We start from the raw sequence: 72,089 nt of genomic DNA on the forward strand, positions 1-72,089 counted from the left end.
ATAGTTAAATAAAAGGACCAAAGGTATTTAGAAGAATTCAACTTGCTAAAAGTGACATTTATTTTCTTCTTACTTACTATGGCCCACATGATGTTATTCTAACTGACCTATTTAGAAACATTTAAGAGTAATATAACAAGCAGTTGGTGGAGGATTGGCAATTTTCTTAAGCTGGTTCATGCGTCACTCTGCTTTTGTTTGTCCAGCTGCCAGTATAAATTATGATCTGTTGAAGTGGATCTTGCTTGGCGTTCTCTGAAGTTGGCCCGAGCATTTGGACAATCACATGGACCTCTTTCTGAACAAGTGCATCATTCGATGGACTAATGTAGCTCAGATGATGCACAGATATTCTGTGAGCACAGAGGCAATCACTATTGGTGGGAAAATGAAGCAAGGAGAAAAACCAAAGGACACTTGTGTTGTCCAGTTCTAAATGTTACTCAATGTGCTGGGACAGTGTGACACTGATACCTCACTGAGGTGTCTAGACATCTGGGATTTCACAGATGTTCCCACCGCATCTCTTGACTGCCTATTTATCCTACGCATGCCTTCTTCCCTTCTCCTTATCAGTTTCTTCCTCCACTTTTCCAAGTGTCCACCTTCTTCAGGAATTGGCATAGGCTCCTCTGGCAGCTGGTCTGACCACCTCACACTGAGGCTGACAATGGCATATGAACAGTGTGGGAGACTGTGACCCCTAGGTATAGAGTTGTTTCCTTTCAACCCATTTTTATTCTCTCTTTCACTACACTAAGTTCACTTTTCTCAAAAATGTAATTCTATTACTTCCTTTGTGATGACCTTCCCAACCATGTACAATTTTTAAAGTTAGAAAATTGTCAGAACATGTTTCTTCTCCTCTTCCTTCAAAAATCTGGACATTCTCCTTCCTTTCATCCCTTGCCCTCCCACCTCCTCACTCTCACAATTTCCCCCCTCCCCTCAGGGTTCTTGGACACTAGCAGAAATGCCCTAGATGTGCTATATCATATGTATATGTGTGTATAATTGTGTGCCAAGTGCTTTTTGTAGGTTACTTCTTTTTAATTCTCACAGCAACCCAGGGAGGTAGATTATTGTCCCTTTTTTAAGGAGGAAAAAAAATCAGGTTTAAGAAGGTTAGGTGACTTGCTGACAAGCCTACAGCTGGGAAACAGTGGGGCTGGACATATGCTGGAGGTGGCTGTGTGTTTCCAGAGGATGTGCTCTCAACTGCCCTGCTGGGCTGCCTTTCACTTCCCTCCCCCAATATAGGAAAAGATTGTGGTAAATGTGAGGCTGACACTTGAATAAGCTGGAGATATCCTAGAGCTAGTAAAACAGAAGAAAGAATTCTTATGGCTTAATTGCCACCATCTCCTGGAAAAAAAAAATATTTTTCTATGTTACAGGTTTTTTCAGCTTTTGGGTACCACTTGTTACTTTTCAGATCCTTGAAAAGTTGGCTTGAGGATGTGGTCTTTGGCCAAGTATACAAATTCGGGGGAGTTAAAGGATTACACTGCTGACGTTACATTGTAGTGGGAGTATGTACACTTAAAAAACCCTCTGTTTAATAAATGACTGAAAATTACAAGAAAAGTGGGTAATATGGGATGACTTTTCCACCACAGTGTTGGGAAATTGTACTCTTTGCTTTAGTTACTGTTAATCAGAGATAGATATTGCACATTGTGGTTTGTGAAGGACAATTTGACTTGAGATGTTAAAGGGGCACACACAAAAGGTACCTGTCATTTGAGTTTTTAAGAGTTTAGTTTAATCAGAATGCAAAGATTTTTGTATCATTTTCTTTCACTCATACTAAGGTCATTATTGTCTTTAACTTTTAGATGTGTAAATAACTGAAAAACCAAAAAGTATTTATTGAGTCTATATTATGTACAGATTACTTTTCTAGATACTATGGGGGCAGAGACGATTATAGTCTTTGTCCACTAAGAAAAAAAAAAAAACATTGCGGTTGTGTAGTAGTTAGCAGATTGATCCACATAAAACAGAGAAGGAATAATAAAGTATTTAGTCAAATACAAAATAGAGTGGTGTCATCTATAGGATAATTCAGAGAAGTGAGATAAACATTGGTTTGCACTACTTCATGTTGTCCCCAAAAAGTTTTGAAACAAAAGACGTGAGACAACTTGTGGAAGTGTTTAGATAGCTTGTAGAAAAGATCTGCAGAGGTGAAGAGAGAATGAGTTTACACCACTGGGGAGACATACTGTGAAGGCTGGATGACAGCACATCAGTGTACAACATGGCTGACTGAATATTTTAAGCCCACGATTGGGACCTACTGCTCAGAGAAAAAGATTTACTTCAAAATATTACTGCTTATTGACAATGCACCTAGTTACCCAAGAGCTCTGATGGAGATGCACAAGGGGATTCATGTTGCTTTCATGCCTGCTAACACAACATCCATTCTGCAGCCCATAGGTCAAGAAGTAATTTTTACTTTCACATCTTATTATTCAAGAAATACATTTTGTAAGGCTATAGCTGCTGTAGATAGTGAATCCTCTGATGGATCTGGGCAAAGTAAATTAAAAACCGTCTGGAAAGGATTTATCATTCCAGATGCCATTAAGAACACTTATGATTCATGGGATGAGGTCAAAACAGTCACATTAACAGGAATTGGAATGAGTTGATTCTAACCCTTATGGGTGACTTTGAGGGAATCAAGATTTCAGTAGAGGAAGTAGCTGCAGATGTGGTTAAAAAAAGCAAGAGAACTAGAATTAGGAAGTGAAGCCAGAAGATGTAACTGAATTTCTCCAATCTCATGATCAAATTTGAACAGATGAGTTGCTTCTTATGGATAAGCAAAGAAACTGATTTCTTAAGATGAAATCTACTCATGGTAAAGATGTTGTGAATATTGTTGAAATGAAAACAAATAATTTATAATATTTCATAAACTTAGTTTATAAAGCAGCATCAGGATTTGAGATAGTTGACATCAATTATAAAAGAATTTCTACCATGAGTAAAATGCTATCAAACAGTATTGCACGCTACAGAGAAATCTTTTGTGAAAGGAAGAGTCAACTGAGGGGACAAGCTTTATTGTTGTCTTATTTTAAGGAATTTCCACAGCAACCCCAAACTTCAGCAACCACCACCCTGATCAATCAGCAACTGTCAACATTGAGATAAGACCCTCCATCAGCAAAAAAGATTACCATGTCGCTAAAGGCTCACATGATAGGGAGCATTTTTTAGCAATAAAGTATTTTTAAATTGAGGTATGCACATTTTTAGGCATAATGCTATTGAACATTTAATATAATATAGTATAGTGTAAACATAACTTTTTATATTCACTGGGAAAACAAAAAATTCATGTGACTCATGTGACTGATTGATATCCACTTTATTGTGGTGATCTGAAACCGAATCTACAATATCTCAGAGGTATACTTGTAGTCTATTCTGCTATTATTGAGTTTGAAGTTGTCTCTTAGAAGGCAGTGTGGAGTATGAGGTTGGAATTTGAGTGAAAAGTTTAGTCTGAAGATGAAGACCTTTAGACAACTTTCTTAGAGAAGGACTATTGAGAGATAAGGGACCCAAGGCATGAGATTTAAGTTAGTGGTCCCCAACCTTTTTGGCACCAGAGACTGGTTTCATGGAAGACAATTTTTCCACAGACCAGGGAGGGGGTTGATTCAAGTACATATTGTACACTTTATTTCTATTATTATTGCATTTTAATATATAATGAAATAATTATACAATTTACTGTAATGTAAGATCAGTGGGAGCCCTGAGCTTGTTTTCTTACAGCTAGATGGTCCCATCTGGGGTTGATGGGAAACAGTGACACATCATCAGGCATTGGATTCGCATAAGGAGTGCACAACCTAGATCCCTCGCATGCACAGTTAACAATAGGGTTCACGCTCCTATGAGGATCTAATGCTGCTGTTGATCTGACAGGAGGCAGGGCTCAGGCAGTAATATAAGAGATGGGGAGCCAATGTAAATACACATGAAGCTTTGCCGGCTCGCCTGCCGCTCACCTCCTGCTGTGCCACCCGGTTCCTAATGGGCCATGGACTGGAACCAGTGGGGGAACCCTGATTTAAGGGATACCAAAAGTTACAAGGTAAAAGTGAGGAGGGGCGAATTAAACTTATTCAAAAACTGTCCTGAAATAAGTAGAACTTGTGAAAAATTTGAGTCATGGAAAAGTAAAAATTGTAGAGAAAGTATACCGAAAAGGCTGGAAAGGGAAGGAATACTTGTAGATGTGATATGCTTCATTGTGAGTGAGATGCCTCCCTTCCACATTTATTTCTTTCAGAAATGCAGTTAAACAAGGTTGCAAGTTTGAAGATTTAATTTTAAGAGAAAAAACGATGTATTTCTCTAAGAATGGGGGTGAGGGATACTAAATTAGACATAGGCACACACACACACAAACAGTGTTGTGAGATAGAAATGAGAGTAAATTTATTCGTTTATTCATTAATTCAGCCCATGCTTACTATTGTGCTAGGTATGTGTCAGCCCAGGGGGAGTCCAGGGATAAATGAGACAGTCTTCTCCTTATCATATTACCTGGTGAAGGAGGTAAGTGTGAAATTAACTGGCGACTATAACTGTATATAACAACAATATTCTTCTAAGCCAGTTGTTCTTGTGGTCCCCAGACCAGCAGTGTCACCAACAACTGAGAATAAGTTAGAAGAACAAATTTTTGAGCCCACTCCAGTCCTACTAAATCAGAAACTCTAAACCAGTTAATGGTGTGTTAACAAGCCCTCCAGGTAATGCTGATAAATGCTCAAGTTTGAGAGCCTCTGCTCTAAGAGAATCGAAAAGGTAAGGCCAATTACAAGGTGTGGGTGGAGTGGGGATTGAGAGGTCCTCGGGGGGCAAATCATCTATGACTTTCAAGGTGTATGTTGGAAGAATTAACTTATGGTATCTGTGTATGGATGCGAAAAGAAGGTGGAAAGTATCATAAATGCATTTTAATATTGCCTTTTGTACACATTTGCTTTGCATTTCTTGACTGTGTCATGAGGGACTCTAAATTTGGGCATTTTCATTGGTGAAAGGGCAGGGAGGGAGGGGGTGAATAGTGGGGAGATTAGGTAGTAAGTAGAATCTTGAAATTTCCTCAAAACACATTACAAATAGTCACTATATATCCATGGATCACCAGCCTAACGCAATGACATCTTCACAATATTCAAGGCCATTATTTCTAGGATATTATATTATATAGCTTATTGTACTATATTTATTTATTTTTATATATCTTTAAATGCAGATAAGGTAGAGTGAAAAATAATGAGTATGATCATAGTTACAAAAATGCCAACATAGTTCCTTCTTCTTCCCTGTCATTCTTTCATTTATTTCCCCTGATTTTCTCTTTTACTTCCTAACTCCTTTCATTTTCCAAGGACTGTTCTCTGACCTATACATTTCTCTTTCTACCATCACTTCTTAAATGGCTAGTACCTGTTCAAGAATTTTATGAGCCTTTAAATATTAGCTATTTTTATGTATAGTATTTTAAGAATATTTTTGAGAGTCTAATGCTCTTTATAGTAATCATAGCTTCCAAAATCTCATGGGATGCAGTCTTTGTTTGCTTCCAAATGTACACACTTTTATCTAATGACTCCTCTATAGTTAGCAACATATGACTAGGGCCTCAGAAGAGAGATTGTCTATTCTGATTTTGCTTTTTTTCCCTTAAATTGATTTCCACTTCTTTCTCCCATCCATACAGACTTCTTACATTTTAAATCAGTTTCCTTGCCTGAGCTAAGATGTACTTACTTACTCACATATTCATTAATGCTCTGGTGTTGAGTGGTTTCTGGACAGAACCTGACCTTCAGTGTATTCTATGTGTTGGTCTCTTCTGTCCCAGTGTAATAAATCCTGACCGTTACTCAATTCCCAGTACAATGTCTCCAGCTCTACAATTTGGTATTTCCAACCAGATATCATTTTAAACTGAACACATGCAAATTAAGCTTCTCATTTTATTCTTCAAATTTATTACCCAAATTCTTGGTCAAATTTTGTTTCCAAGCATCTAGGCTTAGAACTTTTGTAGCATTTAAACCTTATTATGAACCTACTTAATATATCCTGTTTCTTGGATATGCCCAATCACTCTGCCCCCACAAAACACTCTTTTATTTTTGTCTCTGTGCTTAATTTCTAACTATTTCCTTTATGTAGAAGTCTCTGTCTTCACCTCCATCAATTTTATTCTTAGCACCCTTCAGATTCAGCTTAATTTTCATTTCCTGAAAAGAAATGCCCAGTTGACTTAATATTTGCAGATTTCCTTTCATTTTAAAATTTCCAGATGACTTTGTTGTACTACTTAATACATGAGCATATTTAGGTATAAATTCTCTTCTATGGTTTTTAACAGTTCATCATATATGTCTTATTTCCACAGCTAATATATAAGACACTTAAGAACACAGGCAGATGGGTTACCATTATTATTATTACTATTATTGTTGTTATATTTAGTGCTAAACAAATGACTGAAAATAATTAAGAATCTAATCATTGTTTAACAATTGATGATTTATTTAATCATCACTTAAAAGGATTTTTAAGTGATTCTGCTTTGCTCCAAATTAATGGTATATATAGCAACGAGGAAATCGGGTTTTTCTCTTAGATAGAGGTTTGCATCCCAGCTGAAGCATTTCCTATCTTTGTGAATTTGAGTAAATTGTATAATCTCACTAAACCACAGTATTTTTAGTAGTAAAATAGAAATCTATAGAAACTTTCTCAAAGGTTATGAGTTGTCATGAGGATGAAATTTTATCTTAGAAGAGTTTCTGTCATAGGAAGCCTCCATAGGCCATGGCAGCTATTATTTTTATCATTATTTGCTGTCATTAAAGAATATTGAGTAACATATAAAAATAAATCAGAACAATATTAAAAGGAAAAGCAATAATTTAAAATCAGGACCAGCAAGAACACAAATAGATCAGGGACATAAAATCTGAAGGATATGTAGATATGCAATCCAAGAGTGGCAGCTAATGGGACTTTCCCACCAAGTTCATCCAGGCCTTCTTCATAGTGAAATGACTGGAGAGAATTGATGATTCTGGCGAGAGCGCGCATGGCTTTTGGACAGCCTGAGTTTATCTTGGCTGTGTGCCCAGGTTTTGGATTAGAAAAAGGCCATGCTGATATAGCTTTTGTTTATTTATAAAATTTAACAAACATCTTTTGAATGCCTACTATAGGCAAAATCTGAAATGATGCCATGAATAAGTGCGTTAACATCTCTCAGTCTACTTGACCACTGAATATACATCCTATTGGGCTTTATTTTGACATATTCTTGGCCTGTGGAAAACAAATAACCAACCCCTGTGTCACTATTGTTTTTCTTTTCTAGCATCAACTTAAAACACTGGCCAGAGTGGAACTTTATGGCTTATCATTTCTGTAGGGCAACCACATAATTTCTGCATGATCCTAACATCCTGGTCTTTTCCCCTCCACCATATGACCAACACTCATACCCCAACTCCAACCATCTGCCCTTAACGTGCCTTTGGTTTATCATGGGTTTCACCAGATATAACCAATATTTCCTATCAGAATTGTCCATGGATACCGTAACTCATCTACTCACTATGAATGTGATTTTGCATATTTTCTAAGCCAGATGATTATAAATTCAATTATACAGTCTTTCAAACCTATTAAAGCCCAATGGTTCTACAATTCTTTTAGTGGAGAACAGCATAGCTCTCCAACTGGCTATTTTGCTGACAGCAACACAAATGCACTAGCTACTTGAAGAGTTCCTCCAAGCTTATTCTTCTTCAGGGCTGGCAAAGTCCAGATTCATCAAATTTAGTTCAGCTTTGAGATTCTACTTGACTCACCAGACACTTTGCTCTTTTTCGGAGCCTTCGGTTTATTGCCCAGGCTTTCTGAAGGATACCTAGCAAACAGAGAGAAAAAGATGTGTGCATTTTAAGTATTGATTAGAAAACTGAAGAGTGAAGGTTACTCCCTCTTTATCTGGGGCCATGCTACTGTACTGAGGAACAGCCATATACATGCTAATTCAGGGCCTCATTTCCTTCATTGAACTGGAAGATAAAAGGATAGTCTCAAACTCAGTAGAACAAGAAAGTTAGACAAGGATCATTTAAAACATTGAAGGGTTATTTTCAGAGTAAGGCAACTGAATTAATATTAAAGCTCCAGCCAGTTAGAAACTTCTGTAACGTAACCAAACCCAATGAGAGAGATACCAGGCAAACTCAAATATGGTTTCAGTTTTATCTACATCTCCAGTTCTGTTATGTGTTTGGTAGTTCATTGAACATACTTTAATCTGCACTGTTTACCAAATTAATTTCTATTAATTAGTAATTACCTTTTATATTAAAGTTGCAAATGCATATAATTTTCAAAGTCAAATCATTCTATAAAGTTAAAATAAAAAATGCAATAATCCCATGTTGCTCACTCCCATCTATATTTCTGCTTTCAGGAAGCAACCACTTCTACCTCTTTAAAAAATTTTTTATTGGTAGTTAACTCCATATTTCCAAGTAATATAGATATTTCTTTATTTTTTTAGATAGCTATTTTCATTAAAAATACTTTCAAATTTTATTTCGATTTGGGGGTACATGTGAGGGTTTTTTACATGGGTCTATTAAGTGATGTTGAGGTTTGGGGTATGGATGATCCCATCACTCAGGTAGTGAGCATGTACCCAATAGGTAATTTTTCAATGCATGGCTCTCTTTCTTCCTCCGTAGACTCCAGTGTCTATTATTCCTGTCTTCATGTTCATGTGAACTCAGTGTTTAGCTCCCACTTATAAGTGAGAACATGTGGTATTTGGTCTTCTGTTCCTGTGTTAATTGGCTTAGGATAATGACCTGCAGCTGCATCCATGTTGCTGTAAAAGACATGATTTCATTCTTCTTATGCCTGGGTAGTATTTCATGGAGTATATGGACTACATTTTCTTTATCCAGTCCACCATTGTTGGGCGTCTAGGTTGATTCCATATCTTTGCTATTGTAATAGTGCTGCAATGAATATATGAGTGCATGTGTCTTTTCTGTAGAATGTTTTTTTTTTCCTTTGGGTATATAGCCAGTAATGGGATTGCTGGGTTTAATTGTAGTTCTGTTTCAGCTATTTTCCAAAATTTCCCTGTTGTAGCCAGCCTTCAAGATGACCCTCAATAATTCTCAATTACTGGTTCATGGCTTTGTGTAGTCCTCTCTCACACTGAATAGGTTTGAGTGACCCATGTTAACAATAAGATGTTGTGAAAATGCTGGTGTGTGACTTCTACAGGTAGGCCATACAACACATTGTATCTTCTATCTTGCTCCCGCTTGGATCATTCACCCTGGAGGAAGCCAGCTTCAATGTGGTGAGGACGATCAGACAGCTCAATGGAGAGGCCTATGTGGTGGGGTCCATGTATGCTGGCCTCCTGCCAGAAGCACTCAGTTGCCAGTCGTGTGGATGAGTCATCCTGGAAGTTAATCCTCCAGCCCCATTTAAGCTGCATGCATAGGAATAGATTGTAATACATACATATTTTATAAAATTTCTCAAATATTTTGGTAATACAGTATTTTGCCATTTTATAATTATTTATTATATAAATGTATAATATATATAAATATGTAATGATATATATTTATATCCTAAAATATATAATGTGAATTACACAGAGCACTCAAATTTAAAAATATGCTTTGTGTGTTAATAGTCAAGGCTCTTGTAAGGCAGGTCAAGGCAGTTGAACTTGGCCCTGTGGACAATGGAGAGCTAATAGAGGGTTATATGTAGATAAGTTAAATGATTCAGTTTCTTTTATAGAAAGGTAGCTGAAAGCAGTGTGAATAATGGATAGGAGGAGAGTCACTGGAGTAAGAAATATCAGCTAGAAGGTGATTATTCTAATTCTAGAAAAAGATAATGGCATTAACTTTAAGCAGTCACAATAATAATGATAATGATAAAAAGGGTAGATTGGCAAAACAGGTCAGAGATAAAAATACACATGTTTTCCAGAGTTATTGATTGTATGAAACAAGGTGAGAGAGTGAGGAACAAAGGATGATTTGGACCTCTGTCTTAGGGAGACAGAATAAAATAATAGCTTTTTATTTATATGCCACATCACAGTTTATGAGCCCTTTCACATATACTGCATTTTGTTGTTTCAGCAATCTTGTGATGAATTAATATGTATTAAATTAAAAATATGCTTTACATAGTAATCTTGCAAAGGTTCTCACCACTGCTAAATAACTTCTTTGTAAGATGCTGTGTGTTCTTTTCCCGGTGTTTTTTTTTTTTTTTTTTTTGAGACTGAGTCTCCGTCTGTCACCCAGGCTGGAGTGCAGTGGTGTGATCTTGGCTTATTGCAACCTCCGCCTTCCAGGTTCCAGCAATTCTCCTTCCTCGGCCTCCTGAGTAGCTGGGACTACAGGCACTGCCACCATACCTGGCAAATTTTTGTATTTTTAGTAGAGACGGGGTTTCACCATGTTGGTCAGGCTGGTCTTGAACTCCTGACCTCAGGTGATCTGCCTGCCTCGGCCTCCCAAAGTATTTGGATTACAGGAGTGAGCCACCGTGCCCAGCCCATTTTTTTTCATATAAAATGGAGGTTGACTTGTGTTCTCCACTTCAAAGACACTTGGGCATACCTCTATTGTCTTTAGTTCTCTCCATGTTATTAGATAGATCGACTTTTCCAATAGCTGATTCAGGCATGTGTGTAGTAGATTGTGTCTCCGTGTCTCTGAAAGCAAAGTGACTTAGATAGTACTTTTCAAACCTTAATGTGCATATGAATCATCTGAGGTTCCTGATAAAATGAAGATTCTGATTTAGTGGGTCTTGGCTGGACCTGAAATTCTGCGTTTCTAGCAAGCTTCTAGGTGATCTCAAGGGTACTAGTCCACAGAATATATTTCAATTAGAAAAGAATTAGACTAAAGTCAAATGCATATATGGCACATACACACATACATACACACACACACACACACACACAAACACACACACACACACATCAAATTAGCTTTGCTTAAGCAGGTGTACCATTCTGGAATGCTTACATCTGATTTCCATTTTAAAATAACAACCATTTTCTCACAGGTTTCAAGATGCTGCCAAATGTATATGCATTTCTTCTCAGTAATATAACTACATTCCATTTCTGTCTCTGTTGGCAAGCAGGACCTGAAGGTTTCAAAACATGTCAATGGTCTTTTTCAAGAAGAGTCCCCATAAAAAAAAACACCTCATTGTTAGTTGTTCATTAGTAGTCCTCTTACTGACAACTTGGATGTATGCCTCTTAATTTTCCAAGTATTTTAAAATTAAAATTACTTCCAAAGCATTTCAAATACTTCTTCTGGCAATAATATCTGCTTGGAAGCAGAATTCTTAACTCTCCTCCCACAGGTCTTTTCTTTTATGATTCCATAGCCTTGTGGGTTTCCTTAATAGTCCGAAATTCCACAATATAATCCATGTGTGCTGAAAGACATCTGAAATCATTGACATGCCTCAGGGTCTCCGGATTAAGCAACTATCAGCTCTGCCCTTACGTAATTGGGCTCAGAGGTGATCTCCTGTTTAGATGCATCTCAGAAATTCCTTCTCCTCCTCCTCCATCCCGCCACTTCCTGCACTTAGAGGAAATCCATTTTTGGTTTAGACAAGTTTCTCAAGCATCACATTTTTATCCTTATGGAAATATTTCAAGTCAAACCCCAAGAGGTGGACAATACCTCTTTGTGTATATGACAAAGGGTGTAGTCTTAAATATAACTTTCGATTCTTATGAGGTTCTAAGCAAGAACTCAGTCACCCTGGAGAATGAAAGGCTCATGACTGCTGTTCAGGTATTAAAAGTCCTTTAGTTCCTCAGATAGCTGGGAAGCTGTATGAGATATGTAGAGAGTAAAGGCTAATGTGTGCTGCCACTAATTTCTCAAAAAGTCCACAGATCTTAGAGCTGGAAGGCCTACAGAGAGTTTCTCATCTAACTTCTGATTTAATTCAGGAATCCTTAATATAGCATATTTGAGATTCATTGAAGGTGCCATGAATACTTTCCAAAGTGGTGCAACCCTAGTTGGACAGCTCCACTTGTTAAGATCTGCAGCTGTGAACAACCATGTGAATTTCCTCTAGTTGTTCCAATGTTTCATAATATCCTTGCTCACCTCCTGAGTTTATATTATCTGTTTATGCCTTTTCAATTTTACTATTAATTCCTTGTTTAAAGCTCTCAATATTTCAGCTATGGCTCTCCTAAAATGATTTCACTTTAGTTAGGAGTTGAATAGTCATCAAAATGTGTCAAAACCTGAACTTTGGTACATATTACTATAAAGTCTGTATCTCATCACTGTAGTCTGAATTTTAGTGACACTTCTGGTACACCTCACTACTCCCTTAAAGAACTTGATGACGTCTGTCTCACCATAGAATATGAATCTTTTCTCTTCCATTTTTAGGTGCACCAATGAAGAGTTAAACAGTATGCATTTGACCACACATACTACTCGTGATCCAACTGGGAATATATCCTAGGAAACTTGGCTCCCTGTCCAGTGTGCCACATGACCATCATTTCTGATGACTGTAAATTCACATAGTATTTCTTCTGCTGAAACATGTGGGAGACAATCACATTAGCAAGCTGGAAAAAAATCAGTGTAAGTTAAGTAAGTTTCTAAACTGAAGAGTGTGTATTTTCCAGGATTCCTATTGCCACTGACTGTAAATGGTCCACATTTTGTTAATGGGATCATGACGCATTTTGAGGAGGGTCCTTTCATTACAGAGCACCAATGTTCACATTCTTCTTCTTGCTTTGCCTGACATAGATTTTGCCCCTATGACATCCTCCTAACAAGGCACTTCTAATTGTTGGCAGCTGCTGCTGCTGTTAAAATTCTTCATGGCCTCTGTGTTGTGCCCTCTAATACATTTCCTGAGAGGCTGAGCTATTCTTTGCTTAAAATTTCAACTATATGCTCTAAACCTGAAACAGATGTTATCTTGGCTGCTGTCATTTGCCATGAGCTTCTCTATTCACATTTTATACAAGGCAGGTAAAAAGCAAGTAATTTCTGACCTCACTCTGTAGAGAAAGAAAAAAGGGAGAGAAGGTAAAATAAGAGAGAGAAGAAGAAATATATAAAGTACAGGAATGCAGCCACATGGAAGCAGAGAACACAGCCACTTGAGCATCTATTATCCTAATATCATATGCTATAGTTTGGTTACTACCGATTTGCCTGGCATCCCTCTCGAATCATATTTGTGGCCACCCAGATTAACTATGTTAGCTGATCTCTTGATTTAATATCAGCTTGTTCTTTTTAGCTCCCATGTCATTTACTGTCTTAAAAAAATGTACTGCTTGTTACTCAACCGTCTGTTTTTTCATGAACCCACAGTCTTTTTTTTTTTTCTTTGTTTCTTCTTTTTTGTATGGGAACCAGGAACTAGAAAGCATAAAATGAGAGAAATTACTCACAGAAAAGGTGGAAGCCCAGAGAAAAAGGGGTTTGTCTTTTATGGCTTGTACTTTGTAAGCTGTGGGTGTGACTCAATTTCCTCACCACCCACATAAAAAGGTTGCCACCCAATCACTGTTTTTTTTCTACCCCAAACCCCTCCCCTTTGATTTTGGCTAAGAGAGACCCTTAGAAAGACTGCCCTTTCTGGACGTTGCAAACAGTGACATATAAAAGCTGTTAGCTGCTCCTGTAGCCAGCAGCCTTCAAACCTTGCAGAGCTTTGCTCTCAGAGAGTTTGTAATAAGACACACTCCTCTTACAAGAGTTCATGCTACCACATAGCAAAGAACCTTAAATTTTTGGAAGAACAATATATTCATTTTGGCATTGTGCAGAGGTAAGCTATTTAGCTCAACAAGTTTATATTGCATGCATTGATTTTAAAGTATCTCACATTTTTTTAAAGAAATGAGATTGGATTACTATGACTTTTTTGTATGTGTTCTATCACTTGGTGTGTCTATATGTCTGGCAGACATTATCAGCACGTTCTCTGTTGTTACCTGTGATTCATTTTTTCTTCACTTTCAAGGTGAATTTCAATTTCTGAAAATTTCCCGCTGAAAATAAATATGCAGTAATGTATTTTGTGGTTCAGACATTTGGGGCAAATGGTTCACATTCATTTTAGGGTTAGTGGTCATGCTGTTTATTTTTCTCTGCTGTACAAAGTTCCTCTTAGGGGTCTGCCTCATGACACTAAAAAAATGAATAGAGATTCTACTGTAGGTTATCTCCTAGGCTTGAGTTCAACATTTGTTTGGATTTTTGGAGAAAGTCAAATCAAGCAATGCTCCCAAATGATGACTTTGTAAATTCATACCCTCTGGACCTATTTTTTTTCATAGACCCTAACTCTACCTTTCTGCTTTAAAGCAAAGTAAACTCGGTGGCCTCTTCTTCTCCACCCCTCAAAATGATAGCAATCTCTGCCGTCAGCAGTGCACTCCTGTTCTCCCTTCTCTGTGAAGCAAGTGCCGTCGTCCTACTCAATTCCACTGACTCACCCCCGCCAACCAATAATTTCACTGATATTGAAGCAGCTCTGAAAGCACAATTAGATTCAGCGGATATCCCCAAAGCCAGGCGGAAGCGCTACATTTCGCAGAATGACATGATCGCCATTCTTGATTATCATAATCAAGTTCGGGGCAAAGTGTTCCCACCGGCAGCAAATATGGAATATATGGTAAGAAGAATTCTTTTTTTTTTTTCTTTTTTTAAGTTCTGAGTGAGAAAGCTTTATATTGTACATTAGCAGAATCTCAAACGATCACGAGTGTTTATATGTCCGGGTATATGGACTTTTTACATATTTTAACCTAAGGTTCTTATGTGCCTAATAATGTTGAGTACTCTTACATCATAGAATCAGAGAGACAGAGAGGTCCAGAGAGACAGAGACAGACAGAGAGAGAGAATCTATGTAGACTTTCTTCTGTGAGTTCCATAGCTACTGGTGAATTGTATCTTATGTAAGAATCATAGATAAAAAGTGGGGTATGTTGACTGATCACATTTGGAAGGTCCACTTAAAAAAAAGTCACATGAACTTTTTCTGTGCTTTCTTTATCTCATAGTCATATTTATCAGCTATAACATTTCTTGAAAATACTTCTTAAAATTATAGGTTTCATATGCATGATTTATTCTCTGGGTAGGTGTCTTTTCCCTTTTTTGGACAAAGTTCTTACTGACGCTAATCTATTTGTATTCTAAGAGAACATGCTGACTTTTTTCTCCTTGTGATTTAATGCTTTGCCGTCCAGATAACAGTGAAGCCAGTGCATTTGCACACTGTTCCAACTTAACGTGAACACATTTTTTGCTCTTTCTTAAAAATAGACAATGTTTAAATCATTTTACTTCGAAAGTAAAAAAAAAAAAAAGTTAGTATTGAAAGGAAAAAGTCTTGTTAAAATTGTTATTTGGTTTTGAATTTATGTAAGGTTATGATTTAAAGTCCAGCGTCTTACAAGAGCACAGCTTGGAGCCTGTTTAAGGCAATGAAGACCATCAATATGGTATTTCCAAATTGGGGTGAGGGGAGGGGGTACCACTAACAGTTTTATATGTGCTGAATTAAAATTTGGGATTTTTATCATATTCTAGATTCACTTGTTTTATATAAATAAGTTTTATATTAAAAAGTTTGGCTAGTTGCAGATGCCAATGTCACAGGAAAACTAAAGACTTGTTAAACGATGTAACAGAGTCACAGTTCATAGAAGTACAATTTAGACTCTATGAAAATGCATTTTCCTAGAATTTATAAAGAAAGAGAAGATGTAATCAGTCCTGGTGTGTGAGGAGCAGTATAGTCTCATGATTAAGAATATGGGCAATGTAATCTAAATGCTTGGGTTTGAATCCTAGTCCTGAAGTATATGCTGAATGAACTCATTACCACACTGTTTCATTTTCATCATCTCTAATATGAAGATAAAGGTGGTATCTGCCACATAGCTTTGTTGTGAGAAATGTATGAGTTGAGGAGTAATCAGACCAGAGCCCGTCGCTAACTAGATGTTCAACAAACATTAGTTTTGATGGGTTTCTTTGAACTTCTTGTGAAAGGTGCCCAGTGAAAACTCATTCAAGATCTAAGGACAAAAAGTTACCCATACAGAGAAGATGTTTTTAGAAGGCGATGTAAATATATAAAAATTAGATGAACAAATATGTTTTTAAAATTACTAAAATGATGAAATAAATATGCCTAAGATACCATGCAAGCTCAGAAAGGCATAATGTCCCAACTATGAGTTTAGAGAATTTGTAGCAATCACATGACTCTAAAGTGAGAACCAAGACTGCCCAGCCAGCTTTGAAGGTGAGCTCATCTGGGTTCAAATCCTAACTCTGCTGCTTACTTTGTGGCCTTGCACAAGTTATTTAATGTGTCTAAGACCCAATTTATTTATCTGTAAAATGAGAATAACAATACATATAATAACCTATCAAAGAATGCAATTCACTATTTTTATCCTATTGAGGTCAGAGCGTTCACCACGAGGAAAGGCATAGTTAGGTAAACACAGTATAAGTAGGTTGAAAAAAGTCACATTTTTTCTAGCTCTATTTTCCCTTACTTATCAAAAATTAATTCATTCCACATGCATTTATTTAATTGCTTCTGTATGCCAAGGACTTGACTAATTGTTTCCATAGATGATCTCATTTGATAGCTCACATTCTCCGTGTGAGGTTAACATTGTGGTCTTCATTTTACAAATGAAATCACTGAGACCCAGAGATGTTAACGACTAGGCCAAAGTGGTAAGGATAATGAATGGCACTGCTGGAATTAGAATTTAGGTCTGTGTAATTTCAAAGCCCATGCTTCTATTGGGGAGCATCTTCTCATTTGCTGCATTGAGGAAATGCCCCAGGCAGGACCCCTGAAGATGTCAAGGTATCTTTCTTTCCTTCTTTAAAATGCCAGCTGAAGTCCTATAATATTCATGCTCTATGTATTATTCCATTCTTATTTTTTTTAATATCAGAACCACTATATATGATTTACTTTGTAAGAACTAGCTCCAATGCTGATTACATAGTAGATGCTTTGTAAATGCTCCTTAATTCAGTAAAAGTAATGAGAACAGTAAGTGCTAGCAAGCAAAATAGGGCTTCTTTCAAATACTCATGTAAATACTGTGCATACACTTCATTCACACCTGTATTTGCTAATTTAATATTTATTAAATATTTAATATTTGTTGAGCATTGACTATATGTTAGGCTACATAATTGGGGATACATTCATGAGTAAAATAGACATCTTTGGCTCCCTGGGTGGGGAATCAGACAATAAGCCAGGTAAATAAATAAGTTACATAGGATGTAAGATGATAAGGTTATGGAGAAAAATAAAGTGGCTTGTGGTGAGGGTTTGATTTTTAATAAGTGGTCAAGGACGAGTCACTGAAGGAGCCTGGAGGCAGGCGAGGGAGTGAGCCACTCTCAAAGATGAAGGAAGAGTGAGGAGTCTAGACAAAGGCCTGGAGGTGGGAGAACATCCATCAGTTAAGTCAGAAAAATGTGCTCACTTGAGTGAAATCATAAGTTAGAAGGACTCTTTGAGTAAACTGGCCACTGGAAAGAGTTCATCTAAATCCCTCATGAAGACCCAGAGGAACTTGGAGAGAAGTACAGCATAGTAGGTGACTTGGAGATTGAAGCAGGGACTGTAAGTGACTTGAATTCTCTAGGCTAGATGGAAAATGCAGATCTTAGTTTGATACTATTATCTTTAGTTAAACTTGTTCAACATTGATTTGGATTGTGAGCATGTGAAAGACAGTAGAATTCCTAACCTGTTCTATGTACCTCAGAAACTTAGGACACCCCTCACTTGATACCTCACAAATATATGTGCTCTGATCACCAGCTGTGTGTTCAACTTCTCCTCAGTGAGTGATATCACCCAAGGGAACTTAACAGAAGATGGTCTTTGGCTCAGGGCTTCTAATTGCATCAATCTGGTTTGTAATTCCTTTCACCTACAACTCTCTGAGCCTTTTACCACTCCATTTTCTCTCCCTCTAAAGTCTCTTCCTTAGTTTATTCATTTATTTATAATACTATCCTTCAAGCTTTTGATGCCAGAATGCTTCTAATATCCATGACCACAGATTATTTATCCCACTTTTGAGCTGGGGTAGCCCTTCTTGTCTACTCTCATCATATCTTGCTCTCATGAAGTGATTTACAGTTACTTTGTGCATTTCTTGAAAACTTTTTAATTTTGAGCTTTCTGGGTGCTGTGTCTATATTTATTCATTTTTGTATCTCTGTTTTCTTGGGCAATTTCTTGTGTATAGAAAGTGATCACAATCATTTGTTGAATTTAGATGAAATCCTTGTAAATTGTTATGTGTTTATAATTAGCATTAATTTTGATAATATAAATGCCTTAATAGAGTTTTTCTCATCATTTATAATAATATTTGATTCCACACCTGAATTAAAGAATTTTTCTTAAATTCTAAAAAAAAACCATATAGATAGAACTTAAAATTTGCAAGTAAAACTTTTTTACTCTTGGCTTCTGTTCTACAATTAGTTTATTGACTAATTTCCAGAGCTGCTTGGACACCAGCTGTTTTTTATTCTTCCTGAGGGTAGCATAAACCACGACTCTAAACCACAAACCACACTAGTTTCTTAGAATAAGAATTATCTCCAAAAGAATAAAATTGCAAGACCCACACATAGAGTAAAATTTGTAGGGTGTTCTCTGAATTTAAGTCAATTGAATAAATTAATTTGAAAAACTTTGAGGTCCCTCCATGAGAGAAAGAGATCCAAAGAAAACAAACATTTTTGTCTTTAAAGTCTAAACAATGCAGTAAAAACAAAACAAATGGAAAAAAACTCCACTAAGGATATAATTCAGTACAATATACTGCTGTATAAGATTGATGTAATAAAAGAGGTACAGACAAATACCATGGAGGAGTTGAAGAAGGGAGTGATAATCTCTAGTTGGCAGATCATGAAAGGCTCCTTGGAGGAGGAGCATGTGAAATAGATGCTCAGGAAGGGTCAAGGTTGGCTGTTACAGCAGGCAAAGCAATGCATGAACAAAATCTCCAGCAGAGAAAAACCATGACACTTGAGCTGTATTTTTGAAGAGTTTGAGAAAAGGTTGAGGATTCCTTACTCCAAAGGCAATTAGGAAGACTGTGAAAATTTTAGAGAAGGATTAGGGATGCATTTTAGAAAGATGATCCTGGCAGTTGATGGAGCTGATATTGGCAGTGAAAGTGACCAGACAGGTGGTGACTCCCGAGTAAGCAATGCCAATCCTTCAGCCAAAGATAAGGAAGAACCGCACAGCTGCTCCAACATAAAGTGGCAGGCAGGACAACTCCCTGAAGTGTCATGGGTGAGATGGCAGCCTTCACAGATGGTATGGAGTGGTGGAAAGGCAGATGAGGGACAATGTGAATATAATGAAGGAAATGAACTGATCACCTTAAAACTGAAAAAAAAAATGTGTAATGTAATTTTAAGAAGCCAAAATAACTATATTGATAATACAGTATCTATTTTATTTGTTTGATGCCTGCAAATATTATTTGCAGAGCTACAGATATAAGGTTTCCTATAGTTTTTTGGAAAAAATAAAAATACTGGATACCAAATCACAGAAGGTAGTAAAGTTACAGAAAGCATGACTTAAATGAATGAATGGAGAACAGATTAATCCATGCTTGAAAAGAGCCCATGAACTAGTTGCCTAGGATGATAATTTATGACTTGGGAATAAATAAAAATGCTGATTTTGTTTATTTGGGCTTCATGTGGAAGAGAATGTGGAAAAGGTAAACTACTTTTTGTTTTTCTTTCTTCAGTAGTTGATTAAACACTTGTAGTGTCTATCTTTATATATACATGTATATATCTTTTTTTTTAACAAAGCCATCTACCGTCCCACATGGCGCATTTCCTCTCATTTGGGAAGGATAACTCAATATTTTTGCTATAAACATGAGAATTTTAATGTGTATAATGTAAACCTCTCCAATGCATGCTTTCGTGACCACTAGAAGGCCTCCTGAGGGCCTCTGCCAGAAGGCAGTGTACTGAGAACAATTGCTGGCAGGAGGCGTTTTCTCCAGCACATTCAGAACTCTGCATTCCTGCTCTACTGGATGTAAAATCTTTTCAATGTCTTGGCTTCAGAAAGAAACTGGGCACATTTTGTAGGAATTTTCTTCCAAGGTGCACGTTGCTTGGTATCACTTTGATACGCCTGAAGAAGGTAGTAACCTTAAAGGTTCTTGCCTTTTGTTCTGCTCTCCCCATAGGGAGCCAGCCAAAGGTAAGAACATTTTGTTTGTCACCATTTTCAATATAGGCTCTTAAAAATGCAAATGTAAAAGCAGTAACAGGATGTGATTTGAAACCTCAGCATCAGGTGGCAGGCAGAAAAGCTGTGAATCACAGGTAGGCCACACAGGTGGTGACTGTATTTCCGAGTATTGGACACAGTTTTTTTGGTGGAAAATGATATTTGACCAAATGCAACATTGTAGAAAAGTAATTTTATTGTGTTTCTGTTGAATATTTATAGAGCCTAGCATCATGTCTGCTCCACAGAGAATATGCAGTAACTACTCAGTAACTATTTGTGGAATAATTAAATGAGGTCCTTTAATTTTTTCTGGTTAGTGTGTGACTGTGGTGCTCTGGGGGGCAAGAGTTGTACAATGTTCAAGCACTCACTCCATAATTTTTACTCATGTGCCTGGCACTGTGTGCTGAGGGAGTCAGTGGGGAGCAAAGGGACTCTCTTTGGTAGGAAGTACTGTGAACAGACAAGTCAGGTGCAAGGCAGTGTGCTAAATGCTGAACTAGGATAGATACAGGGTTCTTTGGAATCCCGTGGGAAGACCTAGCTCAGATGTGGAGTGGGGGTAAGAAGGTAGGGAAGGCTTCCAGAAGGAATGATTTTAAATAGAAAATATACAAAATAAATAAAGTTATACAGGTGTGAGTTAAGGAAAGAGGGATCTGTAGTGGGTATAGGAGGATGTTCTAAGAGGGTATGTAGTACACTCGAGACATGGATAAAAATTCATTGAGGCTTGGATTAGTGTAGAGAAGAAAGAGTGATGTTTGATGAAGTTGAGGAAGGCACCCAGAAATTTGTTCGAATTTCATTTTAAGATCCAGGGTAATCATTGAAGGTTTTAAGCAGGGAAGTTATATAATCAAAGAAGTGAATAAAAGATGCAGTCAAGAGGCTATTAGGATAGTCTAGGTATCCTCAGCTATGTTTAAGGCAATAAGGATATAAAAAAAGCATAAATTAGAGCCGTGAAATATGTAAGGTACAAATCCATAGGAGTAAGTGGTTTACATGATGAAGTAGAATGAGGATTTATATGATGAGGCAGCCAAGGAGGATGCCTCCGTTTTTGACAAGGACAATTAACTTTCTCTGAGTTAGAGAACACAAAATAAAGAGCAGAATTCTGGAAGCCATTAGTGGCTGCAGGTTTATCACCCAGGACACACAACTCTGGAGGTTGAAAAAAGTAGCTAGTATGGGGGAAGGAACATTCTTCTACTACAAAGAATTTTGGATGGGTATATCCTTCGGTAGTCAAAATGAAGCACTTTGCATCATAGAGGTTGGGTAGTGTCATGGAGACAGCATAGATGCATTATTTTATACCTGGGAATCTACTCAACAAATATGCAAGAAAATACTCCCCTCTGTTTTTTTAATGGTGTCAAGAATTTAGTATTTATGAAAACCATTTACCATTAAATAGCTGTGAACTTGAGGTATTTGCTTGTCTGTAAGAATTTCTGAAGAATAGCATGAAGTGGGCACAGAAGATATAAACTAACAGTTTAAAATGGTCAAGAAAGATGTTTGGCATGAAATGCAACCTAGACTGAGGCTTGGAGGGATGGGATTTGAATTCTTCCAGTCTATGTTATCCATAGCATCTAAAATCAGGTACCAAGCATTTTTCTTAACACAAATGTGGAAGAATGCCCAACACATTACCCAACAAGACTAAACTTTTCATAAAATCTCTTAAAATTTCACACCACGTACTCCAAACTGAAGCAGTCCAAAAATGTTACTCAAGGACACAATAATGTTTTCTAGTAAAAAGTGCATCAAATTCACTTTTCATAATTTAGTTAAATATGAACATTCTACCAAATCTATCTCTCTGCATTCCAGAGAGATCATGTTTTCAGCAGGCCGTAGGTAGGCAGGAAGGCGTTTGAATCCTTCTGACCAAGTAGGCATTAGCAAGATATGAGGTTTGCAGGAGTATCACAGGAGAGTTCAACAATCTAAAAATTAGTTATTAAAATATACCATTGAGTTGGTGAAAACAATTAAACACATGTAGAAATCTCTTCCTGGCTTATAATTTTAATATTAAATGATAGCTGGTGGGTACTATAGTTCCCTAGAAAGTGGGATGATTGTTAGACTCTATCAACAAGTGGTCTTAAAATTTAAAGATAAAACACGTATTAAAGAGGGATCTACAGAGATGAATTAATATGTTTTAAAACGTCTAAAATGTTCTCTAATTTTCAGCTTCTTTTGCCTGTAAGCAAGCTCCTTAGAATCTCCTTATAATTCTGTTTCTGATTATCTAGTTGCTTCAGGGTTTGTCCATTTTCACTTTACCTGATTGCCTGGTTAGTTGAGATTAATTCTTGATGTCTCTTAAACTTCAGACTGCCAGATAATGTGATCAAAAGTGCACCTCACTGCTTTTCATTTTAGGTGACTGACTCTACCACCATTCCCAAATCTCCAACAATAATAATAGCCACCATTAAATACACCTTTGCCCTGCTGGAGCTGTGCTAAATACACTTCAGTCACTATCTCATCTAACCCTCTCAAGTCTTGAGAGACGAGATAATTTTCCTCATTTGGAGATAGAGAATCTTAAGTTTGGAGAGCGTAAGTAACTTCCCCAAGGTCATAGAGCAAGTAAGTAAAAATGTTAAGAACACAATTCTATCTGACAACAAGCCCATGCTTTAAATCAGGGGTCTCCCCAATTCACAGGCTGCAGACCAGTGCCCATCTGTGGCCTGTTAGGAACTGGGCTGTGCAGCAGGTGAGCGAGCATTACTGCCTGAGCTCCACCTCCTGTCAGATCAGTAGCAGGATTAGATTTTCACAGGAGTGTGAACCCTACTGTGAACTGTGCATGAGAAGGATCTAGGTTGTGCACTCCTTATGAGAATCTAATACTCTAAAGCCTGATGATCTGAGATGGAACAGTTTCCTCTCAAAATCATCCCTCCCCACATTCCTCCCTGGAAGAATTTTCTTCCACAAAATATTCCTGGTGCCAAAAACACTGGGGAGCACTGCTTTAAGTGGCAATGTAAAGTACCTGTTCCTCTTTCTGTGTTCATCTCTCCTGTTTCTGAGCCCTTTGGATAGAGAATTTCCCTACATGCATTTCATCTGAGGATATTGCTGAATGTTAGAAAGAATTTCTTCATGTGGAATCAAATCTTTCTCTTTGTATTATTTATACCCTTGGAAATCATACAGAAAAACTCACAGGCTAGAGCATCCAGTCTCAGAATGGATATAAAGAGGGAAGAAAACCTCTATGTCATAGATCCTCGACTCAGTGGATCCAGTCACCAAACCCCTTCTTAGCCTCAAGACCCTTTGTGTTAAACATCTACACACACAATCCGTCCCATCCAGAAGATGCCAACATAAGCTGTCAGGGGAGGCTACACAAATACATTTGATTTCTGAAGATCCTGGAAAAGGTAAGAAGTTTATCATTAAGGAAATGGAAAGTCAAGGCACTCCCCACCTGCCTTTTACTCCACATATGCACGCATGAACAGTGACAGTGAGATCATCTTGGGACCTGGAAGCTGTGCGGCCCTGAGCAAGGAATTCCCATCACTGGTTGCACTTTCTGGTTGGGTTACAACATGTATGTGTTCTTCTGACCATGAGATGCCTAGAATTTATGTGACAAATTACTCTCCAATTGCTCTACTTCTGTGGAGTTAACTTGGCAGAGTCAGTGGGCACATTCTCCTGATGATTCACATTCTCATGAACTAAGCTGCTTGTAGGTCACATAAATGTGTGTTGTAAATGCAGACGATGTTGTTATAATGGAAAGGGATTCATTTTTTTCATCTTTGTTTCATTTATATTCACTGCTGCAGTAAAATCATGCAGTCTTATGGATTGAAATACCACTTATATGCTGATGAGATTTCAAATTATATTTATAGGCCTCTCAGTTGAATTTTAGACTAATTTATTCTCCTACCTACTTTTCCAAAATCGAGCTCCAGATATTCACAACCTTACCCCCATCCCTTCAAATCTTACTTTAGAATTTTTTTATCTTTTTAAAAATTTTGGATTTTCAGAAAGTTTCATACAATTTTCACGTGTTACATTAGGTATTTCAACCAATAAAGCCATTTAGAGTTTCCATGAACATAGAACCACTTTGCAAGTACACATTCAAGGTCTCCAACCTTGAATTTTTGATTTGATAGATTCAGGATTGAGCTAGACATCTGCCTTCTCAAAAGTTCCCTGGGAGATTCTAGTGTTATTTCCCTAGTGAGAACTCTAAAATGTGCTTTAAGATCATGGTTCAGGATTCCAAACCAAGTTGAGAAAAATATTATATGGTTGAAATATCTACTTATCTATCTATATACTGAAAGAATTAACAGGTTAAAGCAAAAATTATTCTGGGGATAATTTCCGTATTATCACATAATTTCACTTGACTATTCATTCAGCACCTACTTCTAGAAAACATGTGAGCACTATGGGTGAGCCATAGATATCTACAACAGGGAATGAACCTTACTTGGGAATGTGCTTTATTGACTAAGAAAACTTCAAAAGAAGCAAATTTGTTGTTTTCAAAGCACCTAACCAAAATATGGTTTCACAGTGCACATTTAATGATGCATAGACTTAGAGCACTGGAAATTTTATTCCTTGACTTTTTTAATCAACAAGCTATTTAAATACTCTTTCTCAAAATTCTATTTTTCTTTCATCTATTCCTTCATTAATTTATCTACTAAGGCTGTATTGAGCACACTCTTAGAGTTTCTTTCAATAATCCAGATAACAAATGATGATGGCTTTGACCAAGGTGGTAACTGTGGTGGTGGTGATCAGTGGTTATAGTCTAGATATATAGTATTTTGAAGGTAGGGTCAATGAAATTTGCTCACTGAGCAGATATAGACTATAAAAAATAGAGTAGATGACTAGATTTTTGGCCTGAGCAATAAAGAACAGCAACCAGTAAACTTTTTCTGTAAAGGGCCTGATAGTAAATATGTTCAGCTTTGCAGGTCTTATGGTTTATGTTGCAACTACTCAACTCTGCCTCTGTAGCAGGAAAACACCATAGACAACATGTCACAGGCAGTGGAGGTGACGTGACCTGTCCACCATAGTTAGCTGATTCCTGGACTAGAGAAAGGGCATTGTCATTCACGGATACCAGGAAGACTGCAGGACTAGTTGATTTGGAGGAATGGGGGTAAGGTTGTGAATATTTGGAGCTCAATTTTGGAAAAGTAGGTAGTTGAATAAATTAGTCTGATTTTCAACTGAGAGGTCTAGAAATACAATTTGGAATAATACCAACAGCATATAATTGGTGCTTCGATCCGTGAGACTGGATGAATTTACCTGGGCAGTGAATATAAATGAAACAAGGATGGAAAAAAAAAGAGAAGGGACTTGGGCTGAGCCCTGGGAACTTTCCAGCACACAGAAGTTGTGGAGATAAGGAGGAATCAGCAAAGGGATAGAGAAGAAGCAGTCAGAGAAAAACAGGCAAGTGCAGGGTCATGAAACCGAGGGATGAAAGTGTACTCAGAAAGAGTAAGTTGTCAGGCATGCCAAAAGCTGCTGATAGACCAAGGAAGGTGATGACCAGGAGATGACCTTTGATGACCTTGAAGACAGCTGCTTGGGTGGAGTGGGGATGGGGTGGAAAATCTGCCTGGGGTGGGCTCAAGAGAGAATGGGGAAAGCAAAACTGGAAATTCCCAGTGAAGACAACTCTCTCAAGGAATTTTGTTGTAAAAGAAAGGAGAAGAATGGCATAGCAGTTGGAATAGGAAAAGGGTTCAAGAGAGGATTTTTATGAATATCTGTGTGCTTTTAAGATATTTATGTTGCTGGCAATGATTCAGTTCAGAGCCCCTAAAAATAGTGCACCTTACACCATCTCTTTATAGATAAATAAATTTACATGAAAGAATACTCATCTTATTTAAGGAAAGCATTATCTTTTTTCAAACATTACAAAAATCCTTTGGATCTCACCTTTATATTTTTTGGTATACATAATATAGTGTCATATTTTGTAGTTATTTTTGAGGTTGAAGGGAATGCTTTTTAAATCAAGTTTCTTTAATCCTCTCCTTCTACTCTTACAGAGAACTATTTTAATATCATCTAATTAATCTAATCACCACTCTCAAATTCTCCTATGAAAGCCCTTTCTCTTCCTCTGTCCCACCCTCCCCTTCCCTGTCCTAACAAGGCTCAGTGCTGCCCTCCTGTCTGGTTTAACACAAGTTCTTGTATATTCAGCTGTCAGTTTCCCTTATTGGCCATTTCACAAGCATTTCTATCTAATAAGGATAAATCCACTAATTTTAAAACAGAACCACAATCATGCCTATGAAGTGTTTTTAAGCCTTTGACTGCCCTAAAGGAAAATAATTTTGGCATCACTTAATTTTTTAATGGCTTTTTTTTCACTTCTATATGTTAGCACTTTTTTCCCAATCTAAGAAAAAGATCAAATAGCCCTAGCTAAATTATTTTAAAAATAAAAACTTGTCTATGTAAGATGCTTTTGTTTTTTATATTATGTATGTGAAATGACACATAAACGTCCAAGAAAAAATAATTGTCCTAAAGGACATGCCGTACAGTCTCCAATGCCATTGATACGGCATCTATGAAAATAACTTTATATCTGTCCCCCAAAATTCAAAGTCTGATATTATTATTTTTAGCATTTTGTGTGTTTGAAAATGGTTTCCATGTGTAGAATAGACTTCTCAAAGTTCACTTTAATTTTCATAATTAATATTCTTTTTTCCTTAAAATTTTAACTATATAAATTTTTGTTCTTTTCATAAGTATAGCAAGTTTTGACAGTCACATTTATTTAATGTTTGTTACCACTTGCAAATTAAATTTCTTAAACTGCATGTATAGGTTTAATAGATTTGATTTTCTCGTTTAGTATTTCAATTGATTTATTGATAATAATACTTTCCATATAGTTAAATAAGTTATATAATTCTAAGAAATGTAGCGATTCATTTCACCTAAATTTTTCAAAACTATTTGAAAAAAATTAACAGATTTTCTTATCATTTTCAATGATAAGAAATCATAAATTCAAGTATTTATATGCATATATATTTTAAATTGAAAATGTAAGACTAACATGTTACTGTAATAGGGCATTTTTGTAACCATTACATATATTAGTAGTATCAAATAAGATCAGATTCCTTACCCTAAAAGCCCATTCTTTTTAACCTTTTTAAAAAGTAATGTCAACTTTCATATTTTATGGGGTGTATGTGCAGGTTTGTTACCTGGGTATATTTCATGATGCTGAGGTTTGGGGTACAATTGATCCCATCACCCAGGTAGTGAGCATAATGCCCAATAGTTTTCTACTCTTCCTACCTCCCTCCCATCCCTCTCAAGTAGTCCCCAGTGTCTATTTTTTTGCATCTTTGTGTCTGTGTGTACACTCAATGTTTAGCTTCCACTTATAAGTGAGAACGGGCACTACTTGGATTTTTACCTTAAATTTTATCTTTTTAAACATTTCTACATTTAATTTTTATATTTGGAGTTAAAGGATCTTACCCAATTAAAGAGGAAAAAAGTCATCTCAATCAAGTTTAGGAGTAGAGTCCCAGGTAATTTTGGGGGTTGCCTTCCATTTCTTATGGCATTTCTTATTAGCCAGAGATAGTGGCTGGGATTTAAGACAACATCTTCAGATGTCAGTGTGCTTTATGGTGCTGGCTGCCACTATGTTGAGGATCCCAAAACTTAGAAAAACAGTTGATAAGACAGCCTCATATCTGGTTTGGATCAGTATCATCAAATTTTTTCTGTCTACTTATGAAAGTCAGCAACCTTTGCCCATGCAGCAACATTTTTTACTCAATTTTGTATTCAGCTCAAGTTCTGAAGATCTCTGAACTTGATGAGAATCCTGCATTCTTTTCATATTCCTTCTATTTCTTGGCATCACTACTCTTTTAGATATTTAAATGACTTCAGTGTGAATTCTGGATATGTGTCACGTCTTAGTTTGGTGGTTTCAACTTCTTGTGCTTCGCAGACAAGGTACTGTGTCTATCTCAAACTCTCTGATTTTATTTATAAGCACAATAGCTCATGGTGAATATTTTAGTCCAAAGCTAAATCAACCAATTTATGAGCTGACCAATTGAATGGCTCTTAATAAAAAAGAATGGAAGAAAACTGCTTGGAAGCAATAAGGCATTCTACAAGCATATGCATATTCTGACACCATTATGAACCATTTTAATTTTATGAATTAAAATGTATCTGATTTATCTAATTTAATCATAATGTATAACTTCTAGTGGGTCCTGTAAATATTTGTGCATATTTACGCGTAATATTCTTAATTTTTCCTCATTTTTAAGTTGAAATATTTTAAGTGTTTACAAGCAAATTATCTGTGAAAATACCTTACAAGCAAATTATCTGTGAAAATACTTATCTATTTAGAGAGAGAAGAACTAGGAAGTCAGAATGTTGAATATAGTTTAATAAGAGCTCCATATATATTGGGTGTTTAGTTTTTCCGAATAGATAACAATTTGTTGCATATTTACTAGGCATTTCATAGAAATAAGTACACACCTGTGCCCTTCTTTCTTCCACTGATACATCTGTAGAGTATATTAAAGTCATTTTAAATAAATGCTACAGACACTCATAGAAATTTATCAGATAGATTGCCTATTAAGCATCTGGAAATTAATAAATTAAGTCAAATGTTTAGACAATTTACATCCTCATTTTCTGAACTTTCGTAAGTTGTTAAATGTTTCCCAAAATTACAATGACAACATTCATTACAACTTAGAGCTTCCAGATAGGAAAGAATTAATCATAAGTACTTACAGACCCCACTTTTTTTGTTGAAAATTTCTATATTTTTTGTTTTTTAATTTTTTAAATTTTTCATTGATACATAACAGAAATGTTTTAGGATACATGTGATAATTTAATACATTCATATAATTTGTAAAGATCAAATCAGTGTAATTGGGATAGCCATCATTTTAAATTTGTTCTTTTCTTTATGCTAGAAACATTTGAATAACTCTCTTCTAGTTACTTTGAAATATACATTAGATTATCGTAAACTGTAGTCTACTTGTCTATCAAGCACTGGGTCTTATTTTTTCTATCAAACTCTATATTTGTATCCATTAATCAACTTCTCTTCATATAGTTCTGATAGTTATTAAATAAAGTCATCATTGCTTGTCAGTTTCAAACTTAAAAGACCTCACCATAGTAATAAATTTAAATAACTGGAGACTAAGGGGATAAATAACTTAACCATCTTTCTCTGGGAATTGTAACCAATGAGGAAAGACAGAGAAAGTAAATGTAGGTCTCAGCTTTACCAGAGGATATGATGTAATTCCCAAATTTCAGAGCTCACTACTCAAGCCAGACTTTCCCCCTCTTGAGTAGATGAAAGTTCTGCCTGGAGACAGAGAGGCAAGAAAGAGCATGGGGCCCTCTGACTTCCACTGCTGTGGGCATCAGAGGGTAGGTCAGTCCTGTTTCCATGTGGGAGTCTGACAGTACCTGTCAGACTTTCCAGAACCTTCCTTTAGGTACATGGAGACAGGTGGAAACCCTCCTAGTTTCCTAAAAGCAAACACAGTGAGAGAAAGCAATTATCCCTCTTTTCCTGTAACTACTTCTCCAATATATAATATTTGTGCATAGAAATACCAAAAAGCATGGACATTGGTGAACACATTTTCTTCATATCTAAATTCCTTATAATAGTTAACAAAGGATGGTCTTGTGAGATATTTTTCAGGCATGAGCTTTTTAGTTTATCTTTTTGACATACCCAATATCTAGCTTTTAAATATATGAATGAGTATAAAGATAGGATTACATATGGTAAATTACTTTTAAAATTGTTAAATGCCTTAGTTTTTATTACTTATTTTTTATTGTACATATTTAACATACACAATGTGATGTTTCGGTATACATACAGAGAGTGAGATAAGGAAAAAGAAATGTCTTGAATATTTTTAATTATTTCGAAAGTAATCTAGATTTGCTTTCTCCATGATATGGAAAATGCCAGAACTAAGGAAGTCCCAGGCCAATAGAACACAGATCTTTCTTGCTCTGATGCTAGGGCTACTCAAGTGTACCTAAATCACAAGAAGTTAAAGGTGAAAGGGACCATGGAGATGACCACATTCAATCTCATTTTACAGATGAGTTAACTGGGAGATCATAATTGACATGGCCTCAGTCGCAGATGACCTTAGCAGTGGAATTAGGGTTAGATTAGTCACTGATCCAGGTCAGCGCTATGTGTGCATGTTGTGCTAATATTTTAGCATAAGATTATAAGAAAGTGTTTTAGCAGTTACAGATCTGAGTGCACACTCTAGTCCAATATGTACAGAATGCATACATGTACTTTTCCAAAGTAACTATAATTTGTTAATAACCTTTTAGGGGACATAATTTGTTGAAGCTACTCCATCTGAAATTCCTGTATAAATTAATTGTAATGTTTTGTATTGTGGTGAACTGCAATCAATATTTTATGAATCCATATTCTGTCAATATTTGGTCAGAAGAAAAAATATTTGATAAATCAATTTTCAACCAAACGAAATGTTTTTTAAAGTTCATTTCAGCCCCAGAATACTATGATTTTTGTATGAACTCTGTGAGTGAGTTTATTTTATGCAGTCCTAGGTCAATTTATGTAAGATGACTTTGTTTTTCCTAATTTAAAACTATTTCTGAGTAACTAACAAATGTCTTTTGAAAGTAGGCCTCCTGAGGTAAGAGGGTCTCTTGAAGAGTTTATCTTTTTTTTTCTGATTTTATTTTAAAGTCACTAAATTAGTTTCTTTCAATGAAATATGTTGTTACGTTAAATAAATCTATGCCATCCATTATCCTTGAGGGAAATGAAGCCTTTTCAGTGATATGGTCAAGCATTCCCATGAGTTTGCTTGAAAGCTTGTAACTTGCCTATGCATAGCTACTAATCCTTACTTAGCTGAACACAATCTGATGGAGGAAAAGTAGGACAAAAAAGATCAATAGGACATTTACATACCTCCTCATATAAGCTCCATGTAAGTATAAGTGATTATAAAACTGTTGCTTCCTTCTTCATACAAGGTCTCAATTTCTAAAATATGCTGCTAACCACTCTCTAGTCACAATGTGAACGCTATTTTTCCAGGTAGAATAATATATAAATATTATAAATAGTTTAGGAAATAATGCCATGACATTGAACTATGAAACCAATTTTAAAATAATTATTTTCAACAGGTAAATACTTCACTAAATTATATTACCACTAGAGAAATTTTTTTAAACTTCTTTTTCTGTAATGTGTATAAGAATTATAAATATTCTCTATTGTGTATCTTTGTACCTTATGACTTGCTAGAAAATAGATTACCATTTCAGAACTGATTTATTACTGGCAGGTCTGCAAATGCTAGACTTGATTTCCTCTTGCAGCTATGGAAATGAGCATGTCAATCCATATGGTAACTAATAAGAATGTATATGAAATCCACAGCTCATTCAAATTTTGTCCTACGATATTTTTCAGTGAAAGAAAATTTACCATACATCACTAACATCCTTATTAACTTATCTTCCTCTATAAAGGAAAGCAACAGTTGCTATTTTTCTTAATTCATTTAATTGAACCATGAAGTACTATGTTTTTATAACACTATGTAGCAGTTACTTTTATTAGTTTGTTTCTAGTTTATACCAACAAGAATGTAAATTCTCATAGTATTATTGTTATTACCACTAATGATTCAAATTATATTATATATGTAGACTCTGTGGGTTTTATTATACCATAATAGAGTATGACCTTATACGTTGCAATATAAAATTAGACATTATTAATTTTGGTAAAATCAGTTTGAATAAATTAGATAATCTTTGTTTCTTAAAATATATTAATATCATGGCTTCTGATGGCTGTGAAAATTATCTCTAGGAAAACCAATGCACTTTGTTGGATTCAAATTTCAGTAGTCAGGATGAGCTGTCCCCAAGTTACAACTAGTTATGGTATTTTGTTAACCTTTTCTTTACTGAAACTGATGTATGAATGTTGGATCTCGATGACACTGAAAAGGCAGTAATTTTTTGTAGTATAACCATATTGCATTACAGAACTTTGAATAACAGTGGCCTGAATTTGCTTTGTTTTAGTTATAGCAGTCTCAGGAACCAGAATTAAAAGAACTCTAGGAGGCCTGAAGTGGTGGCTCATGCCTGTAATCCCCACGCTTTGGGAGGCCGAGGTGGGCGGATCACTTGAGGTCAGGAGTTCCAGACCAGCCTGACCAATTTGGTGAAACCGCGTCTCTACTAAAAATCACAAATTTAGCCGGGTGTGGTAGTGCGCACCTGTAATCCTAGCAATTTGGGAGGCGGAGGCGGGCGAATTGCTTGAGGCTAGGAGTTCGATACCGGCCTGGCCAACATAGTGAAACCCCATCACTATGAAAAATACAAAAATTAGCTGGGCGTGGTGGTGTGCACCTGTAATCCTAGCTATTCAGGAGGCTGAGACAGGAGAATTGCTTGAGCCCAGGAGGCGGAGATTTCAGTGAGCCATGATTGCACCATTGCACTCCACTCCAGCCCTGGGCAGAAAAAACAAAAACAAAAACAAACAGACAAACAAAAACTCTAGGAAATAGTAGCACCATTTATTTTGTCTTACTTTTTGTTTGTTATTAGCAGATTCCGTAATGCTGAAGATTTTTTGCCCCTACAGGTTTGGGATGAAAATCTTGCAAAATCGGCAGAGGCTTGGGCGGCTACTTGCATTTGGGACCATGGACCTTCTTACTTACTGAGATTTTTGGGCCAAAATCTATCTGTACGCACTGGAAGGTAGGAAGTAGTTTCACTGATGCAGTTCATCCATATGGCTTTATTAATTATGGACTCTAGGAGGGAATTACATCAATTTCAAGTAATATCAACAAATTCTTATTGAATGCTCACTATGTGTCAGGTACTAACGCTTGGCCTATGAATATTTTAGATGTCTTCCAGAATTATTACTTAATTAGGCTAAACGGCCAGTTCCCCTTTTCACCCTTGGAACACCTTCCCTTAGCCTGGATTTTTCTTTGAGCTTGCAGAATCTTAGAAAGGGTCAAACCTGTGCTATATCTTGCCCCCTCCATCTCAGGAAAAAGCCCCATGACTGTGCAGAGGCTGTGTGTGCGTGTGTGTGTGTGTGTGTGTGTGTGTGTGTATGCATATGCATGCAACTTTCCCATAGTTGCATATACCCTCATTTACATAAATATATACAATAAAAATGTAGGCATTTACATATGTTTATACACACACATATACATGCAGGTATATGCAGCTATGGGAAAAGCTATTCCCATTTGCTAGGATAATTTTTCTGCCACTGTGCAATGTCGTTATCCAACACTCCAAATACCCATCTCCCCCAAATAGGGAAGGAAAATCAACTGTGCTATTATTAAAACTAAGGGAGTTCAGACTGAAGTGAAAAAAATGCTCTGGGTTCTAATATTGTGACTACTTTTATACATCTAATTCTGGATCGTTTATAAAATTTTGATGGAGGAAGTTTTTGACATGGATTAAATAAGACATTGATGATTCCTGAAATTATTTGCATTTTCTTCCTGGAATGACCAAACACATGTTTAGACAAATACAGAATCACTTACTCCAGCCCTGGCCATTTCCATGCTTGGCCCTACTTGGAGGAATAGAGGACCCGACTAGGTGGTGATGGTGATTGTGAGGGGTGGACGTGCTCTTGGATCATCACGAATAATCTGCTAAAAGAACAATCAATTTACAGTGTAACATGAGTCCCTTATATATTACCACTGCTGCACTCTGATTTCTTTCTTTTCTTTATATGCAGATATCGCTCTATTCTCCAGTTGGTCAAGCCATGGTATGATGAAGTGAAAGATTATGCTTTTCCATATCCCCAGGATTGCAACCCCAGATGTCCTATGAGATGCTTTGGTCCCATGTGCACACATTATACGCAGGTTATTTCAATCACCTTGTTAATTTTTGATTCATACTTTTAAAATATGCTAATACTATTTTGGTGGACATGCATTGTCTTAGCTTTGTCTTCTGTAATAGTGTATTGGTTTATTTTCACAGATGGTTTGGGCCACTTCCAATCGGATAGGATGCGCCATTCATACTTGCCAAAACATGAATGTTTGGGGATCTGTCTGGCGACGTGCAGTTTACTTGGTATGCAACTATGCCCCAAAGTAAGTACCAGGTTGGATTCTATTTCCTAGATCCTTTAAAGACGTTAAATATCCATAGGCTGATAGTTATCTGTGACAGGTAAGTGAGTAAGGCTTAGCTATAATGGCCTCTAATCCTCAAATCCACCATCCTTCCAATATTTCTGAAAAAGGATTAGCTGAAAGGTTGCTTTTCACAAAGACAGGGATTCTAGTCCAAAATTGTAGGCAAAACAATTTGAAATGGTAGGGCTCACTAAATTCTCCTTACCATATGTTTTAATTATGGTAATTGTAAAATAAACACTGTACCACACAAGCTTTCAATAGCTATATAAAATAAATCAAGAAAGAATCTTACATGATATTCTCATCTATCAGTACAAAAATGTTGGCTTACCTTTTTAGCAAAGCATTGGAAGTCAATTCCTTCTTCCTTCTCCTATTTTTTAGATTTTAAAAATTCATAATTTCATCCTAGGGCATACATAAAATGGATTATGGAAATTTATCAAACATTATAAGATATAGCCATATTTGTGAACATTATTTATGAGGATAAACATTTATCAGCATTTGGTAAAATGCCTCTTGATTACAATAACTCCTTGGATGATAAAATGTTCCAATATTTATACACAATTCTGTTCCCATTTGGAATAAATACCAAAATGTGCAAAGGATTTATGACACTCTTGGTGTCTTCCAAAGTAAGTCTCAAACAAGATTTTCTCCAGCTATTCCAGCATGCGGAGGGAATGAGAAAATGTTTCACAAATAACTGCATTACTCATTTATGTGGTAGTATGCCAGTGGCAGTGTTTTTACAAAGTCAGAAAAATAGTGATTCTCCCTATGTTCCCCTCTTCATAATTATTAGAATGGGAAGATTTGGAAAGTAGACTGTGTCTGCATTATTAAAAAAGCATTAAAATTGTACATTTGTATGAAAATTTTAGTTTTACACATTGTGTTTTCCTATGAAGCCTTTACCCTTTCTCACTGACATAAATAGGCCAATTAGTACCCAAATAGTCTAAGAGATTTTTGTTTCATCTATGTAACTATTCATTTTTGGCCCATAGTTATAATTTTCTAATATTATCAGTGAGATATATTATTGTGTTATAGGTCCAAGAGATTAAGATATTACATTAACATGCTACACATTTCAGTTGTAATAAAGAACAATTTTTCTGAAAACTAAGTAATGAAGGTTTTAAAATCCTGATTGGTAACTGAATATAATTCTTTCAAACCTAATATGAAATTATGTCAAGTCTAACTGTTATTCAGTGGGAAAAAGAGAGAGGGAGCGAGAGAAAGAGAGAGAGGAGGAGGAGGAGGAATGGAAGGAGGGAAAGAGATAAGTGAAAGAGAGAGAAGGAAAAATAATTTAGTTAGAATAGCATAAAATAAAAGAATGAACAGTATAAGTGTATAAATTGGCTGATTCACTGTTTTGAATATAATTATCCTCTATTCAATAAAATCTGAGATTTATGTAAAAGTTTATAACATAAAATATGTAATAATTTTACTTATAATACAATTTTATTTCCAAGTTTCTGTTTCTAAAACTATGTGCTCCAAAAAGGTGTGTAAAACAAATCGGCAAAAAGATGAAATTAAGATAGCATTAGCTTGGCCCATATGCTTTTACAACTTTGGGTAAATGCATAGATGGAGGGACGGGTGCGATGGCTCACTCCTGTAATCCCAGCACTTTGGGAGGCTGAGGCGGGTGGATCACCTGAGGTCAGGAGTTCAAGATCAGCCTGACCAACATGGCGAAACCCTGTCTCTACTAAAAATACAAAATTAGCTTGGTGTGGTGGTGCATATCTGTAATCTCAGCTACTCAGGAGGCTGAGGCAAGAGAATCGCTTGAGCCTAGGTGGTGGAGGTTGCAGTGAGCTGAGATCGTGCCATTGCACTCCAGCCTGGGCAACAAGAGCGAAACTCTGTCTCAAAAAAAAAAAAAAAAAAATACATAGAGGGAAATAAGATTATGAATGGTACAGGATTAGGATAAGAGAGCGAGCCACACTCATAAGATAATGGGTCCCCCTTGAACCTTTCTGAGCAAGCCTGTGATGGTATCAAAATTATGCAAGAGGAAGCTTATCCTTAGAGTATAGTGTAGAATAAATTTTATAAAGGTGGGCAGTCTTAAAATCCCGTCTCATTTTGTAATATGAATAAAAGTGTTTCATTTTAAAGATAGATTTTCCTGTATAGATATTTTGTAATTAAAAGTCTGAATTTTTAACTGAATGGTTGATCAAGATATTTTCATATCTTATAGATACACTTTATGAGTCACTGCTTGGTCTTAGTTGGGTCTTCAGGAAGATGAGGACCACCTGTTTCACATTTTAGCCTCTTACCTATTGTTGTCTTATCTTCAACCCTGACTTTTTACCACTGATAACCAAATTTTCTCCCGACCATTCAACTGTCTTCACATTGCTGTCTACATTGCTATTTCTTAGTATTCTACTTACTTATCACCACGCCACTGAAAACACATTTATTAACTTCTCCTTTATAATTAAAAGAGCAAAATAACAGTATGGCATCATGGCAGTTTTTAACTCTGTTAAGTGGAGATTTTGGTTTATTATTATGATAATGGCCATCAACACAGTGAAGGAAAAATATTGACAACACAAAGTAATTCAATTAAATGGGTTCAGTATTATCAAAAATCTAATAGCACTAATTTAAAATAATTAGTAGCTATGAATTCGCATATGAAATAAAACTTTTGAAATCACCTTTAATTGTTCCTGAGAGACATTATTCTCTTATGAGAATAATGGTATATTGGTTTATACCATTATACCATATATGAAGATTTTCACATCTCATTTTATGAAGATTGGGAAACTAAAATACTTTACAGAAGCAAATCTCCTTTTATTTATGATAACTTATATTTTGTGTGTATGATAATTTGTTACTTATTTCATTATTTTTAAGCCTCCCAGAAAATACTAGTTTGTTTTTTAATCATCCTCATATGAGCATTAGTATGAGTTTAAAAGGAGTAAGTTTAAGGGAATATGGCCTGAGTATGTGCTCCAGAAATCTGCTGTAGGAGAGAGATTTGAGTGGAATGACCCTGGTGTCCCAGGGCTCTGTGTCATCAGGCGTTGTAGGCATTCACTTCTTATCTGTAAATTAACATAGCATCAACAATACTCAGAATATATAAATATATATATAAAATATATAATATATATAAATATATATAAAAAATATATAATATATAAATATATATAAAAATATATAAATATATATAATATAATATATATAAATATATATAAAAAATATATAAATATATATATAATATATATATATAAATATATATAAATATACATATAAAATATATATATAGATAGAGAGAGAGAGAGAGACGGAGTCTCGCTCTGTCACCCAGGCTGGAGTGCAGTGGTGCCATCTCGGCTCACTGCAAGCTCCACCTCCTGGGTTCATGCCATTCTTCTGCCTCAGCCTCCCCAGCAGCTGGGACTACAGGTGCCCACCACCACACCCGGCTAATTTTTTGTACAATACTCAGAATAGATTTTAAAAGCAAGATATACAGAATAAGTTACTATTGAAATAAGAAATGATTATAACTTTCAGTGACTTTCTAAAGCAACTTCTCAAACAGATCATCACATGTCAATACATGTGAACATATGGCTTAAGGACAATCTACTTTTAAAAAATGAGTGGGTTGCACTAATGCTGTCTTTTTTGTTTTCCCTTCTAGGGGCAATTGGATTGGAGAAGCACCATATAAAGTAGGGGTACCATGTTCATCTTGTCCTCCAAGTTATGGGGGATCTTGTACTGACAATCTCTGTTTTCCAGGAGTTACGTCAAACTACCTGTACTGGTTTAAATAAGTTTACCTTTTCCTCCAGGAAATATAATGATTTCTGGGAACATGGGCATGTATATATATATATATATATTGAATTTTGCACATATTATACATATTTTGTGCTAATCTTGTTTTCCTCTTAGTATTCCTTTGTATAAATTAGTGTTTGTCTAGCGTGTTTGTTTAATCCTTTGAGATATTTGAAACATCAATTTCTATTTTCTGACCTCTAAGCCTAAATTAAGATATTGTGTATGTAATGATGACATAATTGATGCATCCAATCCTAAAACTTGCATTCCAGAGGAATTATATCATTATGTTCCTAAGGAATAAATATATATTTGACCTGTAAGTGTGTGTATGTATACATATACATATGTATGTGTATGGATTTATATATGCACACAAACATATAATATGTGATGTAACACGTAGATGATAATATGATTCAGTAGTCAACTTGAGGGAAATTTTTAAAAAACTATTCTCAATTATATATGAGGTGATGGGACTTCTTAACACCCATTTCTATAATACCCACAAAATGATAATTTGTAAAATAACACTTAGTGATATCTGGAAATAATAATTCAATTAAGCAACCATGAATTTCACCCTGGAGATATTTTTTCTTATTTGAGTCCGCCAAAGGCTAATGCCAACTTATATCTTATATAAGTTCTCAAATCATGCCTTTCGCTTAGTCTCATTTTATTCAATCAGTCGTCATGAGTTGAGTGCTTACTACATGCAAGGCACTCTGCTAGTTATGTTCTAATAATGCAGAGATAATTAGACATGGTTCCTGCCCTCAAGAAGCTCACAAAAGTATTCAGGAAATAATGCAGACTAGTGATTTTGCTATAAAATTATTTTTGAAGGAAGCAGACACAGCAGTATTTACCTGTAGATGGGGCAAGTAATAAGCCATGCTGTGCAATATATACATAAGGCTTCTGCTTCTCATGGAAATTTAGTTACAGTGCTTGGAATGAGAAGGGGAAGGGAAGAATTAACAAATGCCAAGATTCCTGGAGCAGATCATACAGCTGTGACTTTGGAAAACAGAAAGTAAGACCCTCAGAAAACTAATGAAGTCTAAGAGAAATAAAATTTAGTGGACAGGTATGAAAAGTGTAATTGCACCTAACTACCAGATGGAGAGCTTCCGAATGGGCTATCCTTAGGGTCTAGTACATCTTGAGGCCTCTCAGCAGAAGACAAAGGATTCCAAAAAGAGATGTGGAGGTGCTGAGGACACCTCTATCTCTTTGTTGTTTAGCCTGTCATTGATTCAATCTACTTACCATCTTGGGTCTTTGAGTATTGTACGAAAGATCCTTCGTGCACACCACACACAGTCATGATTTTGTTAAAGTAGCCTTCTTCAGATGCTTTTCTAAGGGCTAGTTACCAACTTTATTTCTGTGTTTCTGTAGAAGAAACATTTTCAGTTCTTCATTGAGTTTGATTATGGAAATCCATTCAAAGTCACTATGAAAATTTTACTCATGTAGTTTGGAAATGCAACATTTTCCTATCATGAAATCTCTTTCAGAGAGGAGAATACAACATCTTGGTCCAGACATTTAACATATTGCATTTCAAGTATGTATGTGTGTGTTTTATTCAGGTTGCGTAAGGCTCCCATAGAATTACAGAACAATTAAATATGGTTAGTTCCAGAGTGCAAATAACAGAAGGAAACTACTTGTTTAAAATTCCATACACATTTGCAGTTTCTTATACACATTTGGATACTTTGAAAGATGACAGATCGTTAAATCCATTCAATGGTAAAGAAACTCACCATCTGGAGATTGAGTCTACTTGTTAATGAATGACTAGCCCAATTATCCTTTTAAATTGAATATGGTGACCAAATGCTTTGATATCATACTGCTCTGACTTTGTGGGCACATATGTAGACACTACTAAAAATAAATATTTTTGGAGATTAAAATGGAGAATAGAAGTAATTACATTATTTAGGTCTTAATCCAACTTTTTTCTAATATATCTAAACAATTGAAAGGGTAGCTTATTCATGGAATATTGGCTTGATTTATCTAGAAACTTTTCCCTGCTTCCATTTTACTATATTCATTCTACTGGAACAGCAATAAGTACTATTAAACAGAAGATAGCTACACTAAGTTCCAATTTTGTTGCTGAATTGCTTCTGTGAGTTCACTTTTCAGTTCTAAGGAAGAATAATATTTGCTACATATTTCACAGGGGTTCTTATGAAGGTAAATTTACCAGATTAATAAAAATTCATGAATATTAAAATTATCATTAATAATATAAAACAGTTATTTGAGATTAAATTAAATTTTTCATGAGCCCCTCTTTGGCAGGAACTTTGTTTAGTTCTTTGTATTTATCCCAGCTTCTTAAATGGTGGCTGTAACATAATAAATGTTTAATAAATGCTTATATGAATGGATTTTTAGAACTAACTAAAAAGCCAAAAATGGCAACAATTTACAGAAATCCCATCTTTCCATGCTTTAGACAAAAATGTCTTAAATATAAAGTTTTGATTATGTAAAAAATCCAGATAAATCATCAAATATATCAGATTAAGACTAGGGTCTACACACTTAGGCAACAGTCCCTTCCAAACCATGACAAAAACTACAAGTTTATTTATAATTTAACAACTCAGCTGAAAATATAACGGGTATATTTGTTATTCTAACTCTATTTTTTAAAGTTAATAATATAAAGTGGCCATGTAAAATATTTTATTTTCCAGGCTAAAGCAAATGAAAGTTTGCTAGTATCAACACAGCCTGCCATATTTTTCACAGCATGCAACAATGGTGCTAGGATAGCTATTTCTTACTGTAATTGCCAGAGGCAGGAAGGGTCTGGATATAAGCTATTTCATAAAAGCAGCTTTAAATTGTCAGTATTAAGGTTTTCATGTGGAAAGGTGTCATTCAAAAAAAAAAGTAATTGGCATACATATTCCACAGCATCGATCCTCTCTATGGTGTTGATTTTTTTTATATCACCAGTAGAAAAATTTTAATATTCTCACAATATAGGTTTTGGGGCTTCCATATCATCAAAAGACTGAAAAATTATAATTTTAGAATTAAACTGATGGATTTCATTATAGAATTATCTGTGAGTTGTGTAAGCACAGTCTTAATGTTTCTGGTTATGATAGATAAATTTGCTCAAAAAATGTGGATGAAGCCATTATTGTTATTATTGTTATTGCTTCTGGTCAGTTGTCTAAGCATCATCCCTTCTGTGGCCCATCACCCAGCAGAGTTGCCCTACAAATTTCATTTGGCAGCGCCATAACATTCATTTGAAAAATTTATGAAACCATTCATTTGAAAGTTCCATGCAGCTTTAGCACAGAGTTGACCAAACACTAGGGTAAGTTCAATTTACACAGAATATTTGAATTGAAACAACAGAAATTTTTCTCATAATATGTACCTGTGTGAAACCAACTTATCTGCATAATTAAATCTAATACATATTTAAGCCAGTTTAAGTGTTTTGTGTTGATGCCATACTTATGAAATACATGCACAAGCTAAACATATAATTTGAATGGGTCTATGAAGGAAAAATAATGCTTAGACTTTGGTGTAGGTTCTTCCTGTGTAGCCATATACCCAGGCTCTGCAGTATCGAAGGATGCAAATGTTGACGGAGGTGGAAGCTCTTACCTACCAAAGTGTTTAGAGAGAATAAAGTTACATTTGTCTTAATGTCTAACATTATCTTTGCTTTTATGTTTCATAAAAATTTGTCGTTATTTATGCTGGTGAAACATATAATCACATCCAATCATTTGAACACATGCAAAATAATTTTTTAAATTATGTTATTGTTTAAATTTGACTTATGGGAGATCAGTCAAAAACTTAGAAGGTTTAACACTTCACTGATTAATGGTGCTGAAAACACATTACAATTACCACATATCCTTGCTATAAGTTTTGAAGTTTCTTAGCAATTAAAGTTTTTTTATTCAGTGTGAACTGTCAGTATCTATCTGGTGCTAAATATATGGTGCTAAATGAATTGTTAGTGTTGATGGCTTTAGTAATGCTCCTTTTATTCATTGTTAAATTTAGTGTTATCCATTCGATTCCTGATTCAGAAATATCAATAAAATCCTATGTTAAATTAATCTTTACCAAAAACAGGCGTTAACTCTGTTGCTTTAATTCAACAGTCCAACATTATTTAGGTGTTACAGAGTGTAAATGTATTTCTTTGGGAGTTATTGATTTTCTTTTTAAAATCTTTTTATAGCTTGGCAATGTCCAAAGTCAAATATCACCTAAAGTGGTTAGATTACTTCTACAGCTAATAATGTTGCAGGCACTGGCGCCCTCTGGTGGCTATGGAGACAAATTCCGAATGGCTACTTGACCTACAGCAAAAGCCATTTCTGTTCCATAAAAATTTGTTGTGCAATATTAGAATTTCCATATATTTCCTAAATGACAGCACCTAAAATGTTTGATAATATTAACATGTATCTAAGAGGAAAAGAAAGTTAATATATTCTGGCACCCACTTTCCTAATAATGTTTTCTATGATTTTCCAGTTCTGAGGCACTTATTAAAGTGCTTTTTTTTTTTTCTGAATTAGGTATTGGTAAAATATATTTTTAAATTTAGTTAGCTTTATAAATACAATTAGAATTACAATTAATTAACAAAGTTATAATTGTCTCACTTTCAGAAGTGATCACTTATTTTTATTTAGCACAGTTCATAAGATAAAAATATATAGAAAAATAATCAATTTCATATATAAAAGGATTATTTTTCCACATTTAATTATTGGCCTATCATTTGTTAGTGTTATTTGGTCATATTACTGAACTAATGTATTATTCCATTCAAAGTTCTTCTAGATTTAAAAATGTATGTAAAAGCTTAGGATTATATCATGTGTAACTATTATAGATAATACTCTAAACCTTCAGTTTAGATATATAATTGACTGGGTGTAATCTCCTTTGTAATCTGTTTTGACAGATTTCTTAAATTATGTTAGCATAATCAAGGAAGATTTACCTTGAAGCACTTTCCAAATTGATATTTTCAAACTTATTTTAAAGCAGTAGAACCTTTTCTATGAACTAAATCACATGCAAAACTCCAACCTGTAGTATACATAAAATGGACTTTCTTATTCCCCGCACCTTCTCCAGTGCCTAGGAATATTCTTCTCTGAGCCCTAGGATTGATTCTATCACACAGAGCAACATTAATCTAAATGGTTTAGCTTCTTTTTTCTCTAAAAACAATCAGCTAATGAAAAAAAAAATTTGAGGGCCTAAATTATTTCAATGGTTGTTTGAAATATTCAGTTCAGTTTGTACCTGTTAGCAGTCTTTTAGTTTGGGGGAGAATTAAATACTGTGCTAAGCTGGTGCTTGGATACATATCACAGCATCTTATGTTTTATTTGACAAACAGAATTTTGGTACCATAATATTTTGAGAATTAGAGATGATTGTGATGCATATATATAAACACTATTTTTTAAAAACATCTAAATATGTCTCACATATTTATATAATCCTCAAATATACAGTATCATTTTAGATATTTTTTAAACAGATTAATTTGGAGAAGTTTTATTCATTACCTAATGCTGTGGCAAAAAAGGTGCCTCTGATGTTGTGATATAGTGTTGTGAGTGTGTACATATATAAAACCTGTGTAAACCTCTGTCCTTATGAACCATAACAAGTGTAGCTTTTTAAAGTCCATTGTATTGTTTTTTCTTTCAATAAAGGAGTATAATTAATTGTGTTGTTTTTGAAGTATATCTAATTGTTTCCTTTTTTTCATAGTTTTAAGGTAGATTAGACACTAGATAAACTGGCCTGTTGGACCATCTACCAGTTTTGACGAGAGATAAATCACTTTTCTAAAGCAACAATGATTGTGTCTTTAATGCATCACTGAACACCAACTTCTCTATTTTTCTTTCTTCCTTCCCTTTTCTATTTTCTTCCCTCCTTCTTTCCTTCTTTTGCCACTAAATCCCCCCAAACTATTTTGAGATATCATTATAAAAGATATTTCCATGGAGGGAGAGCAAAAGAACAACATCAAGAAGTTCTGACTAAGGAAAACTGCCGCAGTTGACCATGAATATTTTTTATTTCTTCCTAGAGGGCTTCTAAGCCTTTCTAAGGGAGAGGCACCATCTCAGGCCACTAGTCTGCCCAAGGCTGGAGACTCCCAGGGTGGCTCTTCCTTGTAGAGGGGTAACTCCTGCATCTCTAATGAGATGGTTGATCTCACAGGCCAGTTGAGAAAGACCAGAATCTAGGACTTCATTTAAATTTTTCCTTACCATAGAGACAGCCTCACTAACTGAAGGCTTTTCAAAGAGCATCTGCCCCAAAACCCTGTAGCTGTCTCTCAGCTTCTCTTTCTCTTGCTAGTTGTCCTCGTTCACTTCACTTCCTCCTATTTGAAGCCTCTGGTTTTCCACTCACAATTTTGGGAAGTTCTGTCATCTCCAGAGGAGGTGGGGTTCCATTCCCTGATCTGTGCGTGTGTATGTGCATGCATGCGTGTGAAGGTGTGTGTGTTGGAATTTCTAGCCCCACAGAGGCCTGACTGATGCTAGCAACATCTCACCCTTCTATTCTTGGACATCTCTGAGGGTGAAGCAATGGGGCGGGGAGGGATGACCCCATTCAGTCTTACCCACCGGTGAGCGCTAATTAACCTATGCTAATTATGAGAGGCAATGCCCCCTCACAAGGTAGACACTGGCTTTCCCAGACAAAGCATACTGTACTCTTGTGAGCAAAGCCTATTCCTGCTGTCACTTGACTCTGCCCTAGGTCCTTCTGAGACAGTAACCTTGGCACTGTGGTCCCAGGAAGCACTGACTCTCTCCTGTGTTGTGCTTAAACTTTGCAGGAGTGATTGGTCCTGTCTGGTCCTGTCTTAGCAAAGTGGAGAGGTGGCACACATCCTCAGTTGAATATCTGTGACCTCAACTCTCTCCTTTGATGAAGGACAAATGAAATCCTGGCATGTTTCCTTCATTGACAGCCTAATAATTGAAGGGAACATGCTAGCTTATTAAGGAACACATGGATTTTACCAAACTTAGGTGCAGACAGAAATTCATTCTGTGACTTTCTACATAATACATTGAACAGTGTAGTTAATTATCTCAAAAATGATTTTTTCTGAAAACATGCACATGAAAATGGTATAACTACTTTATTCTAAAAACTAAAAGGTATGTGAAAATTCTACAAGCTCTAGAATCTGTCAGTATCCTGCAAAATTGTGTATGCATTTACCCTTTATCTCAGCAATTCCTCTTCTACACATCCATTGCAGAAATACACTGGCAAAATATGAAATGACATGTGTACAGTGTGAATCATTATAGTATGATTTGTAACTATTTGTAATAGTGTTAGCGAAACATCAGGGGTTCAGTCTAGCTGCTGCTGCTCTCAGCATAGAAAGCCAATCACTGAGACAATGATTATTGCCAAGGAAGAAGGCTTTGCAGTGGAGGAGATGAGAGATCAGTCTCAGATTCATCTCCCTCTCTCACTAAAATTAGGGGTTTATATAGCATGGAGGAAATGTCACCATGTATGGGAAAACAGGAACTCTGGAGAGGTAAGGAAGAAATCATAATGAATGAGGGGTCTGGCTTCTCATTGCCTGAATCTGGTGAGTTTCAAGCTTTAAGACCAGAAGGGTCAATCTCTACGTTTATCAAAAACAAAAGCAACAACAACAGCAACAATAACAACAAAAAACTGTTTTTGGGACTACTGGGTCGGTTTCAATAGCAAAAGGCCAGAAACAAAGGTCAATCAGAAAGGGGTTGGCTGAGTAGTATGCCCACATGAGATAATACATTGCCTTCCTCTGTTTGAGCTGCTATAATAAAGTATCACAGACTGACTGGCTTATAAACTACAGACATTTATTTCTCACAGTTCTGGAGCTTAGAAGTCTGATATCAGATGCCAGCCTGATCAGGCTACAGAGAGTTCTTTTCCGGGTTGCAGACTGCTGGCTTCTCCTCATATCCTCATGTGGCAGAAAGAGAGTGTACCAGCTCTCTGAGGTTTCTTTTATAAGTATGCTAATTCCATTTATAAGAGCTCCACCCTCATGACCTAATTACCTCTCAAAGGTGAGCCCCCTAATAATCATCACACTGAGGGGTCAGGATATCAATATATGAATTTGTGGGGATACACTCTGTCCATAAAAATTATGTAGTTGAAAAAAAATCTTTATAAACTCATAGAAAGTGGTTTCCCAGGATACATCCCTAAGTGAAAAAAGTATGGTACAGAAGAGTGTAATTGGTATGCTACCCTGGTGAGAAGATTCTGGGGGAATACTACACGTACACAAACATGCATTTATGATACTATCAGTTTTTATTTGCAAAAAGAAAAATGGAATGGTGAATCAGAAAAGAACAAAAATTATTACCTCTAGGGGGTAAGAAGGGAACCTAATAAACGGACAAAAATGTTTCAAATGACTCTAACACTTAGTATTTTGGGTGTATATCCTCAGTGGAACATATTTTAAAGATAGAGTTGCAAAGAAAGATTTCATTTTATTCAGTAGCCTGTTTGTAGTATTATTAGTGAGGGGTGGGAGACTAATGCACATAAGTAACTAGACTGCTCTTTTTAGAAATCAAAGTTTTCAATGTAAGAGAAAAGAGGTACCATCTCAAAAAATAACACTGAAGTATGAATTTGAAACATCAATATTAACTCAAGGTATTTGAGTTAATATAGTCTTAAAACCTCTGAACAGTGTAAAGACCTAGAAACTTGGAATCCAATAGTGCTAAGTTGAGTTAGTGTACAGATTGTTCTCCCTAACACCATTCATCGCTTAAGGTAAGGCTTGGCCTTACTTCAGCCGCTACCACCTAATCCTTCACACCATTGTCTCTCACATACATTAATGGAATCCAAAGTGGGGTATGTCGTCCCCAGTGCTCAAGAAGCAGAATTGAAAGTCGTGCTTAGGAAACACAAGAACTTGTTTTGATATTTAATTTTATCTAAGAAAAAGAAAGAAAAAAATGAAGATTCCCTGAAGGATAATGGATTGACAGTGATGGCTCTCCCTTGGTCCATCAGTAAGGGACATGTTTCCCCAGAAGGGTGTGGTGTCTGAAGAATGGCGAGTGGCCCACGACAGCAGTGTCGCCTGTGCTCCTCACGCGGATGTTTGCTTTTAGGGCTTTTCCACATACTGTATTTTAGTGAACCAGATAAGAGAATGAACTAATTTTGAAATCCAGCTTTTAAAGAACATTGACAAAAAGTTTCAGAAAATTCCCACAGAACAAATATTAAAAATAATTTGATAATGAATGCACAAGTAACACTAGGAAATGTAAGAGCTGGTACTTACCTTGCTTACAATAACAAGCTGTCAACCACATTATAAGGTAAAAATAATGATGATCTACTATGATAGACTGGCCAAGGAATTCAAAATTTTCTAGACTACTAGGAATAATAAATGTGCTGTTAATGATTCATATTTGCTTTGATAGATTAGTTGGTGAGTTAAGCCATCATGATTAGCACTGTTTTCAAATGAAAATAAATATAAGATGATGATTGAAGTGATATGCTAAACAAAACTTTTCAAAATTATTGAGCATATTTGAGCATATTTGATCATGTTGCTCTGCTAAAAATGTAAATACTAGCAAAATTTAAATTTGAAATTATAATAGAAATATCACAGTACTGTTTTGGGGAAAGCAAAATGACTTTATAACATTGATGACAAAATATTTTTAACGGTTATTAGAAATTTTACTCTAAATATTTTGTTACTTGAATATTTTATAATGTATACAATGCATTATAATTCATGGAACCTAGGGGATCTAATGTCTAATGTCTAATATATATCAGCATAGGTTATAATTTATATCATACACAATGGGGCAGGGAAGATTCAAAACTTTTTACTATCGGATTGCACAGCCAAAAATTTTAGAAGCAATAGGTGCGAACCGGGACAGCTTCCTAACAGGTCTGTCTGCTTCCACTTTCGCTCTCTCACTGTCCAGCCCCACAGCACCAGGACTGATCATTTTTAAAGTAAAACACATCCCATGACTTTCCTGCCCAAGACCTTCCAGCCACATTCCAATGCACTCTTTTTTTATTTTTTTGTTTTTTGTTTTTTGTTTGTTTTTTTGTTTGTTTGTTTTTGAGACAAAGTCTTGCTCTGTCACCTAGACTGGAGTGCAGTGGTGTGATCTTGGCTCACTGCAACCTCCACTTCTCAGGTTCAAACGATTTTCCCGCCTCAGTCTCCTGAGTAGCTGGGACTAAAGGCACCCACCACCACTCGTTGCTAATTTTTTTTTTTTTTTTTTGTGCTTTTAGTAGAGATGGGGTTTTGCCATGTTGCCCAGGCTGGTCTTGAACTCCTGAGCTCAGGCAATCCGCCTCCCTTGCCCTCCCAAAGTGCTGGGATTACAGGCGTGGGCCACCGCGACTGGCCTCCAATGCACTCATAAGGAAATCTGAGCTTCATCGCTATTCACGGGAGCTCTGCTGGGTGACTCCTGCCTCCTTCTTTGAGCTCCTTCTCTGCTTCATTGCTGCTGCTCACTCTGCCCTGACCTTACTTGCTCTCTTTCCTCCAGGTTTATCTCCTTGGTGGGGGCTTTTTCAATTGTTCTTCCCTCTACTTCTACTGCCTCCCAGATATTACATAACTTTTTATCTCTCACTTTATTCTGGCCCCTCCTAATAGACACTTTTCTGACCTCCAGATTTAAAACAGCCCTCTTGCCCCTCCAGCACTCTCTGTGTTTGCCCTAGTGTTATTAACTCCATAGCAGTGACACTGTGATTACTCTGCTAAGATCCCTCTGTGAGCGTATGTGCACCATTCAGTTGCATTACATTTGTTGACTTAAGGCTGTGTCTCCCACTAGAAGGCAAGCTTCATGAAAGAGAGATTTTTCCTTATTTATTTGCTGTTTTCCTAGATCCCAGAAATGTGCTTAATACTTTGCAGGTGCCCAGTAAATATTTTTAGGGGGACCAATGGATGAATGGAGTCGTAGGGATTAAATGAGGTAATGTACACAGAACATTTAACATGGTTCCTTGTGAGGAATTAACACAAATCATTATTTATCTCTATCATTTTTTACAATGTTCTGAAAAATAATTAGGGATCTATGAGATCTATATTCTTAGAAAGTTTGTGCTAACAGAGTTAATTTGCCATAGAAGCAGTAAACCAAGCTTATTTTTTCAGAAAACTAGTATTTATCATCTGCTATGTTACTTTTTTTAAAAAAAAAATCTGTAGCTGGAAATAATTACATTAATGTCTTTTGGTAACTGGTTCATATAGTTTGAACAGTCAACTCATGATACAGATGGCCTAGTTAGACATTTTTATGCTGGCCCCTGATTTCACCTTTACATTGATAAAAATGTGGCAAATAATGCAAGTTCTGGGAAAACACCACTGAGTCCTTTAGCATTTTAATATACTGTCTGTATTTAAAAGTGAAAATAGGCCATAGAGAAAGACAATGAAGAAATACATGAAGAGAAGTATGCTTGTGAGGCTGAGGTGGGAGGATTGTCTGAGCCTGGGAGGTCAAGGCTTCAGTGGGCTGTGATCATGCCATTACAGTCCAGCCTGGGCAACAGAGTGAGACACTGTCTCAGAAAAATAAGTTAGTTTGCTCAGTAATTCCAGTGTGAATCAAATAGGGCAATCTGAAAATGACCGAATCAACTGGCATCTTTGAAACTTGGGTGTTTTTTTCTACAGCACTTAATGAGTTCTACCCAGAAGACTAAGAAAGTGAGAATTTTATTTAACTGATTCATCAGCTTGAGCCATTAAATGAATATGAAGAGGAAACTACTTCACATAGAAAAAAAGTCTAAGTATGTGAAATATATTTTAGGAGCTAAAAAATAAAATGTTAAACCATACTGTATAATGAAACAACTCTACCAAACTATAATTATATTAACAAATTTTCAGATAAATTACAATCTTCCCTGAGGTTGAACACAATATCCGTATATTTAAAAAATATTGTGGTGACAAACACAATTACCTGTATGCAGTTTTGAATGCAGTATGAATGAATTACCTGTATGCAGTATCCCTCTGGAAGAGGAGGGATACTGTGAATCTCTGAGAATCACTGATAGAGACACTCATGAGTAAACAGAATGAAACTAGTCTGATTAATTTATTAAAGTTCTCTGTGTGCTGCTTACTTCTGTATTTTATTATAATTATGCACATGGTTATTCATTTTTTTTCATGATTTTCTTGAGTTCCAACTATGTGCCAGACTGTATTCTAGGTTTTGGAGCTATGCAGTGAGCAAACCAAGTAAAAATCCATGACTTCATGGAACATCTATTCTAGATGGGGAGAGGCTGACAAGAGACACAAAGTAAGACATGGAATATGTCAGAGGGTAATCAACACTACGGAGAAAAAATAAGGCAGGATGAGGCAGAGGAAGAACAGGGAGGGAGGATGCTTAATTTTACCTAAGGAGTCAGGAAAGTCCTAATGAAAGTAACATTTCAGCAAAGATATGAAAGATTTGCTGGAGATAGCCATGTGGCAACTACACCTAGGCATCTACCATGTGGATCTCTGGGGAAGAAGTTTCCAGGCAGCAGAAGATGGAGGGCAAAAGCCTTGTGGCAGGACCATGCCTGTCTGGTCCACAGATGTGCAGCAGAGTGAGAGAATAAAATAGTATTAGAAAAGGCAGCCTGGTGCAGTGGCTCACGCCTGTAATTCCAGCACTTTGGGAGGCCAAGTAGTGTGGATCACCTGAGGTCCAGAGTTCGAGACCACCCCGGCCAACATGGTGAAACCCCTGTCTCCATGAAAAATATAAAAAATTAGCCAGATGTGGTGGCGAGTGCCTGTAATCTTGGCTACTCAGGAGGCTAAGGCAGGAGAATCACTTGAACCCTGGAGGCAGAGGTTGCAGTGAGCTGAGATCGTGCCATTGCATGACAGCCTGGGCGACAGAGTGAAACTCTATCTCAAAAACAAAACCAAAAACAAACAAAAAAATAAAAAATAAAAAAATTAAAAGAAGAAGAAAAAAGAAAAGGGGCCAGAGATTTCTTAAAGAATGCAGAATTATGGCTAGATAGTAGGAATAAGTTTTAGTGTTCTATACCACCATAGGATTACCATGGTTAACAATAATACAGAGTTTCAAATAACTACAAGGAAGATATTGAATATTGCCAACACAAAAACTGATGTTTGAGATCATTACCCTGATCTGATAACAATATATTACATGCATCAAAAAACCTCACTGTATACCCGATAAAATGTACACTTATGAGTCAATTAAAAAGAAAAAAAAGAAATGAGGACAGGGAGGTCACAAAATACTGTGTGGACCAGATTATTGTAAGGACTTTGACTTTTATTCTGAGTGAAACAGAAAGTCATTGAGAGTTTTAAGCAGAAAAGTGCCATGATTTGACACACTTCAGAAGGATCACTATTTTCACTGTGCTCAAAATAGACTGTAAAGAGGCAGGGAGGTCACCTTCATTAGGATCTTGCTCTGTCAATCATCTTGTCTTTCTCTGGTAGTTTTACTCTTCTTCCAAGCCCAGAAGAGCACACAGAAAATAGCCACTGTCTTATCCACTGTTTAGTCCCTGACTACTCGGACTCATGAATGTACCTCACACAGCCATTGACTTTATTTTCCGATCAGATTATTAGATTTTTCCTATAGAGTTGTTTGAGCTCCTTATATATTCTGGTTATATAACCTTGTCAAATGGGTAGTTCAAATATATTTTCTCCCTTTCTGCAGGTTATCCCAATTGCCTGCTTAATCCCTGGCCTCTTGCAATTCATTCATTCTACAAACATTTTTTAGCATGTTTCACATGTTAGGTACTATTCAAAATAAAAGTCAGGCAAGTGCATACCTGCCGGAAACTTATGTTGTGGTGGCAGGTGGCAGAAATATAGACGTCACTAAGTGTATAATAAAATGCCCAGTGGAGATCATTGCTACGAGGAAAAATGAAACGGGGGAGGACAGAGAGGATGATGGGACCATGGGTACCTGGGCTGGTCAAGAAGGGCCCCACTGAAGAGGTAAAATTTGAGCCAACACCTGAGGAATGTCCATTCTTCCTGAAATGCAACTGTGCCTTGAAAGAATTGTGTGATTTCACTGAAAATAACTAGCACTTTTATTGTCTTTCTTCATTGTCTCTGTTGAATTTAAGGCAGTTTTCATTTGATTTTTCTTGAAATTCTTCTCCTTCAGTTCTGCATTTTCCTACTTGACCTCTATTATCTCTGGGACTTTGAGTGGTTTAATGAGGAACCCATATCCCCAAGGCCAAGCCTGACATGTCACTCTGCTGTTCAAATTCTTTTCTTTGCTTCTTGCCCCTTATAGAATAAATGCAAACAGCCTTTATTTCCATTTAACTATCCTCAGGCTGAGGCCAGAGTTTATATTTACAGCTTATTTCTGCTATGCTTCACACTTTTTTCTAAAGATAAACTGATACCTGGTATTACTTATATCTTCTTCCATACTTCCCAACAACTCTGCTGAGTCTCCCACAATTTACATCGCCTGGGCATGCGTGGGACAGCACAAATCTGTCATGGCTTTAATTTTACCTCTTCTGGGGGTCTTTGGTTTCCCCATTTACGAGCATACTTTCTTTCCTTTGAGCCCCAACCACACTTGAATGATATCTCTATTCTTGCATTTACCTTCTAGTTTCCCTTATTGCATAATCATAAACATCCTAAAAATATCTTCAGTACACAACAAGGTCTGTGCTAGGGTCATCTTTGTATTACAAACTATTAGCACAGAATAGCCATTCACCATTGAAAGAACTGATGCTTTTGTTCAGGACTGTGGTCAAGCTGTCATATTATTTCTGCCATAGTCATATGCCTGCAAGTACATGAGTGACTAACAGATGCCACTCTTGTAGCTATCTGCAGTGGCATCCTTCTGTTGCAAACTTATGGGAACTTAGAGCAGTTACATCATAGGTATACTAAATATATTTTTTCCATTACTCATACTCAAATATAGAAGAAATAGACAATGTTTGTCAAAGAAACGTATGCAGAGAACACGAGAATGATTTTTAGTTTTCCAATCTTTGACAAAGTAACGTAATTCATACTTCAAGTGGACAAGTGAGTGTGTGGTGATGTTTTCAAAGATATTTGAGAATAAAGTTGAAGAGAAACACTGACTAAGAGTGAGAAACTGATATAAGGGTTGTAAATTTTTTCAAAAATGGTTCAAGGCTCTGCTTTAATTAAAAGTATTTTCAGGCTGGGCGCGGTGGCTAACGCCTGTAATTTTAGCACTTTGGGAAGCCAAGATGGATGGATCACCTGAGGTCAGGAGTTCGAGACCAGCCAGGCCAACGTGGAGAAACCCAATCTCTACTACAAATAGAAAAGATTAGCCAGGTGTGGTGGCACATGCCTGCAATCCCAGCTACTCAGGAGGCTGAGGCAGGAGACGCGCTTAAACCTGGAAGGTGGAGGTTGCTGTGAGCTGAGATGGCGCCATTGCACTCCAGCTTGGGTGACAGAGCAAGACTCCGTCTCAAAACAAACAAACAAATAAACAAACAAACAAAAAGTATTTTCAAAGATCATTTCTACTTAGTATAAATTTAAATGTCAATTACAATAGAATAGCTGATCCCCTTGTTAAGTAAATATTTATGGCAAAATATAACTTTATAATTTAAATAATTCATAATACCCTCCAGGAAACAAAAATTATTTAGGGCATTTCAAAGCACCTATTCTATTTCCTAATTTTTTTTAACAAGCACAATGCACAAACAAAACATTAAATAAAAAGTACAATGGTATCACTTTCTATATGTTTCATATACATACATATTTTTACATATTAAAAAACAGTCCACATTATTTGCATTCTACTCATTTCTCTAGTGGAAAAGCTAGCTAGTTACATTCTAGCATGAAATGTACTGTAATGCAATTTTTTTTTTTTTTGAGATGGAGTCTCCCTCTGTCACCCAGGCTGGAGTGCAGTGGCGTGATCTCAGCTCACTGCAACTTCTGTCTCATGAGTTCAAGAAATTCTCATGCCTCAGCCTCCCAAGTAGCTGCAATTACAGACTTGCAACACCACCACACCCAGCTATTTTTTGCATTTTTAGTAGAGACGGGGTTTCACCGTGTTGGCCGGTCTGGTCTCGAACTCCTGACCTCTGTTGATCCGCCAGCCTCAGCCTCCCAAAAGTGCTGGGATTACAGGCGTGAGTCACTATGTCTGGCCTATAATGCAATATTAAATGAGAATATCAAGTATATCTTAGGAAGACCTGGGGTTTGTGGGTAGGTATGGACTCTTAGACTTTCTGACCGAGATGATCTCTGAAACAAATCCTCTCTTCCTTTTCCTGTTCTCCATAATCATGAGATTTTTTTCCCAAAGTGATGTAAGACATTTGGCAATATATTTGAAGTTTTAAAACTCTAATCGCAACATATTAAGAGAAAACTGCACCTGAGCACATCATAGTCAAATTACTAAAAATCAAAGACAATGAAAGGTTTTAAAGCAGCTGAAACAAACGGCAATTGTCATTAATGGTGCAAGAAGTAGACCAAAGGGTGATTTTCAATAGAAACTTTGAATGATGGAAGGCAAAAGAATAATATCCTTAAAGTAGTAAAAGCAGAAAATCTCCAAACTGAAATTCCAAACCTGTAGAATTTATTATTTGAAAATAAAGATGAAATAACATATTTGCAGATTGAAAGAAAAAAGTTGAGAGAATTATTGCCTGAATAAACTAACGGGTGTTCTTCGGACACAAGGAAGGTGATACTAGATGAAAAAAGTAAACTATAAGAATAAATAAATAACGCCAGAAAGGTGAATATAAAGGGAATATAAATGAGTATTAACTGTTTGAAAGGACAGCAATAATGATGTCTTGTAGGTTTATAAAGTATATACAATAATATATACGGGAACAATAATATAAAGTGGGGAGGAAAATAGAGTGTCTTGCATTGATTAGGGAACAGTAGCTGTATTAATTTAAGTAATAATTTAAGAAACCATATAATCTCTAGAACAATTATTGAAGGAATAATAGAATAATGTAAAAATAAAAATCTAATAGAGCAGGAAAATGAGAAAAATGGATTACTCAAAAGAAGTCAAAAAGAAAGAATTAAGAAAGAAAGATGAGACATAGAGAACCAATGGCTAGATTATACAATTCAACTTGTATATCAGTAATTACATTAAAAAGTTATTTTATCTTGATTTTATGGAAAAATATTAAAATTATAAAGTTTTAGACACCAAGCCATATATTTTCAATGTAAAGATAGGGCAGAACTAAAAGAAAAAAATGGACATTTCAACAATCATTGGGGGAAGTTGGAGCACTTGTCTTAATAATTGACAAAATCAGCAGTTAAAAAAATTCAAGAGAGACCTAGAAGATTGGACCCACCAATATGACTTATTTGTACGTATAGAAGACTTTATCCAACAACTGCATAATAATGTTCTGTATGTGTGCCAATGGATCACTTATCAAATTGGACCCTATAATAGGCCAGAAAGCAAGACTAAGCAAATTTCAAAAGATTGAAATCACACAGATTCTGTATTCTTTATATATATTATATATATAATATATAATATATCATATATACTATATATCATATATAATATATAATATATCATATATACTATATATCATATATAATATATATAATATATCATATATACTATATATCATATATAATATATATATCATATATTATATATGATATATTATATATCATATATCATATATAATATATATCATATATAATATATATCATATATCATATATATCATATATCATATATAATATATATATGAACAGCTTATTATGTGTTTTATTACCAAAATATATTTATTCCAGTAATTTGAATAAATTTGAAACCAATAAATCCAAAACCAATTTGAAGTTGGTTTGCCATCCAGAAATCAATTAATATAATTCTAATAATTATCACAATAAAGACGAACATTCATATATCATTTAAATAGAAGCAGAAAGATCATTTGATAAAATTAATGAACTATCATAAAACAATAACGAAAACCTCTCGTTGTTTGGAAAACTAAGTAACCTTCCTTAATCTGATAAAAAATATTAACAAATGTCTTACTGCTACCGTCATATTTAATCTGGTTAAATATTGAACAATTTTCTGTGGAAGCCAAGAATAAAACAACTATATATACTATCATCACTTTTATTCAACATTGTATTGAAGTCTTATCCAGTGTAACATGGCAAAGAAAAAAGATATATATATATATATATACACATACATATATATGGAAAGAAAGAAAGGAAAGGGAATATTTGAGTTGCCACTATTAATGCAAGACATGATTGTGCACATATAAAATCTAGAAGAATATACAAATAATTAGAATTAATAAGTATGTTTGACAAGGTCATTGAATATGCAAATGTAAGTTTGACTTTCTGCTTATCAGCAACAAAAGCTAAACATTAAATTTAAAAAAATTTATAATAGTACCAAAGTACCAAATAGTTATAAATTTAATAAAATATGTGTAAGACTTTTACTCTGAAATTTTAAAAGCTAATCAATTGAAATGTATAAATCATTTGCATGCATTGAAAAGCCCAGTATTCTTAACACTACAGTACCCTCCTAGTTGATCTATAAATTCAATGTAGTCCCTATTAAAGTTCCTCTGTGTGTGTGTGTGTGTGTGTAAATTGACCACCTGAATATAAAACTTACAGGAAAATGCAAAGACCTAGAATAGCCAAAAGTCTTGAACTGAACGAACAAAATTGAAAGTACTTTACCAGATCTCAGGACTGATTTTAACAACTAGAGTAGGTAAAGTCCGTGTAGTATTGGCATAAGAATACTCAAATTCAAACAGAGTGACCAGAAACAAACTCATACTTATATGTGTGTTTGTGTGTGTGTATGTCTGTGTTTCCTGATTCAAGACATAAGTACTACTGCAACTCATTCGGGAAAGGTTGATATTTTCTATAAATTCTTCCTTATAATTTGACTGTCCATTTGAAAACAAACAAACCAATAATATTGAGCCTTACCTCACACCATAAATTAATTTGATTTACCGAACTGTAAGCAAAAATTAAAACCAAGTTTCTGGAAGAAAACCTTAGAAAATATCTTCGTAACTTTGGGATAAACAAACACTCCTTAAGCAGCACACAATAAACATTAACTCAAAAAATAGAATTATTTATTAATATAAATGAATTTTATTAAAATTAAGGCCTTTGCTTATTAAAAGATGGCATCAAGAGAATAAAAAGGTAAAGTATAAACCAGGAGAAATAATTTATAGTGCACTTCCAAAAAGTACTTATATCCAGAATTGTTAAATAAATCAAAAAGAAGAAGATACTAGAATTCTAAAAATTCTGACAAAACATTTAAATTTTTATCTTCAAAGATTTAATTGGTTTTTACTCAAATTTGCTTGGTTATTATTTATAGGATCTTATTCTATTTATATTTTTATAGGTTTCTTTTAATTTTTTGAATAAATGAAAGGTAGTTATTTTATAGTCTGCATTTGCTAATTCTAATATCTGCATTAGTTGCAAGTTTGTTTTTGTTGTGATTTTTTACATAAAGCCCTCCCTTCCCTACACACACACACACACACGCACACACACACACCAGGAATTTTACCTGTAGATTATTTGAGGCCTGGGCTGAAGCTGAGTTCCTCTAAGAGGGCTTTGCTTCAGTTAGTCCCATAGGGACACTGTCAATCTGGAACCACTTTAAATTAAGTTCCTGAATTCAAATTTTTCAGACTGCAAACAGAGTGGATTCAGACTGAAACATTGGTCATGTAAGGGCTAGCTTGTGGTTACAAAGTCTCAAGGACAATTTTATTATCTTACCACTTACTGCCAAGATCAAGTCAGCTAAAATTTCCTGCTGTTCACTTCTGTGCGGTGGGTTTATTTCTCATCTGCTCTTACCAGATTTACCTGAAGTCTCCTATAAGAATATCCAGTTGCTTCCCCTTTTATTAAATTGTTCTTCAGATTCCTTCATTTTATGTCAGTCCAGTGATGCACTAAAGCAAGTAAGTATTTTATACAGAATTTTAATGATTTTAAGTATGAGGGTTTTTGTAGGTATTTATTTTATTACATGGCTAGAAGCAAGGTTGCATCTTTGCAGTAACTTTAAATATGAATAGGGTTTGGATGAATAGTTGTGTAATATGAGGAAGGGGATCTTCAGCTAGATCTTCAGCTAGTAAGCAAGCCAGAATTTGAACCCATGTAAATAAACTCTAGAATATGTTCTTAACCAATACTAAATTTCTTCACATGATGACTAGTGAATTAATGAAATTTGATAAATGTTGAATAATGACATTGCCCTTAGTTAAATATTGAATAATTACTTGAAAATACTGCATAAAGATGTAGTAAAACTCAAGTGAATGTAGTTGGAGTAAAGAAAATTAAGGAATCGTGTCTTAGGTGAATTCTCCATATGTTGCTATGTTTACTCATAATTACATGAGGAGAAATGATCTGGTTTTGGATCTACCATTTGACACTAAATCATCAAACACTTTTGCATTAATGTTTTTGATTCTCCCTTGAAGGCAGGAATTTTGCTATAGATAATTTAATTTTTGATGTACTCTTAAAATTTTTTAAATAAGACTTTTTTTGCAGTTTTTTTATTCTTCCAAATCAGAATAAAGTTTTCATTTTTGCCATTTTAATTTTGTAAAAAAATGTATTAAATCATTAGAGTTTTCCCACCTTCTCCATTGAAATATTGGTAGGTTATTTTCCTACTTAAATTTTTCTCTTTTAGAGATTTTATCAAATTTATAACAGTCTCGTCAGAGATTCCCTTCCTCAAGTTTAAGAGTCTTTGTTTCAGTAACTCCAGTTTTCACTGATAGATGTTGAAAAGGAATTCCAATATATATATTAAATATAACGATGAAAGCGCATTTGCTTTTACGTACAGCTAAAATACCTCTGGCACCTACCATATAACACACACACACAAAAAAAACTTGGTTTTAGTTGTCTTAGATAACTTTTTTCATTCTAGAATTTTGTGCAAGTAGGAATAGTTTTCTAATCCACAATTTTAGATGCTGAAGTTAACTAAATTCCAATATGAATTTAAAAATAGAAGTAATATGTAATTTAAGTACAACGCAGTAAAATGTAGATGGGTATAGATTTTTGAATAAATGCTATTTTGTTACTCCAAAAGACTAATTGGATGTTCAGAGTTGAGCAAAGGGCAGACTGACAGTTGGGAAACATTAAATAGAAGTCAAAGAATATGCAAGGTAACATTTTTATAACAAGAAACATAAGCCAATGTTAACTCTTGCTTTGTCAACTAGATTAACTTTTTCTTTAGAATACTTTTGTTGTTGTTTTGTCACAAGATGGAATTTGTCTACTGGTTATCTAAGGTTCACAAGTACTTAAAGAAAGTAGCTTAATTTGAGATTTGCCTTACAAGCACCGGATTTTGTATTGACGAATCATTCAGCAGAAACTTGGATAGAAGAAGTGATTTGAGAAACAACGTGAGGAGAGAACACAAGATACCTTTACTGCTATAATTTCATGTTATAAAACATTGACTCATTTTTTAAAACTGGATTAAATGTTCAGTACACTTCCACTTAAGACTTTCACATGAACAAAAAAGAAAAAAGTAATTTCCAAGAAATTTTCATGGAATCCTGAGAGAACTTTAGAAAAAAATAAATATTTCTGGTAAAAAAAAAAAATGTTACCATGACATTGTTATTGCTATGGGAAGAAGAGCCTATGAAACTAGAAACGTAATACACACTTCATTCAATATGAGCAATAAGTAGGAAAGGCTGTCTTTTCAGTTCTAATTCATAGTGTTTTGTCTTTTTCACCTGTATTTGCTAAATAGGAAACAATAGGGCACTTTTGGGCATGGACTATGAATGGACAAATATTCACACTAATATTTCCCCTAAAATGTAAGTATGTTCATTAGTAAGACCATGTCAGCCCCTGGAAGGGATCCTCTTGAGCCAAGCTCAGCTCAGTTTAGAAACCGGCCATGCCTACAATTAGTTCCAGTGCTTATTTTTTAATGTGATTATTCTTCCATCTGAAGCCAAAGGAACCCAGAATTAGTTGACAGGCTTGTACTTAAAATGGTTGTCTTTAATGCAATTTCCTCAGTTAATTTGTTTTGCTGCCATCAGTTAAACCGAGGTTAAAAGAAGAAATATCTCCAATAAACTACTGCCAATCAAGCACAATTATCCACTGCTATGGCAGCAATTTTAGACCATAAAAGAACTTCCAATGCTTGAAATCAAAATATGAGAGGATGAAATTATTTTCCATTCAGTCATTATTATCTTCTTTGGATTAAAAGTTTCAATTTCACCAGATTCTCAGATCTGTTTCTTTTTAGTATTTTGTTCAAAAGTTGACCCCCCACACCACCTGGATGGTTTCGTTTCCCAGAAGAAATAAGCATTTCCACTAACCACGGCCGGCAGTTGGGCTGGTTCTTGGGCAGAGGTCTCAGTGCCTGCTTGTACGCAATAATTTTTCAAAAGGTAGGAAACCAATTTCTGGCTTAGAGAGAACTTAGGGAAAAGAAAATAAACAAACAAAAAAACAAAGCTTACATTCTGTTTGGCTTATTTATAACATATCTGTGCATTCAGCATATGAGTCAATTAATACTTTGAGCCCTTAATAAACAAGGGAAGCCCACCCAGCTTCACTGCAGATATGCCTATGGGCTCACCTGATTTTAATATAACTAGCCCCCCTTCTGTACTCTCTCCACCGCATCAAATGGAAAACTGGACAGCTTCTTCGCTCTAAAGTTCCACAAGCTCTTTGTGTCCTTTAAAGAGCCGTTTACTTTATTGAAACAGTGGTTGGAAAAGTGTTTCAGTGCCTAAAAGATTTGCTCTGTTTCAGAGTTTAAACAAGAGGTGGGAGGCTTTGCTAAGGCACTGAGGGGACTATGACTGTAATAAACCCATTCTCTCATTCTTATTTGGGGTTGGCCTCAGTGTTGGCACAGTCTTTCTAAGGAGTACATGAGTTTTTCACATATTACAGATAATACCCTTGTCTTCGTATTCTGTCTTTTTGCACACATGAGTATATTGGGGACATTTTTATGGAGGCTTCTGCAGTCTCAGCTCATACCAATACAAAAAAAAAAAACCTTCTTTGGGTGTGTGGAAGACTAAGAGAGTCAGCGATGTTTTTCCAGTGGAATGTGCCACTCTAACCTTCTTCGTAACAGGTGGGAAAAGTTTTCTTTTATACTTTGCCCTTCTTCCACAGAGGTTCAACACCACTGGCAGGACAAGGTGATGAAAGAATGAACTGAAGGTTTCTGGAAAGTGAGTTGGTGTGAGTGAAGACAAAGGAATATGAGCCATTGTGATGTCCTGGCAATCTCTCATGCTTGGGTCTTTTGCTGTTCTATGTTCCCAATATTTTGGCATGGATTCATTCAGGAATGTCTAATTGGCAGTACATGTTGTATACACGGATTGTTTTGGTTTATTTTTGGCTACGATATTTATGATACTTACTTCTTCTCCTATTTGTAAGAATTCAGCTTGAAGAAAGACAGTCAATGAGGCTTGTATGAGGAGTTGGCCACGGAGGATCCCATATCCTAGAGCAGTTTCTGTCACATGGTGGGCTGCAAAATAGGCCTGTGGATTGAATAGCCTCTTCTTTGTTGCCCTATAATATCAACTACTCTTTCAGTCTTTAAGTCCCATAATTCTCAGATAGTGTCACTTAAGACTTAGGCTAACACTAAAGGTCTGGGGCCTTCTACTTAAGCGAGGAGACAATAAGAGAACTTAGATCAGTGCTAGGTGAACTTCCATAGCACTATATGATATAGTTTGGATCTGTGTCCCCACTAAATCTCCATCAAATTGTAATCCCCAGTGTTGGAGGTGGGGCCTGGCAAGAGGTGATTAGCTCTTGGGGGCGGATTTCTCATGAATAATTTAGCACCCTCCCTCTTGGTACTGTCCCTGTGATAGTGAGTTCTCATGAGATCTGTTCATTTAAGTGTGTGACACCTTCCCCTTCTCTCCTGCTTCTGTTCCTGTCAGCTAAGAAGCCTGACCCCCCTTCACCTTCTGCCATGATTGTAAGTTTCCTGAGATCTCCCTGGAAGCTGAGCAGATGCCAGCACCATGCTTCCTGTACAGCCTGCAGACCTGTGAGCCAATTAAACCTCTTTTCTTCATTAATTTATAAAGATGCCAGTTTCCGGTATTTCTTTATAGCAACGTGATAATGTACTGATGCACAGCAGGTGTCAAATTTTCCTCTAATTTGGTCTTGAGGTCTCTCTCTCTGGAGAGTGACTATAATTCTAGCCCTGATCTGATGGCTCCAGGGGAGGCGGTCGTGGATGTTTACGGAATGCCTTTCATGGGATGCTTCTTTATCCTGGTGGATGGCCTAATACGTAAGTGTCTAACCCCTAATCAGGTGTTTCTCTCACAGGAAACTTGTTTATACTAGCAGGTGCCCTTAAAGCTCTTGGCTGGCCTGTGTTCAGTTTATTCCAACCAAGATAGCCACCCTCTAGGAGCGCCCTGAGCAGGAGGAGAGTTGTGCTCGGGTGTGCCCATCAGCTGAGATGCAAAGAAGGCCACACAACAAAACACATGAAATAACACAAGCGGTGTATTACTTAACAGATCCAGAGAGAAGATGGCAGCACACTTTGCAGGGCCAATTTGAAGGGGAGAACTCTGACGACGGCTCAACCAGCAGGTGAGAGGCAAGTGACAGAGAGAGAAGGACCTGTGGGGCAAAGCCTTGACTGGGATCCAGGGCATTACCCAAGCAGATTACGGGCAGGGAGTTCTAATTAGTTGGCTTACAGCAAGCAGGCACAAGTTTTGTGGATCACTGTGGCCTGTCTGAACAGTCCATACAAGGTGTGGGGAGCAGTGGGGTGAGTCAAGAGAATTGTATCCAGCTGTCCTTAGGGAGGTGGTTTCACCAGGAGGTGGTTGTCTAAGGCAGATATCCGGATTGATACTATTGAAAATTGGGAGGAGATGAAGAACTGGAAACTGTGTTCAAACGTGACTAAGCCCTACTTCTGTTATGAGACAGTACAACTCTTATTCAAAAAGGATACTGAGGCAACATAAAATTACAATAATTCATTCCAACCGGTCAGTCTAGGACCTTGGTATTCTAGCCCTCCAGTACTTGAGTTTGCCTCTTCTGCTGGCTTTTCCTTTTTGCCCTTAGGTATCCATTCACAAGGCTCCTAATTGGTTCCTTTAGTCCTTCCACTGGATGAAGTTCCACCTCTGAACTCCAGCTATCTTGTGACTATGTCTATGTTATCATGGAAAATCTCATGTGAAACTACACATACAGAGTTTAACTTGAAACTCTAAGGTTGATTGACTACATTTTTTTGGCTCAAGCCACCACTGCTGGATAAATGAAATTTTAGGTACCAGAATGTGAAATGCCTAACAGCTTCTGTGTACACATGTGTTTTTCTCTTTTAATTGATATCTTGGCTTTAGACCAACGTCAGATTTACATCTACTGGACAAATAATCCTGATGCTCTCATTTTCTTTATCCTCAGTCCTGGAGAGGGGTGAGGAAGGGAGAAGAGTAGGTAGGAGAGAGGCTTCTGTGAACTTTTAGCTTACACCCTCCTAAACCCTTCTGCTCCATCCCAGTACTGTCCAAGCAAGCTTGATTATGGTATCTTCATACTAGCTTTCTAAAACCTCCAGAACATAGAATAGGCAGAATAGCATAATGATATTCACTCTGGAGCCAAAGGTCTTGATTGACTCTGACTCTGAGACTTTGAAAATTATTCATTCTCATTCTGTGTAAAAAGGTTCTTAGTAAAAATCCTGCTGATAAACAAAACTGTTGGAAGCCTGGAAGAACAGTCTCCTCTTTCATATTGAACAACACACTAAAATGCATTTTCAATCTTTTCATTGTAAATATTTCATTTCTGTTTACTGATCTCAGATTTTCTGTATTCTGAACAAAATTATCAAATTCTTCAATGTCAGGCAATTCTACACTCCTATATCATGTATTCAGATATTTTTAAAATTATTATGTATTTCTATAATAATAATGGTAACTATTATTATAACTTTTTATTCTGCTTTGTACAATGCCTGACAGGTAGGTATTCAATGACTACTGATTGACGGATTAAATATAAGCATAAATTAATTAACTGGTTAATCCACTCTGGATTCACTGATTCTATAGTCAATGTCTAATCTCAATCTAATGATCATCAAATTATATCTCAACCTATCTCAGTCTAAAGATGTTGATCATAATTTCTGTCCCTAAAACTTCCAAATCTGCCTGGAAGCATTGGTGACTCCTAATGAGCCTGTTTTTTAAATTATATAAGTAAGAAACTGCACAGGTTTCAGAACAAATCATCCACCAACCACAATGAATGGAAATAAAGAGAAAGTCAGATTTGAGTTGTGATGCTTCTGATTGAAAAATCAGTAACAGAGGAATGCTTAGTGTTTTATGGGAGCACAGAAGTGCATTGAATTTTGTATAGGCATGCTATCGGAGAAGCAGAGGTAGGTCATGAAATGAAATGTAGATGATAAGAGTTTCGCCAGTCAAAGGGAAGCACATTCCAGGCGAAAGAAATAGCAAGTATAAACAATGAATTTGTAAAATTTACAGAATTATTCTCCTAACCAGTGATACAATTCTTCTTAGACTTTGTAAACTTTTGTAGAATGCTTTGTTAAAATTTCTTAAAGTTATATTTCATTCACTAGCATTAAAAAAGTACTTTTATTAATTAATTAATCTGTCACTTCTTCAATAATAAGAGTAGATATTTTCTCCTAGAAATGTTACCAGTATCTTGCTGAGTTTAGCCACCTGTCTCCCACTTTCTCCCTGTGTTCAATTACACATGGCTGTGAAATGCCCAACTGTGATTTTGCCCTAATGAGAGGAAATCCATAGAAAATTTACTCAAATAAACTAACTTTACAAAACTGTGGGAGATAATTAGGTACAGGTCCATTTTCACAGGCTTTGTGAATCACATTGGAAACGAGAAGGAGTGAAAAGGCCAAGAAGCAATTTTGGAACTTCTTGGTATTTGAGGTCTAGGATGGGGGAGCGATTGGGAGTCAGGACCAGAGTGTATACTGGACTCGGGAACTCTGGGGTGTCAGAGGTCAGTTGGTGTTTCATTTGCACCCAGCATTCATGTTCCCTGGGGGAAAAATGTCAGGTGAGTTGGGGTTCACTGTCAGACTCTCAGAGCACCAAAAATAAGACTTTTGAACACTTTAAATTCCACTAGAGAGTAAATATATATATGAATTTTATATAAGTTTATAGATAATATATGATATATAATAATTAAATGATGTATTATATAATATATATTTACTTTCTACATATATTACCTATAATATATAAACACATATACTACATGTAATATATAAAAATATAAACATATATTGCATTATATATTTTATATATATATATGTATTACTAAATACAACTTAAATACAACTTTAAATACAACTGAAATACTGAAATACTTATTTATGATTATGGTCTACAGTTTTACCATTCATGGAAAGGAAAAAATTTGAGTATAAGTCACTTATGTTTTCTCCATTCCAGTCTTATCTTTGAAAATCTCCATATTATTAGAGACACAAAATTATTATCTGAACAGAGATTACAGCAGAGTAGTGATCGTGTGTGTGATGGCGACCATCCTGACCCCTTCTCCTGCTTTATTGTTCTGCCACATGACAAATGATATCCTGTTTGATTCTAGTTTCCCTCCCCTTCTAGAATAAAGTTCCATGAATTTATTTTATTTTCTTTATTTTTTTTTATTCGCTGCTGCATTCCCACTTCCTAGAATTGTGCCTGGCATATGTTAAATCCCTGATAAGTTTTTATGGAATTAATAAAGAATATATATTAATGGCATGTGTGGCTGGGCGCAGTGGCTCATGCCTGTAATCCCAGCACTTTGGGAGGCCGAGGAGGGCAGATCACGAGGTCAAGAGATCAAGACCATCCTGGCCAACATGGTGAAACCCTGTCACTATTAAAAATACAAAAATTAGCTGGGTATGGTGGCGTGTGCCTGTAGTCCCAGCTACTTGGGATGCTGAGGCAGGAGAATCTCTTGAACCTGGGAGGTGGAAGTTGCAGTGAGCCAAGATTGAGCCACTGCACTCAAGCCCGGTGACAGAGTGAGACTCTGTCAATCAATCAAGCAATCAATCAATTGTGTGTGTGTGTTTGTGTGTGTGTGTGAGAGAGAGAGAGAGGGAGAGTGCGTGTGCATGTATATGTGTTAAAAGGTTGATGGAAGCTCATTACAAAAATCACCAAGGTTAGGTATGTCCTTGTGTCCAGGTTCCACCCCTCCCTTTCACAGCACTGAGCCCTTAGGGATGGGTTGAGGGTGAAACAAATTACTTTTAATGATCTGAAATATAAGAGAACCTACAACATGATGATAGACAAACTCAGACACATAGTTTATGATATACATTACAGTTCCATTTGCTTCTTGTTAAAGTTGATGGGCTAAGAATGAAAGAAGACTATCAGAGCCTAAAAGGAATAAGAGGAGGAAGGAAGAGGAGGAGGAGAAGAAAAAGAAGAGGAGAAGAGAGGAGAGGGGAGGGGAGCAGCAAGAACTCTCACACAGACTAGAGAGGCAGCTGATGGGCAGACAGTCAGGTTGGTAGGTTATCGTAATTTGTCCAAATACTTAGATTACTTGATGACATTGATAAGAAACAAGATGGTTTTAAGTTCAGGATCAAACAGCTGTTGGATCTTACCAAGAAAACTGGAGATAGAGGTGCAGGTACTTCTCCATGCCCCAGTTTACCTTGGGTGTCCTTACTCATGCAACACCAGCCAATAGCTTCATTAGGCTATGTATACTTCAAGAATGATTTCTTTGTATGTATTCCCTATATGCCGACCTTCCTCAAAAACATGTCTGTATTTTCTCACCATGCTGTACCATGCTGTATTTTTTTTTTTCCTGGGGGAATTCCCAAGCTTCCCTTCTTCTTTGTTCAATTTAATAACTGCCTGACTTCCCATGATTTAGCTTTCTATTTCTACCTCTTGCACAAGGCCTTGTTTTTGCCCTCCAGCTTGCAGCGCCCTCAGCCTTCCTCTTCATCTCCTGTAGCACCACAGTGTGTTCCTCTCAGTTCATCATTTACCAGTAGTATGCTCTACGATATCCTGATTTGCAGATCAGGAATTATGGGTCTCCTCAGCTAGATTGCAAGTTTCTGAATGGCAGGAATAAATGAAATTCCCTATCTTTTATAAAAATGATTCCTATAACAGATCAAATAATTTGTTGTATCCTCAACATATATTTGATGAATAAATGAATGAGTAAGGAAAGATCAGTTGTGAGCACCATCTGAGATAAAATCTACCATTTCAAGATAAGATTATGCTTTGCTTTCTGGTATTAACGTTTCAAATGGTGACGTCAAAGGTTGGGGTGCACTATGGTTTAAAAGTGTTCCCTCCAAAGTTTATGTTGAAACCTAATACCCATTGTGGTGGTAATAAGAGGTGGGGCTTTTAGGGGAATTGATTAAGTTGTGACGGTTCCACTTTCATGAATAGATTAACGCCTTACAAAAGGGCTGAAGGGATCCAGCTTCGGTTCTTTTTGCCCTTCTCCTCTTCACCATATGAGGACATAGCATTAGTCCCCTTTTCTTTGTTCTTTCATTCTTTGGCCATGTGAAGATGTGGCAAGATGTCCCTCACCAGGCACAAAACCCAAAATCGAGTGCCTTGATCTTGGACTTCCCAGCCTTCAGAACTGTAAGAAAATAAGTTTCTATTATTTATAAATTACCCAGTCTCAGATATTTGTTATAGCAGCACAAATGAACCAAAGCAGGGTGTGTATGGTGGAGTTGGGGGAGGTGTTGTGATAGCACCCTCTTCCCTGGCGAAAGCACCAGAAGGAACGAGGAATGGAGTTACTGTAGTCTTGTAAGGCATGGTGCAGCAGCAGCAGAGGAATAGAATATGGTTCTAACTGTCTTGACAAAAGTAGCCACAACAACACCTCCTCCGCAGAGGGAATTCAAGAGCAACCTCAAAAGAGAAATAGATAGAGGGGAGAAGAAACTGGAGAATTTAGGAACAAGTGTGTGGGAACTTGAGCCAAATACCCTCACTAGAGTCTGGATGTTTAATTCCTCCAATTCCAGTAGGTATTGGGGAAAGTAAAGTTATTTACAAGTGGCTGGTCTTTAGTAACCAAAGTGGTTTACTATCTCATAATTAATAGTTAATATTTATTGAGCACTTACTGTGTACTTGGTTCAGCTCAAGGCTCATAAATATATTATATATGTAGGTAACATTGTATAATTTTGCTCATTTTCAAGTTAAGGAAACTGAGGTACAGAGATATTAAGTTACTTGCTTAAGGTTAAATAGCTGGTAACTAGTAGAGGCAGCATGTGAACTCAAGTCAGAATAGAGAATCTATTACTCTGAATGTAGATTTAAAATGTGCTAGAAAGCTAACTATGGAAAACACAGTGACAAATAAATGGCAATTAGATGGCAATCTGTTTCCCCTCTCAGTTTTTCAGTCCTGCTCTACCAGATTTCACAATTAATGTCAAACTATAAACTTTAGGGATAGGCAAAACTGGTGGCAGTTAGAATTCTGCAAATAGCCAGACTATTTTTTTTTAATGTTTTGGGTTTGGCAAACCCTCCTAATACATTTTGCCAAGCCATTTTCTCCTTAATTTTTAAATCCAAGTGTATTTCAATGGAAATATAATATGTATGCTCTGATTCATTTACACTTAAGTCATCAAAACTTCATTTGGTTAAGAGTTACCTTATGGCCAAAGCCCTTTTCTCTTCTGAGGAAGACATGTTTCCCTGACATCCAACAAGCAACCAATGGACCAGGCTCAAGATCTCTTCTAACATTTAGTAAAGAAAGCTAAAGTGAATTCTAAAACTGGAAAGCAAATCAACTACTGGGTTAATTTGCAGTGGCCACATTACTGGGAAAACCGCAAATGGACCATGGCCTTGTTTGAACCTGTCACTTATGGTGTATTCTATTGATGGTTAAGTAAGAAAAGAAACAGTGTTAAAAGGAAGTATAGTCTGGGCGCAGTGGCTCACGCCTGTAATCCCAGCACTTTGGGAGGCCTAGGCAGGTGGATCACCTGAGGTCAGGAATTGGAGACCATCCTGGCCAACATGGTGGAACCCCATCTCTACTAAAAATACAAAAATTACCCAGGCGTGGTGATGGACGCCTGTAGTCCCAGCTACTTGGGAAGCTGAGGCAGGAGAATTGCTTGAACCGGGGAGGCAGAGGTTGCAGGGATCATGCCACTGCGCTCCAGCCTGGGCAATAACAGCAAAACTCTGTCAAAAAAAAAAAAAAAAAAAAGAAGTATATGAAAAGAAGCATTTTCATACAAAAGATTTGTGTTCCTATCTACCTGAAATGTAGTCAGTTGTAAGGTAATTTAACGGTCCAAAATCAAACTCTTCCCCAAAACAATCAAATTAATTAATACTTAAGTAAATGTTTTGAAAAATTGCCTTAAAATGTACGGAGAAAAAATGTATTGTTTACACACTTAGAGACTGAAAAACAATGTCAGATTCTAAAATTCAAAGTACTTTCGTTTATCCAAACAGTTGTCTAAGAATGACAATGGAAATATTTGTCCTATTTTGTCTCAAATGAATACACATGTATCTATTTTAATCCTATTAGGATATTAATCTTAAAAAAATCAATTGAGGTGAGCTCACTCCTGTTTACAAGACATCATTATAATTGAAGTAAAGAAAACTTAAAGAAGCATTAAATGACAAGACATTTTCATTTTTATCTGAAAATTCAGACATGGGGAAGCATTTATTTTTTAGAATGTAATTGCATAAAAGGAACACATGTCATTTATTACATGTATCTGTCAGTAAAGGTAAAAAAATATATGTCTGAGATTAATGACATGCAGTTTCCTAACCTAAGTTTCTGAGAGTTAGAGATGGTCTCAGAAGAAGATTTCAGCCCCTCGCTCTGCTGTCTCACGGCTCCTCGGGGGTTTCAGTGGAAAGTAAATGTCCACATCTCCTCTCAATTCTGCAAACTTTCCTGGAGTGGCTTCATCATCCAACATGACCACCCCTGGGGTTGGCCTGAATTAGGGCAGAATCTAGCATTCCCTTTCCAAGGAGCCCAACGCCTACCAATCCTCAGCCGCTCTTCTCATTTTTCCTGTCCTCCAGTGCAGGGTTACTGTAAGTCCAGGTGGTGAGGACAGCTAACTTTAACTATCACGGATTTTTTAAAAAATTATTTGTGGCCGGGTGCGATGGCTCACGCCATCCCAGCACTTTGGGAGGCTGAGACCGGCGGATCACGAGGTCAGGAGATCAAGACCATCCTGGCTAACACAGTGAAACCCCGTCTCTACTAAAAATACAAAAAAAATTAGCCGGGCGTGGTGGCGGGCGCCTGTAGTCCCAGCTACTCGGGAGGCTGAGGCAGAAGAATGGCGTGAACCCGGGAGGTGGAGCTTGCAGTGAGCCGAGATCGGGCCACTGCACTCCAGCCTGGGCGACAGAGTGAGACTCTGTCTCAAAAAAAAAAAAAAAAAAAAAAAAAAATTTTGTCTTTGGCTCAGTCAGAGATTTCAGAAACAAGAATTCAGTTCTGTTATCTGTGCTCTGCTGTCATCCCTTCACTGAGGCTGTGAAAGTGTAGCTGCTGCAATGAGGAGAACCTGATGTGTAGCTTGAATGCTAAAGGAGAAGCATGACTTCTAAACTTTATCCCATCGCTTTGATTATTGTTGCTATTATTTTGTCTCCCATCAAATGTAAGGTCTATGAAAACAGGGGCTTTACTTGCTTCCATTGTGTCTGAAACTGCCTGACATAAAAAGGACTCAATATATTTGAAAAAAAGATTAATAAGTAAGTAAATAAATAAATACAGAGTTGGTCAAGACCTAATCATGCACACTGATTTTTCAGCTTTCTATTTTCCTTAGGTCAAAAATAAGCTACTAATTAAATAATTCATGCCTTAGCTTATCCAGGCTGCTATAACAAAATACCATAAACTAGGTGATTT

The 72,089-nt window shown here is 36.1% G+C and overlaps 1 protein-coding gene across 2 annotated transcripts; it reads left to right on the forward strand.

Moving 5' to 3' along the window:
- Positions 1-13,788: 13,788 nt before the first annotated feature.
- Positions 13,789-44,476, forward strand: PI15 (peptidase inhibitor 15). Of its 2 annotated transcripts, none has more exons than XM_063668915.1 (6): positions 13,789-13,959; positions 14,471-14,811; positions 33,278-33,396; positions 34,424-34,556; positions 34,678-34,793; positions 38,557-44,476. In XM_063668915.1, the coding sequence occupies exons 2-6, from the start codon at positions 14,539-14,541 to the stop codon at positions 38,690-38,692; spliced, it is 777 nt and encodes a 258-aa protein (XP_063524985.1). In that variant the 5' UTR covers positions 13,789-13,959; positions 14,471-14,538; the 3' UTR covers positions 38,693-44,476. The 2 variants fall into 2 exon arrangements, with proteins under 2 accessions (XP_063524985.1, XP_054354405.1); XM_054498430.2 differs by having other exon boundaries at positions 14,499-14,811.
- Positions 44,477-72,089: the final 27,613 nt, after the last annotated feature.

This window comes from Pongo pygmaeus, chromosome 7, assembly GCF_028885625.2.
Source record: "Pongo pygmaeus isolate AG05252 chromosome 7, NHGRI_mPonPyg2-v2.0_pri, whole genome shotgun sequence".
In the NCBI taxonomy this organism is placed as follows: Eukaryota; Metazoa; Chordata; class Mammalia; order Primates; family Hominidae; genus Pongo; species Pongo pygmaeus.

Coding starts and splice junctions, on each gene's coding strand:
- PI15 (XM_063668915.1), top strand. CDS start 14,539: ATGATAGCAATCTCTGCCGTCAGCAGTGCACTCCTGTTCTCCCTTCTC. Junction 34,557..34,677: donor TGTGCACACATTATACGCAG/GTTATTTCAATC, acceptor TTATTTTCACAG/ATGGTTTGGGCCACTTCCAA. Junction 34,794..38,556: donor GTATGCAACTATGCCCCAAA/GTAAGTACCAGG, acceptor TTTCCCTTCTAG/GGGCAATTGGATTGGAGAAG.